The 71786-nt window shown below is 28.6% G+C and overlaps 6 protein-coding genes, 1 long non-coding RNA gene and 1 pseudogene across 19 annotated transcripts in view; 4 read left to right on the forward strand and 4 right to left on the reverse strand.

Annotated features, from left to right (window-relative positions):
* LOC145187814 (transmembrane prolyl 4-hydroxylase-like) overlaps positions 1–7730 on the reverse strand; it is a 13931-nt gene extending 6201 nt beyond the window's left edge. For 4 of the 9 annotated variants that reach the window (XR_016452512.1, XR_016452517.1, XR_016452509.1 and 1 more), the window contains exons 1-7: positions 7427–7730; positions 3486–3776; positions 3243–3304; positions 2880–2914; positions 2049–2214; positions 965–1026; positions 755–887 (exon numbers count right to left, since the gene is read on the reverse strand). Coding sequence is in view for 4 of the 9 variants with exons in the window: in XM_090087446.1 (XP_089943572.1) it covers positions 755–887; positions 965–1026; positions 2049–2214; positions 2880–2914; positions 3243–3304; positions 3486–3776; positions 7427–7648 (971 nt within the window). In the remaining 5 variants the exon portion in view is untranslated. Of the gene's footprint in view, positions 233–754; positions 892–964; positions 1027–2048; positions 2238–2879; positions 2915–3242; positions 3305–3485; positions 3777–7426 lie in introns of those variants that run through there. The other 5 variants (XM_090087435.1, XM_090087471.1, XM_090087479.1 and 2 more) reach the window with 5 other exon arrangements.
* Positions 7731–9878: 2148 nt separating this feature from the next.
* LOC149893505 (uncharacterized) lies at positions 9879–12499 on the reverse strand. Its single transcript, XR_016452582.1, has 3 exons — positions 12138–12499; positions 11649–11814; positions 9879–11544 (listed from the first exon to the last, which is right to left on the reverse strand). It is a non-coding gene; the product is annotated as an uncharacterized LOC149893505 (long non-coding RNA).
* Positions 12500–13549: 1050 nt separating this feature from the next.
* On the forward strand, positions 13550–42773 carry LOC145187694 (structural maintenance of chromosomes protein 5-like). Its single transcript, XM_090087210.1, has 33 exons — positions 13550–13996; positions 14145–14206; positions 14487–14566; positions 16106–16158; positions 17600–17726; positions 17874–17936; positions 18279–18341; positions 18418–18489; positions 18666–18806; positions 21518–21679; positions 21783–21854; positions 21962–22023; positions 22130–22205; positions 22359–22476; positions 25533–25687; positions 27686–27799; positions 28734–28828; positions 29033–29165; positions 29867–29917; positions 30331–30389; positions 30541–30610; positions 30766–30867; positions 30966–31033; positions 37063–37186; positions 37823–37945; positions 38158–38286; positions 38428–38523; positions 38802–38855; positions 38989–39050; positions 39350–39455; positions 39930–40112; positions 41963–42058; positions 42307–42773. Exons 1-33 carry the CDS (start codon positions 13929–13931, stop codon positions 42442–42444), a joined length of 3177 nt encoding a protein of 1058 aa, XP_089943336.1. The 5' UTR covers positions 13550–13928; the 3' UTR covers positions 42445–42773.
* LOC149893506 (uncharacterized) lies at positions 32790–34714 on the forward strand. Its single transcript, XM_090087663.1, has one exon. The coding sequence runs from the start codon at positions 33979–33981 to the stop codon at positions 34525–34527; it is 549 nt and encodes a 182-aa protein (XP_089943789.1). The 5' UTR covers positions 32790–33978; the 3' UTR covers positions 34528–34714.
* A 2276-nt stretch (positions 42774–45049) lies between the features above and the next one.
* LOC149893507 (uncharacterized) lies at positions 45050–47258 on the reverse strand. 2 transcript variants are annotated; one of them, XM_090087285.1, is made up of 4 exons: positions 46925–47111; positions 46737–46851; positions 46642–46672; positions 45050–46566 (listed from the first exon to the last, which is right to left on the reverse strand). In XM_090087285.1, the coding sequence occupies exons 2-4, from the start codon at positions 46757–46759 to the stop codon at positions 45073–45075; spliced, it is 1548 nt and encodes a 515-aa protein (XP_089943411.1). In that variant the 5' UTR covers positions 46760–46851; positions 46925–47111; the 3' UTR covers positions 45050–45072. The 2 variants fall into 2 exon arrangements, with proteins under 2 accessions (XP_089943411.1, XP_089943404.1); XM_090087278.1 differs by having other exon boundaries at positions 46642–46851; positions 46925–47258.
* A 646-nt stretch (positions 47259–47904) lies between these two features.
* Positions 47905–50787, reverse strand: LOC145187527 (uncharacterized). Of its 4 annotated transcripts, none has more exons than XM_090087635.1 (3): positions 50653–50787; positions 49330–49520; positions 47905–49246 (listed from the first exon to the last, which is right to left on the reverse strand). In XM_090087635.1, exons 2-3 carry the CDS (start codon positions 49478–49480, stop codon positions 48780–48782), a joined length of 618 nt encoding a protein of 205 aa, XP_089943761.1. In that variant the 5' UTR covers positions 49481–49520; positions 50653–50787; the 3' UTR covers positions 47905–48779. The 4 variants fall into 4 exon arrangements, with proteins under 4 accessions (XP_089943761.1, XP_089943755.1, XP_089943765.1 ...); XM_090087629.1 differs by having other exon boundaries at positions 50025–50772; XM_090087639.1 differs by lacking the exon at positions 50653–50787 and adding an exon at positions 50510–50647.
* Positions 50788–56964: 6177 nt separating this feature from the next.
* Positions 56965–62560, forward strand: LOC149893508 (uncharacterized; annotated as a pseudogene).
* A 3173-nt stretch (positions 62561–65733) lies between these two features.
* LOC145187474 (cytochrome b-c1 complex subunit 10-like) lies at positions 65734–68340 on the forward strand. The gene is made up of 3 exons (XM_090087765.1): positions 65734–65949; positions 68031–68153; positions 68266–68340. The coding sequence occupies exons 1-3, from the start codon at positions 65873–65875 to the stop codon at positions 68267–68269; spliced, it is 204 nt and encodes a 67-aa protein (XP_089943891.1). The 5' UTR covers positions 65734–65872; the 3' UTR covers positions 68270–68340.
* The last annotated feature ends 3446 nt before the right edge of the window (positions 68341–71786 follow it).

Consider the following 71786-nt stretch of genomic DNA (forward strand, 5'->3'; position numbering starts at 1 on the left):
AATTCATTATCAGAAGTACTAATAGAACATTCACCAAGTACTTAATTAAGCCCAGAAATTATAAAAGAAAAATCTTGTAATGGCTAACTTTTATTAAAACAGTGTTTTCCAACACTGGACCTATGCTCCACAAGAATACAAATTGATTGTTAATGAGGGCAATTCAAAAATGGATTTTTAAGTTTCTGTATTGAACAACTCACTTTATAAGTTTGGGAAAGCTCTCTCTCTCTCTCTCTCTCTCTCTCTCTCTCTCTCTCTCTCTCTCTCTCTCTCTCTCTCTCTCTCTCTCTCTCTCTCTCTCTCTCTCTCTCTCTCTCTCTCTCTCTCTCTCTCTCTCTCACACACACACACACACACACACACACACACACACACACACACACACACACACACACACACACACACACACACACACACACACACACACACACACACACACACACACACACACACACACACACACACACACACACACACACACACACGATTATGTGATATTGAACATAAATCATTAACTTTATAAAATTACTAAAACTTTTTTACTGAATAAATAAAAATCTTTAATTGATAATTTATATCTTCCATTTTCTACCATTTTTACACTAATTTTCAGAAAAGATTTTGTAAATAGTGATGCTTGCAAAGCATCTTTTAAATCTGTACTTTACAAATATTGCTGACTGCACTTTACAAATATTACTGAAAATCTCTCATATAAAATGCTAAACACTCATTAAAAAAACAGCATTACCTGCAAGGCGAGCAAGTGGAATTTTCTCTACTGCTCTCAAGAAGAGTATGACAACATGTATTAATACTATCTGCATGATACTGAGGATCACTGTCCAAATGACAATCATAATGGCCACCTGGCTGATATTTCACTACCTACAAGGAAACACTTGTAAATACAGAAAAAGGTATGAGTAAATAATATAAATTATGAGAAACACAAAAATACCAACTTGTAATGGTTCACTATTTTTTATCATTTCCAATGATAACCCAGATACTTTGTGCAACCTTATGTAAAACAATACACAGTTGAGATAATATAAGACAATATACTGAAAAGATGAAACATCTCTTTTTGATTCATAACTTTGAACTTTACTGTTACAAATTCATATAACTTTTATGGTAGTTAATGTACTACTTGGTGATTTTTACTCTTTTTATTTTTATTTATGGTGAATTACAACATTTAAGAAAATTTTTATTATGGTAAATCACAAGCTTTAAAAACATTTAACAAAAATTGTACAAATCAAAATGATGCATCACATTACAGCATAGAAAAGAAAAAGAAAAAAGAAAAAAGAAGAAACTGCTTTTTTTAATTCTCTTTCATTTCATTCTTTTTCAGATGATTTAAATTACATCAGTACTAAGTTGGGCAGCCTTATTTAATTGAAAACAGTTTTGTTCAAAAATTGAAAAAATTTTTGAACAAATTTTGCTGTTTGTTTTGCATTATTACAAATAACTGTCTTGTGCATAACTTATAATCAATATCAATATAGTGAATCAGACCAATCATGTTGCAACTGAAACAGCTCAATGATTATAGGAAACCAATGGTTTCTCAACAGGATGCCTTCCAAACAATCCTAAAGCAAGATATCCTCTACTTTTTTATTAACACACTTCATAGGGTGTGACTATATTACAAACTGTCGTCTTGAAAACTCAAAATTGAGCTGCAACTTGAAGCTGAGAAAAAAGCTCTTAAAAATTGTTAAATAACAAAGTCCTATTTCTTATGGCCATTTATTTAAATTAAATAAAAGATATTAAAAACGAACCATAAAAGTTTAATAGTCTCATTATTACATTCTGTACATTTTACATTAAATGTTTGTAAAAGTTTATAAAACACATAAAAATTCCATCACTCTCTAAAGCAAATTTCAAAGTTACTAAGGAAAAAGTGATCAATTAAAAGGTCTCATCTTTTGACAGCTAATATTTATTCATTTATGTTTTTACTCTAAAAATTTAGTTGCAAAAAGATAAACCTTAAACTTCAAAAAAACCAAACACACCTATCTTGTATTGATAATAGTATGCTATCGTTAGTATTAGTAATTGGAAGCCACTGTGACTCACTAAATCTAGTAGCAGATGCTGGATTAATCCTCTTAGATTCCTGCAGCATTAAAACCAATGAAGTTAAATTTTTTAACTTCCACTCCCAAGGCTCAATTCTTCCTACAGAAACAGTGTTAAGCAATCTAAGCAAAGATTAGAAATAAACTAAAAATAAGTTCTATAAAACTGAAACTTATTAATAAAATGTTCTAATGTATACATGAAAGTTTTTTGATTTAATATAAATGATACTTGCATACTGTCTAATGTGTAAAATGATTGCAAGCAAATCTTTAATTGTGTAAATCAAAAACTAAAAAAACTTAAAACATAAAGTAAGAAAAAGTTAAACAAATTTCTATTTAAGATAATTGACAGTTCTGAGCCATATATTATTACTGAGATATTCTGCAAAAATATTACTGGTAAATTCTTTCAAAAGATATTTACTGAATTTTCTTAATTTCTTCTCAGGTTTTACAATTAGTAGCTCATAAAAAATTTTCCAAAATAATTATAAAAAACAAAAACAATTTATTTCTTTAAATGACAATAAATATCATTTTTGTGACAAAAAAAAAAAAAAAATATAGCAGACAACAATTGCTATCTATCTTACATATATCTTTCTTAAAATATTCATGATATCTTTTGGGTGAATAAATTTTAAATAAACCTGTTAGAAAAAAAGAAAATTTTGGTTCAAAACCACAAATGTAGGGTGACAAAAAAGTGTGAGTCAAAATGTAATACTAGAAAGTAATAAAAACAGATACAAAACTTACCATTCAAATTAAAATCCATGTAAGTCTTTTTCATTCTGAAATTTTAAAATATAGTTAAGATGAGAGAGCAGAAAATATACTTGAGATGAGAGAACAGAAAATATACTTGAGATGAGAGAGCAGAAAATATACTTGAGATGAGAGAACAGAAAATATACTTGAGATGAGAGAGCAGAAAATATACTTGAGATGAGAGAACAGAAAATATACTTGAGATGAGAGAACAGAAAATATACTTGAGATGAGAGAATAGAAAAATGTTGTTCAAAAGCACAACATTAAAACAAGTTATACCATAAAGTTATATTGTAAGGATGTAATTACTTCAATTTATTTGAACTAAATTAAATGAAAGTAACATACATTTCATTGGTCAGCATAGATCCTAATCTGATATCAAAGTATTTTTTAAATGCAAACTGAAGCTAAAAGACAAAATTTAAGTATTTAAAGCAAACTTTAGAGTAGAACTTCCTTTTAATAACAGTAATAAAAAGAGTTATTTGTTAATTACCTAGAAAGGCAAAGAAATATTATAATCATTATTTGCTTTATTTTCTTAAAAAAAAATTCAACAAATTTATTCACATCAATTTAAATAATTACTTCTATAAGATCTATAAATGAATCATTGTTGTTGTCCCAATTATTAAATGGAATATCTCCTAAAAGATCATAAAAAGTTGGTTCAGTTGCAAGCTCCTCTTCAATCTCTCCTAATGTTTTGCTTTTTTCAAACCCTTTAGCATTAGCCACTGCTTTAATATAATTGCACTCATCATCAAACAAGAAATCATCTATTTGAAAAATTAAAGGGCGTCGTTTTGACAGGGTAGTAAGTTTCAAAGATGTTTTTCTATTGCCTTCTATCTCAATGATACGAAAAGATCCAACATTCTTAAAAGAAAAAGTAAATAAATAAACAGCAATGCACTCGAATAAAAGATATTTTATTATTAAATTGTTTTGAAACAATAATCATAACAAATCACATCTAGGAGACCAAATAAATTTGATCCCTTAGGAGTTTTTATCTGGTAAGTTTTTTAAGCCTCCCCATCAAAATGATTTGTTTTCTTTCTACCTTTTAATATTACTGAGTGAAAAAAAATCATTAGTTTGTTTTTAAATAGTAGACAATATTTGAGTTTAGGAGTTTAATAGAAAGAAACCTCAAAAAGTTATAAAACCTATTGAAAAGGATAAATTGAAAAATACTTTAACTAAAGATACAGACATTCAATCTAAACATACAAATATAATTGCTTTATACATAGTAGATTATTGTAGACATCATTTATGAAAAGTTATCATTATTTTTGGAAGCAACTTTACTTTCAGGTATAAAAAAGAAACATTAAACTTTGGCTTCATATGAGTGCTTAAACTTATTTAGTTTAAATCTATTTAGTGAACAAAGCCTGCTTATTTTTACAAATTCTTTTTTTATCCTCTTAGGATAGTTGGTGGTAAAGATTTGTTCATAAGATGAAGAAGGACTATCCTCATCAAACCAATAACCAGTTCAATTAAAATACATACCATTTGCACCTTCTCCACTCATTCTACAACTAATTGTTCTTTGTCACCTCCAAATTAAGGGATCATTTGTGGTAAATGCTTGTAGTCATATATTTGAATATATCTTCTCAAATATATTTATATATTATTCAAATATATTTATATAATTGAAGGGTTAACTTTTTATTATTGAATAATTATTTTCATAAGAATTTGAAAAATTTATGAAAAAAAAAAGTTTGTAAGAGTTTCAAAAGGTTAAGAAAAAAACAAAACAATTGTTTGCTACAGTTTCAAAAGTTTATGAAAAGTTCTTTTCAAATATGTATTTAGCTTTTTTTTAGATGCCATACTTTTTTTTATCTTATTTATAATAAGGGTTTGTAATCCCATGCTATATTTAAAATCCCAGGATTTTGGGATTACATTTAATTATTCCCGGGATCCCAGAATTTTTAAATACCGGGGCATTTCCACTTTGAAAGGTCATATCTCATGAGATAATTGACCTAAGTCAAAAAAATTTGCATGTTTTTCTTCTGTCCAAATGCCCAACATGTGAGCCAATTTTCATCAAAACCCAAGTTAGTGATGTTGGAATGGGTGGTTCCACTTGATGTGGAATGCCCGTACTTGTTCTTGAAAAATTTTAACATATTATTTTAGTAAAATTTTAAGAAAATTAATAACACATTCAAAGTATGTTTAGAAAAAACTATTTATTAAATTTCAAAAAACTCCTTGCAAAAAACCACTACATGTTTCTCAATTTTCAAACAACAGCATTTCTTTTTGAATTTTCACCAACAGTCTCACATTGAATTGGTATGCAAGGCAAATCTGCTTTTTTTACAGCTTAGTTAAGTTTGTCTAATATTCTTTTGCTCTTTTCAAGAGCAAAAAAAAAGATTCAAATGGAGAGTCAGAAGAATCAGAAACAATTTCGAATAGTGCTTCATTTGAAACAGAAAGTTCAACTTCAGATATAAGATGTTAATGATGTAGCTGGATTTTAAGCATCTAGTCTTTCGAGCAACTCAATTTACTGATAGAAAATTTACTGTTCAAATAACCAGCAAATTTAATTTAATTAAAACTAGTACTATAAAATAGTCACAAACAGATAACGTCTATTTGAGATAAAAATTGTAAGAAACTTGAATAAATGCAAATAAACACCAACAAATTTTAAAAATGCCATTGCCATTTAATTTTAATTATTATAATAAATCTAATCCCATTATTCAAAAACAAAATTGCAAGAAATTCAAATTTGTAAAGTTCAAATTTGATTGCAATTGAACAAAAAAAAATATAATTCAGGAATTTTCAATATGAAAATAGTCAAATCTCAACCGAAGAACTTTTAATTTAAAAATGTTCAACCTAAAACGATATTAAAAAAAATCCCGGGATTAAGCATTTTGCAATACCTGAATTCTTAACCCTATTTATAATGGTAAACCAAATAAATTCAAAGTTTTTTTTCCCCTTAAAAATCAAACATATCTTTTACTAATCAACCAATTTATATAAAAAACTGAAGTCCTGCCTTCTACATTATTCCCTTATCTGTAGCCACAACTTTCTACATCAGCAATCATATTTGGCAGTCATGGTAAGTATCAAATGGCCATTGACAAAAAGGTTTTAACTAAGGATTTATAGAAGATGTAATTAAAATAAAGAGGAGATATAGAAACTTTTTAAAAAGTGTTGCTGACTTTTTAGATCCAATGAGAAAATAAATTAATTATTGTTACCTTTGCCACAATTATACCACAATTCCAGGTAACAATAAGCTCCATTTTGCTAAGATTCACAATAAATTAAAATGGAGGCTTAATAATAGAACAGGCAGAAAACATGGCTGTCAAATTTTTCCATAAAATAAATTTTGATTTTCTAGTTAACAAATTAACTGTTTTAAATTTACTAAATAATTGCATAAGTTTAAAATTTAAAAATTTTTAAAATCATAAGTCTATAATTTTTAAAATCATAAGTCATTGGAAGCAACCACCTCTGAGCGTGACTTGGGAATTCAAATTACCAATGATCTTAAAGTAGAAACCCAATCCATCATTGCCTCATGCAAAGCAAATCAAATGCTAGGCATCCTAAAACACACTTTCCAATCTCGTGATGCTTCTTTATGGAAACAACTCTATTGCACCTACATTCGTCCTTTACTTGAGTTTGCGATTCCGGCCTGGAACCCCCATTTGGTGAAAGATGAACAAACTATTGAGTTAATACAGCGTAGAACAACAAAAGTACCAGACAAACTGAAAAAGTTAGACTACATGTCCAGATGTTTACATCTTGGCCTATCTTCTCTAGTTGAACGTCGTAAAAGAGGTGACCTCATTCAAAAATATAAGCTTACTAATAACATCGACATAGTCAACTGGCACTTTCCCCTCATCACAATTCCACCAAGAGCAAATCACAGAGAAATTCATCACCGTGAGAAGTACAGCAACAATTTAGCTCGTTTCCACTTTTTTAACAACCGCATTGCCAAGGCATGGAACATGTTACCAGATAAAGTAATTAGTTCTCCAACTGTCAACAGTTTTAAAGCGAACCTCGATAAGCTTTAATGTTACTACAGCTCGCAGCTTTCCTTAGAAAAAGTTGCAATATGAGCTTCACAAAAACTAACTGTAATCTGACAATCTATAATTTGTATTTTGTCAATTATTATTATTTTTGTTGTAACAAATATATATTACTACTATTACTATTACTATACTTTTTTCTAGTTTTTTAATTCACAAATAAATAAAACTAGTTCTCTTTTATAGTAAAGTTTCTTATCTCCCTGGAAAACATAGACCTTAAGCTGCTTTGATCAACTTTATTCATATGGAGACAATCCCTTTTGCAAATTTATTTAGTTTTTATAATTTCCAATTACTTTCATTTATTAATAATAATAATCTTAATTCATTAGTATAAACCTTGAGAAATCTATATGCAAATAAAAGTTTTACCACAACAAATAATAATTTTATACTTACTCTCTCAGGCTGAAGACGAATAAGATGTTGATTTTTGTGTTCTTCAAGCATTTTGGCATATAAATTTACTACCTCTTCACTGCTATCATTTAACTCTTTTAAAAAACTGCTTTCCATATTTTTTTTCACATCTTCACTAAATACAATTCTTTTGTAGTCACTCTTTCGACAAGAATATTGAAACAGTGCAAGCAAAATTATGCAAAAGGTTTTCTTGTCCATTGCTTTCTCGATGCTTGCAAAACCATGAGACTTAAAGAATTGATGACTAATGACTAAAAAAATGCATATTAAATACAAGCAGTTAAAATATGTAAAAAATAACAATTCTTTTTTAAAAAAATAATAATCTTTTCCTATATATTAAAGTTTCCCTAAAACTAATTTTATTTAAATGGATTTAAAAGTAGAATACATTATCACTCATTACATACATACATACATACATAAATACATACATACATACATACATACATACATACATACATACATACATACATACATACATACATACATATATATAGAGGTCCGCCTAGTGTATTTGAACTATTACCCAAGAGTTTAGTGCCAACTCCTCTACCAGCAAAAAGAAGAACAACGAAAGCTAAAAGCTCTGTAAGATCAGTTAAAGAAGATGAACTTTCAAAATTCGTAGAGCTTGACAATATTGACTCATTTAAAATTTTTTGCAATTCGTTATCTCAAGGAAGACTTAATGATTCAATATTTTATTATACTTGGTTGAATAGATGTTGCATTCAATCAAAAGAGCATGAAAACAAATCTGGTATTAATAAATTTTGTCTAATAGTATTTAATGACCTATCATATGAAGCCTATCATGCTGGAGTTAGATGCACTATTACCTCGTTAGTTAAAAATTGTATTCATAAGTTCAAATGTTGGTCACAAGTTCATGAGGCATTATGATATTTGACATCTTTTGAAAAGTCAGAAAAGAAAACCATTTTACTTCAACAAGTTGAATGCATGAGTAATATGAACTCAAGTAATATTCTTGAGCAAAAATATTCACCTGAAGTTATTATTCGAGCTTTTGAGTACTTTGCACTGTCATGCAGCTTATATAATCAATTGAGAAATGATTTTCAACTTCCTAGTATTGCTACCCTAACTCATATAACTTCAAAAGTTTCAAACATTGATGATAATGCTTTTATTTGTAGTATTTTTTCAAAACTCAACAATGGTCAAAAACAATGTATACTATTAATAGATGAAGTTTATGTTAAACCTATGCTCACTTATCATGGAGGACAGTTGTTTGGTAAAGCAGTAAATGACGAATCAATTCTTGCAAAAACTGTATTGGCTTTCATGATTATATGTTTTTATGGGGGACCAAAATTTTTAATTAAAATGTTACCAGTAAACAATTTAGACTCAGATTTTCTATATGATCAAACTATTATCCTAATCGACCAAATTAAGAAGGCTAATGGAAAGTTATTGCTATAATTAATGATAATAACAGTAAATCAAGCATTTTTCAAACAATTTGATTGCTTATATCCATGGTCAACAACTGATGGCTTTTTTTTACTTTTTGATTTTGTGCATTTATTGAAGTGTATAGAAATAATTGGATAACTGATAAGTCTGGTGAAATTGAGTTTAGTTATAATGGAAAAACCTATACTGCTAAATGGGATCACATTAAAAAGCTTCAAAAGTTGGAAGATGGTGAGCTGGTTAAAGTGTCTAAGCTGACTTATGTTGCTGCTAACCCAAGACCAATTGAGAGACAAAATGTTAATACATGTTTGAAAGTATTTTGTGAAGAGACTATAAATGCATTAAAGTGTCATCAAGGTATGAAAGATGATGATATTGATGGAACTATTACTTTCTTAACTAAGGTGGTTCAGTTTTGGAAAACAGTCAACGTAAAAAGTCCATCTGAAGGAATCCACTTGAAAGACCACTTACGAGATCCTATATCATCAGTTGACGATTTACGGCTTAATGATTTAATTGAGTTTTCTGGAATGCTAAAGTCAACAATTTCCATTTATTAATAACAGTTGTTTTTGAACTAATTTTTTCAAAACTATCATTTCTGTTTTATAAACGTTTTTGTAATAAAAATATCGACTTCTTTATTAGACCACAAAAAATTAGGCTTAGACTAGGCCTTATAATAATTCTTCTTATCCTTTGTCTTTTATTTAATCAGGTTGTACTTACAAGCAATATCGTTACATGAATTTTTAAATAGATATTTAAACTTAAGAAATCTAATAGTTAACAATAATCTAATAGTTAAATCCAATAGTTATAATAATATTAATATTTATAATTAATAAAAATCTAGTAGTTAAATCTAATAGTTAAGCGCATCAAAACAAAAAACATCGGCCTCCACATTTTTCGAGCCGTTGCGCGATAAGGAGGCCTGTTATTTTAGTACGCCCTGGGATAACACCATGGCGTACTTTATAACAGGTCTATTCACCGTGCGGATGACGTCAAAAACTGTAGGCGAACATTTTGCATTTCCAAATTTTGATACTTGTGAAGCGTTGAAGGTCTTGCTAAATTATTTAGTCAAAATTTTTAAGTGCTCAATAATATTTATGATAAATATGGATCGTAAATGCTGTGCCGCAAATTGCAACGGAAATTATGGTAAAAGCTCCAAAGAAAAACCTTTTCGCCTTCCTCGAATACCAGAAGAAAGAAAAAAGTAGTTGGCTGTTATACCAAGAGATAATATTGTTTTTGAAAGGCACTGGCCTGTTGGATACGTTTCAACAAAAGATTATGGCAAATAAAAACCTCGTGATCCTCCATCTGTGTTTACGTGTGTAAAACCAAGTTCTAGGAATTAAACTTGGTTTTACATACGTAAGCCATCTGCTTGTCCCAGAACTACTTCAAGAACTCATTCAGAAACTAGAAGTTTTCAACCTGATAAGTTGTCTGAGTTCATTTTTAAAGATGTTATAAAATCGTTTAATGATCTGAAAACTAACATAAAAAACTACAACTTTAATGGAGTTGATATACTATTTCATACTAAAACAGAGAATCAAGTATTGATTCAATCATTAGAGTTCTTTCATAATATTGGTGTGTCATTATTTGTACTGAAAGTAGATAATAATTTTCATTATAAATTATTTCATTGTGAAGTTATCAGAATTATCATATTGAATAGATGGTCCCATATTGTAGAAGTTGTTTGATTTTTAAATACTTATGAGATAAGTAGTAAAAAAAAATATTATACAACAGCAACTTTTTTCAAAACTTGTTACCGATAAAAAGTATTCTGTTGAAACAATGGTAAGAGTATTTGAGTACTTTGCAATGTCACATGCTTCATATAATCATCTCAGAGAAGACTTTGAACTTCCTAGCATTACAAAATTAACAAGACTAATATCAAAAGTGAAGTCTATTCATGAGGATATTTATCTACAAAAGGTTTTTTCAAATTTAACAGACATTAGACATAAAAATTGTATTCTTTTATTAGATGTAGTTTATGTTAAGACTATGTTGCAGAACCATGGGAGAACTGTTTTTGGAAAAGCAGTTAAAAATCCAAGTGTTCTTGCTAATACTGTTTTAAGTTTTATGATATGTAATTTTGTTTGGTAGACCCAAAGTTTTATGTAAAATGCTTCCTGTGTGAAGTTGATTCAAATTCAAAAATGTTGATTCTGATTTACATTGCCGGATATAGTCAGAAATGATAAAGATTCAGATGACTTGTATTTTTATTATGAGAGACTTAGAGATTTTACTGAGAAAATCAATTGTAGGGGATTAACTGTGCCTGGTGATTTGGTATGTCAATGGGTATGTATATTGCTATATAAAGTTTTGTGAAGTAGCTGATAATACATGCATTTCTTCTTTGTGCAATCTAATGATGCTTATTTCTGAATCATACCAACTAAATATGAACAGAAACCATGGGTTATACTTTCAAATATATTCTTTAAAAACTATTGTAATTTGTATTTTTCAAAACAAAAAAATTTTGAAACTCACTATTTAATAGCACAGGCCAACAAAGAGAAAAAAGTTTTTTTCTGGTGCCTGAAATATGTAAATTGATAATTACATTAACATTATGCAGTGAAATACTATATATATATATATATATATATATATATATATATATATATATATATATATATATATATATATATATATATATATATATATATATATATATATATATATATACATATACATACTGCATATATTGTATTTTACTGTTGATAAAAAATATATATTGTATTTTATTGTGTATTGTTGATTTAAAAAAAAAATAAAAAAAAGAATGTGTTTATTTTTTTCTGTTCAAAAAAACTCTCCTCCAGTTTATGACGTCATCGTCACGGTGAATAGGCCTGTTATAAAGTACTAAGCATGGGAATTTCGGCCTTCGAAATCGACGAAATTAAACGAAATTCGTGTTTCAATTTCGTATCGAAATTTATATTGAATTTCGAAAGACGAAATTTTTAAACATTACAAATTCACGAATTTCGAAATTAAAACTTATGTTTAATTTCGTGTCAATTTCGTTACTTTCAATGACCCGAAATTATACGAAATTTTTTCGCGAAATTAAACAATCCAAAAAATCGAAATCTCGTTCTCAATTTCGATCCGAAATTGAAACACAAATTTCGTTTAATTTCGTCGATTTCGAAGGCCGAAATTCCCATGCTTATAAAGTACGCCATAGATAACACTGATTTAGAGGTAAAAAATAATAATTAAGGTATAGGAAGCGGGGAAGGGGATATAGGAGGAATCAGACGTATAAAATATGTGCCCTAATGTACATGGTTACCCGTATTACACTGCTAATTCTAGAAATATACTGTTTAATTATATACTTCTATTTTGCCCGCTTCTGTAAGTTTTTCAGCGGGTCACCAAAACCACCACAAAAAAAAACGTATTAACGCCCATTTTTTAAATCGAGATCATTTATCTTCGCTAAAAACAATAGTGGTCTTTGCAGAGTGGCGCCTGATCTTATTTTAATGTTTAAAAAATCAGAAACTGCTAAAAAAAAAAAAAAAATCAAAGAAACTTTTCACAAAAATTGCTTCTAGATGAAGAATTTCTTCAAGAAGTTAGACTTAATCTAACTTTTCTCAAATTTGTGATACTTCACAATCAACGCCTCTCTTCTAAAACAAGCTTAAAGTGTATTAACTTTTTTTACTGTTTGACTCCATTTAAGAAAAATCATCCAGTATGTATAAAATGGATTATTAGGAGACATCGAATTCTTCGATAAGTCTCACTTTCAGCTCAGGAGCAAATTCTCCAAGCACCTTTGAATTTGTGACTGACATTCTTAAGTCAGCTTCAAAAGAAATTTAAAATATTCAGCGCTATAGCTGCTGGCTCGAGCTTTTTAAGGAAACTGCAGTGTTCGAAAAAAAATTTAAAAATTATTTCCTCTTTCGCTTTTTTTCTGTAAATAATAGGAATTGCCAAGAGAATTACGAGATTTAATTGTATAAAATCTCAAAATTCTCATAGCACTTTGTATTATTTACAGAGAAAAAAAAAAAGAAAAGAAAAGAAAAGAAGGGCTTATTTTCCAATTTACTCATGTAAATAAAATAGAATTAAAAAATAGAGTTTTTAAGCGAGAAGACCGAATTTCGAATTTGGAACTCTGCATTTCTCAAAAGATCGATCTTTTCGGCTCGCGTTAGCTCGAACCTGCAACTCTATTCAGCGCTGTAAGAACATTATTTATGAATTTTGACATTACATAATTCCGTAATCAAGGAACAAAAAAAAAATAAAATATGATTTTTATGACAGAAGATGCTTCTTGCATGAAATCCACAAAATAACTTGTATTAACACCTAGTAAATAGTAAGCGTCTGCGTGTCGTTTCATTTCCGTATCTTTATCATTCCGATATGATATTGAAAAAAAAAAGTGTCATTGGAATAATTACGGCAAAATATCGGTTAAAAATTTTAACCGGTATTGTAGTTAGTTTAAATCTCGGAATACACCGGAACTCTCGTCATTCTCGGTTCGGTTAACAGAAAAATAAATGCCGCTGCTTGGATATTATCACGTTATTGAAAATACGATAGTTTTGTGACAACCGAATTTAAACACTTTCCGCGCATGTGGGTAAATAAAAAAAATAGAAATTATTTCTACTGATCATATTATATGTGTTCTTCTTTGATAATATTTAGTAAAAATTTACAGTTCAAAAATATTTGATATTGTATGAATATGAAAAAATCTTTCTTGTTGCCTTGTCATTTATTAGTAGTTAAGTTGAATCTGAATCTTCTTTTGACATAAACACATTTTTACTTATGTATAACGTTTTAAGAAATCAAAAATATTATTGGTATTATTTTCATTCAAACAAATAATTACTTATTCAAGTGTATAATAGTTTTTATTTACCGCTACTAAACATTAGTACCTTTAAAGAAGGAGCAGTGACAAAATATAACTTAAAAAATGGTAAAGAAAGAAAGTAATGGCACTGTTGATGGAAGGATTGTTCGAATAAAACTGAAAAACTTTCTGTAAGGAAACGATAAATATAATATAATAGTTATCATTTAATATGGGACATTAATAGCAATAGTTATTAATTAGTATGTGTATATAATAAGGGATAAATGAGATGATTTAGATAAAGTGTAATTGAAATTAGTTTTTTTAATCTTATAGTACATATGATGATTGTGAATTTTTTCCTGGGGAAAATTTAAATGTGATTCTTGGTCCAAATGGTAAGTAAAATAAACTTAAACATGCTTTAAAGTCTGATATGTTTAAAGTCTGATCTATTTAAAAAATGAGAATTGCATAAGTAGCATAATCATCATATCTGGCTATGTTTTTCAGCTCCCAAAAAAATATTTCATTCATTTCAGATAAAACAACAAATATCATCATTTACAATAGAAATGTTGTTTTTAGTTGGTTTTATTTGGTATTTATATTGCATGAATCTTACACTAAGTTCGTTTTGTTAAAGTAATCATAAATTAAAAAAGATTGAACTTTTAGGAACTGGCAAGTCATCTATTGTTTGTGCAATTTGTTTGGGTTTGGGTGGTTCACCACTTCTGCTTGGTAGAGCTAAAGATGTATGGTATATTATTAAAAAAAAATTCTTTTAGCAAATCCTTTTAATTTTGCAAACAAAATAAATATTTAAAACCACTTTTTAGTAATGTCCATTAAAAATTTTGAAATAGAAATGTATCAAATTGATAGATTCCTGTAGGTAACAACAAAATAAGTTACTTTTTGATTCTAATTAAGCTAATTATACTTTTACTATTTAAAAGGCTACAAAAATGTATGGATCTTGTTTTTACACCAAAATGTTGCAGTTTTAAAAAAATGCAATATGTTGTATCTCCAAAGATTGATATAGTTCTGCACAGAACAAACAAAAATACTTATAAATCTATCCTGATTATGGCATTCAATAAACCAGGCAGTTCAGCGTCAAATAAAATTGCTTTTAATATTACTGTTTGTTGCCAGAGAATAATCTATTTTTAATAAACTGCAAAATATGTAAAGGAAATATAAAAATACCTCTAAATCAGTTGTTCACTATGATAGGGATCTGCCTACAAATGTCACTGGATAGTTGATTAAAAAAATTAATTGATTGCCTATTTCCTAAAAAAAACTATTGAGCATAGCTTTTTTTAAGAAAAGATTACTGGGAGTTTATTTCTTTCTGTAATAATGATAGAAATCAAAAGTCAAGCTATAACCAGGAAACCTGACACTCTAAAAAAGGTTGGAAACATCATGCAGTTTGAAGATTGAGTTATTGCATGATGGAAAAGAAGTTTTAAATGTAACAGCAAGTAAATTAATGGTCTTAGTCTACATTCTTAGTCTACATTCAGAAACACTGTTGATACTCCAGTTAATGATATTTGATTGATCCGTAGGCTGCAGAAATTTAATGGTGTTATATGAACAATTGAATTGAAGAGGATGTTGCAAGTGTTGTTAGCTCTGTACTCAAATACTTCATTCTTCATATTTGAGTGCAAAGCTAGTAACTCTTTTATTATTCTCATTGATACTGAGTTGAAGTTTGAACAGGGCTCACATCAGAAAAAAAGATTTCTAACAGTGTTTGAGAAATGGTCCTCTCTTACACACTTTTTGAAACCTTAAATTTGGAATCCAGTTTTTGTGCAGTTTAAGTAAACACTTGGCTTAAAACACCATCTTTCATAGTTGGTGCAAGTTTTGTTTAAAATTTGTTTTGTATCTGTTTTGTATTTGTTTTATATTTGTCTTGATTATTTTGAGCAAGGAGTTATGATCCAATATTACACCATCACATTTTTCGAAGGGCAGATGTAATGCTTGTTACAATCTAAAGTAAAATTTTTCAATGTGCATTGTGACAACTTTCTGAAATAAAAATTTAGTTACGCCATCATCAATCTAATTTTAGATGATGGTACTTTCAATCCATGTTAAGTAGCCTTAACAAGGCACTAGCAATTTGCAACTATTCTAGGTGTTTTTACCTTTAATATATACTTTACTGTTCTTGTAGAATGGAAAATTTTACATCCATAATAAAGTAAAATAATAGAAATGTTTTGAAGCATAATTATGTAAAATGAGTTGTTTTTTGTTTTCAGGTAGGTGACTATGTTAAGCATCGCACAAAGCAAGCTATTATTGAAATTGAGCTGTGAGTATAAGTTTAAGTATGATGTGTTAATTACATTTTACAAATTTAAAAAAAAAAAAAAATCCTAAACATATGTTTTTGTATCTTTAACCAAGTTTCTCAGTTTAAACTGTTTGATCAAAATTGTTTATCTAATAAATTTTTTTTATCACCATTTTCATATTAGAATATCATCATTCTAATTGATTTGGGATTAAGAATTGAAAACAGCTTTAGTATTTGGTAATTGTAAATGTGTAAATGCCTAACTACAGATGTCAAAATATTGATATCCTCCTCATAATCCTGTAATTTTTCTAAAATCTCAATGAAAATTAGATTTAATATAGATTTTGTATATTAAAAAAAGAAAGAATTTAAATCAATGCTTAATTTTTGAGTAATTATTATAAACATAGTTCTTTTGTTAAAAAGGGAGAAATATCAAAATGTTTTTCAAAGTAATAATTTATTTAGCTGGCCTAAACTATTAACATTAAAAAAAAAAAAAAACAACAACAAATAGACTAGTTAGTTAACAGTTTTCATTTATAATCTAAATCAACTTGAGTATTAAAAAAACGTAACCTACTATTTTTTTGCAAATTTTCTGCAAAAAAAGCTTGAAGTTTGAAAAAAGAAATTGAAAATTTTTTTTGCCAAACACTGTAATGATGATGTAAAAATCTCTTTTTTTAGTGCGATGTACATTCATGACACATGTGTCAATTTAATGAAGAAAGAACTGTAAAAGATCAAAATAACATTATTTTGTGTCATAACAAGTGAAATGTGGCTGCTGTTTTTCCCTCTGTTATCATAGAGGGAAAAACACTAGCCCCTTTCTTAAAAAATTTGAGTTAATGTTAAATAAATTGTTGTAATTATAAAAATTATAAATAATTATAAATGAATATAAATAATTATAAATATTTACAAATAGTTATAAATAATTGTAAAAAAATTATAAATAATTATAAATAATTATAAATAATTATATATAATTATAATAACTATGATAAATATAATAATTATATAATCAAATAAGATTTATTTTGAAACAGGTTTTAAGTGAAAAAAATGATTCCAAACAAAAACTTTGAAAGAAATAACCATAAGCAATTGAAAAGCTATTATAGCTCAACTTCAAAAATCTCAAAACCACAAAAGTGACTTTTTTTTCTGAAGTGCATTTGTATTCCCTTCAAAAAACAAGGCTTTATACATAGTCTTTATGATAATATATCATATAGTTTGCCATGATCTACTATATGCATTTTAAAGCTGAAAACTTAATGGTGTGTCTTTTAGTCTTAAAAATGGTTTTTGATTCTGATACAAAATCTGTTTTTATAAGGAGTTTTAGTTTTATTATCATGATTAAGTTAAATATTTTTTTCATGTTGGAGTTTTTGTCAGGCCTGTTAAACTTTTCTAAACTTTTTTAAAATAATTTCTTTAGGTTTAAAAGTGAAGGGCCCAATCTTATTGTGAAAAGAATAATAAATAAAGGGTCAAAAAATGAAAGTGATTGTGAAGCCACCAGTCATTTATGGTACCTAAATGGCAAAAGCTCTAGTAAAAGTGCAGTATGTTGTGATGATATTTTTGACATTCTTCTGTACAGATGATATCTTTGATATTCTTCAGCATGGATTACATCTTTGACATTGTTTGAATTATTGTGCTCTTTTTTATATTTCTATTTATATTGAATGTCGTGTTTTTAATTGCAGGTAATTGCAGCAGCTGCTGACTTGAATGTTCAAATGAACAACTTATGCCAATTCTTGCCACAGGTTTTAAACTTCTTTTTTTGCCTACTCTAACTTTAAGGACTAGGTTACACTATTAGAAAACATAATATTAAATGGGATTTCTTTTTATGGTTATGGCATTTCTAGAATTTTATTCCAGAAAATGCCGTAGCCTTATATTTATGTTACTAGATTCTGTAATTTATGTGTCCACAAAGAAAATTGTCATGGGTACCAAACTTTTTTTTGCACAACATTGTTATGTTCTTCACATTTGATTTTTAATTTAATGCTTTTATGGTCTTTTTAATTTTTAAATCAATCATGTCACTCATAAATTGGTAAGATTTTTTCAAACTTTTTTTTCAATATTTTGTTCTTTAGGACAGAGTGATTGAATTTGCTAAGATGTCTCCCCAACAACTTTTGGAGGCAACAGAAAAAGCGGTAGATTTCTAATGTTTCATATCCTACATCTGAAATATCTTTTTGTAAATACTTTTTTAAAACCTTTTTTTTAAAGGTTGGTGAGCCTGGTATGCATGAGAAACATATGGAACTTATAAATCTTAGTTCTGAATTCCATAAACAACAGGTATATTCTATGTTAGAATTAATTCTGTTACTATTTTTCTTTTGGTTAATGCAAATATAGCTAGAAACAAATCAATATAAGATTTTATATTTTTGCAATCAAATACATATAAGAAATATTGTCTCATTTTTCATTTGCTCTTTGTTTTTGTTTAATTTATTTTATTTTTATAAAAGTCAAATTTGTCTGAAAAAGAAGTAGCCAAAGAAAGGATCGAGCAAAAAAATAAGCAACTTGAAAGAGATGTTCAACGTCATTTAGAAAGAGAAAAATACCAAGAAAAAATTGACATGTTAAAAAAGAAGAAACCCTGGGTTGTAAGAAACCTTTTTATTTTTAGCCAGTTTTATGGTATTTTATCTGCTTTTTGTGATTATCTTTGGAAAGTAGATTACTTCATTTACAAAGTTAAAAAAAATTCCAAAGTTTCTTTTTTTTTTTTTTCAAAGTTTCACCTTTGAAAAAGCTAGACTCAAAGTATCTAACTTTTTCAAGTCTAAATTTCAAAATGTTTAATTTTTTCAAAAGTGTGAATTGCATTTTTTTAAAAGTTTGAGTTGAATTTTGTGAGAATTTTAAATTTTTTTTTAAAAAGCTGAGTTTTTAAAAATATCTTCTTTTAAAAATCATTTTTAAAGTTTCAAATTTTTAAAATTATTCTTTTAAATTTGTTAATCTTTTTTTAAATTATTTTAAACAACAAAATCGCAACAAGTATTTTTTTAAGATAATGGAGTTTTTAAATGATTACACATAAGTACAAATCCACTGAAATCTCCTCCAACCTTTGGAAAAGCAGCTCTGTTAACAACTTGAGTATCATAAAGTTCTTTCCCATTTTTATCACCTGTTATATCACATTGTTTCAAAGTCCAGTAACTTAACAAAAAAAAAGTTGTCATTAAAAATCAGAATAAACGAATAGAATTATCTTTGGATTGACAGCAAAATTCGTATTGTTAGGAATATCTACTTCTCCTACTGTTTCTACAAATTGACTCAACAATATGTTGAAATTTACCTCCTGCAATTACTTCAAAACTAACAATCAACAAAATAGACAAGATAAAGCAGCTCATCTTCATTGTTCTATTAATAAAAATAAAAATGTCATCTTCTTCAGGAATTGCATCAATTTTTTTACTTTATTAATATTTTTCTTAAGTAAGTTTAGATTCTGATTTCTCAGAAGAATAAAATCTTGTGAATGATTGGATACAAATCTTCTCTTTTAATTCGGAATTTGTGGTGCTTTTGCCATTTCTGATGGGCATTGTTGTGTTGCTCTTTATTTTTTATTTTGTTTTTTTTGATAAATGTTTAATAACTGAGTGATTCCTGTATTATGCAAAGTATCATTCAGAAATTCATCATCATTCAGCATCAGCATAAAGCAAGGATCCAATACCAAAGCTGCCACAAGTCTATCACATTTCAAAATTACTTGAGAATAATCTTTTAAAGGAGTGATGAATTTGCTTTGTAACTGATTATTTTCGTATAATCAGTATATTGAAAATTTTGCATTGCTAAGTGAAATAGTTTAAATATTCTAGCATATTTAAACTATTTCAATTAGCAATCCAAAATTTCACTTAGCAAAATTTTAGCATATTTATCAATAAAGTATCAAGCTTCTCTGCCCATGAAAACTGTATTTATTAATTATAATTATGAATATATATTATATATTCGTAATTATAATCAATAATTACAGTTTTTTTAAAAATATATAAAATATTTTTGTAAATTTATTAATCCAAATCTAATAGTTAATTGCATGACCCTTCTGTTACAAATCAGACATGCATCTGTTGGGAATTGAATTTGTCTCTGACTTGTAAGTGCATTATTGTTAATTGGTTTGCATCCATTTTTTTTTCTTTTTGAAGTTTTGCAGTTCATTTTTTAAGATTAAATTATGTTTCCCTTATAATTTTTATTGCATTCTTGACATTTCCAGAGTGATTTTTCTGCATTGAGAGCTAAATGATTTTCCTTCACACTTGAGATAAATTCTTGACATTTCCAAAGTGATTTTTCTGCATTGAGAGCTAAATGATTTTCCTTCACACTTGAGATAAATTTTCTTCGGCTTGTGTTTCAGCAATGTTGGTTTAAACATTTATTTTTCACTTTATTAGATTTCACTAAAATGCACTTAACAAATTTTAAAGTTATTTTGGTTAATTTTAAAAGATTTGTGCTGATGAAAAATTGAAATTCAATTTGTTTATTGAAAAAAGATTGAAAGCCTGTTTTTTTTCTTTCTAAATTGCAGGTAATAAAACAGTTACATGATTCTTGAAAAAAAAAAAAAAATTAATTTTTTTATTTAAAAATCTAATAGTTCTTTAACAATGTGTTTTTTTTTATTACAGAGTTTAATAAGTCAAACTATTTAAAAAGGTGGTTGATGAAAAAAGATGAAAAGATGAAAAAATTGGACTTTTTAAGAAACTCAGACTTTTTAAAACAGAGTTTCAAATAAGCTTGACTTTTTTTTTTTTTTTTTTTTCTTAAAAAAAAAAGTTTTACACTTTTGAAAAAGTTTGGCTATTTAAAAGTGAACACTGTTAAAAATTTCCATTTTTTCCAGTCATTAAAAATTTCAAACTTTTTTCAAACTTTTTCTAATGTTAAACTCCTTAAATTCATATAAACTCTTTTAAATTTTGACAAAATAAAACATTAATGGTTAAAATGAAATAAAAAAATAGATATCTACACTTTGCTTTTGCTTTTAAAGCATGGAATATGTAATCATATTAACTAAACTGGATTTCAGTTGAGTTTATGTAGTTTATACTTATGTATAATTTATGTAGTTTGTATAAGCTATTAAGTTATTACCTGTTAAAAATTAAAAATTACTTGAAAAATGTTGTTGTTGTTGTTGTTGTTGTTGTTGTTGTTGTTGTTGTTGTTGTTTTATTCAACCTAGCTAGGGATGAATTTCTTTTTTGGCTGCACAATTTAAACTTAGTTATGTAAAAAATATTTATGTTAAAAAAAAAATTAATTATAGGAATATGAAGCTGCAAGGTTAAATTTCTTTGAAGCAAAAAATGAAAAAATTCATATTGAAAACAAATTAACAGAAGCTCGAAAACAAAATGCACCAATCGAAAAAGAATTAAATAGATTTAGGAAACAATTAGAAAAAGGGGAAGTCAAAGATAAAGAATTGGTAAACTTTTTTTTTTTAGTTACAAAAATAAAAATTTTTTATTAATTTTGTTTTTCATATCTTTTTGTTTTCATTTTTTTATTTTTCAAATTTGGTTAATCAGAGAGATAATGGCAGTCAAATTGCAAAAATTGCAAAGCAGATAAAAGATAAAATGGACAAAGAGTATGAGAAGGTTTGAAATTAAATTTGATTTTAATGTTTTTATCATTCAAACTACTGATTAATTTGCACACTACCCAAGATAATTATTTTTCAATATCCTCAGTTTTTTTTTTTTAGGTAGAAGACTTCAATAATGAGATATCTAATGTTAAAAAGGAGTATGAAAAACGCCAAGAAAGGTTTTTTTGTGGTTTTTTTTTTTCTGTGCATTAATTACAAATTTACAAGTTTTTTTTTATAAAAGCTCTGCCAGGTTTCTTGACTTTTAAAATTCTATTTATTCAGAATACTAAAATACAATCGTGAGATTGCTCTATTACAAAAGGATTTAAGTGAATCTCCAGACCCTCAAGTTTTAAAGGTTTTTTTTTTCATAGTTATTTATTCTTATTGCAAAGTCTTTTAACCAAGAAATAGTTGTTGGTCACATAATTTCTAAAATTTTCTGAATAAATTTACATTGTAAAGAGAGAAAATTTTAAAATTGCCTTTCAAAATTGAACTTTGATTTTAGCCTGAAAGTGATAGAATTTCTGAATTAATAAAAAACTTAACAAAACAACTAAACAGCCTCAACAGAGGTGCAAGTGAGTTTCTTAACGAGAAGAGCCAGCATAAGGGAAACATTGATGGTATGATACTTACATTTTATTATAATAAAAAGAAATAACATTTAGCTGTTTATAAAAGTTTATATTTACTTTTTTTTTGATATTCTTTAGATTTAATTTGAAATTTGTACTATGAATTTTTTGCTCTTAAATTATAATCGTAGTATGTTATGTTAAGACAAATAGTTAAATGGTAATAAATTAAATTAAATGTTTGGTTTTGTGAAGACTTCCTTTTGATTCTTCGGTTAATAGTAAATAGAATAGCAAAATAGAATAGCAGAACTTCTTTTTCAAAGAGTTTCTAAAAGAAAAAAACTGAAACTTTTTTTTTTTTTTTTTTTTTTTTTTTTTTTTGATGAAAAGCATTTTCAGTGATCTTCAAAAAAATAACATTTTTTTATCAAACAGTAGGTGTTTGTTACAGTTTTATATTATAAATTATTATGATTAAAATGTTTCATACATCAAAACAATGCATCATAACTGTATTTTATATAATTACATGCACAAATAAAGTAAAAAAAACTGTGTGCTGCATTGAGATGCCTCCTGGCATCACAATGCAGCACACAGTTTTTAGCAATATATATATATATATATATATATATATATATATATATATATATATATATATATATATATATATATATATATATATATATATATATATTGTTAAAAGTTGTGTGCTGTGTTGTGATTAAATTATAGTATAGTGGTCCTTAGAATATATTCAAAAAAGGAAAGTCTTATAATAAATTCTTATACCTTCCTAATGTGTTCTGATAACATAAAAAAAAGTTGTGCAAAAATGTGTAACTGTTGCTTAATAATTAGAGGTGGCACATCAGCTTTGCAGATTTGTTTAAATGCATATGGTATTACTTACATTTGTTTCCTAAGCAAAATGAAGAATGAATATATTTTGTATTTAAACCTCCTAATAATTTCAGGTCCTTTAGATGGGCCAATTAGAAAAGTTTCAAAAGCAGCTCCTACAACCAACTAAATAACTTGATGATAACAAGTCAGAAAAAGGAAATCTTTGTTCAATTTGTTTTCAATCAATGAACAAACACCAGTGTGATGACCTGTATTTTTATTTGATGCAGTTGTATCAAAGCACAAAGCTACTAGCCAATCTTTAACACCCCTTTTTTCCAAAGATTGTACAACTGCAGATACTTGTATTTTGCTTATTCCAGCTGACAATTTTGGAATGCCCAACAACTGCTCCACTTGAACACTGGAAAAGAAGACTTGATGCAATCTACATATTTATGCAACATCAAGTCTTTTTTTATCCTATTATCTCAGTGAGTTGTTAAAGTAACAGATGATGAGAATTCTTACCTATGACTCATAGCTTCTTGAGGCTAAATTATTTGCTGTATTGGATTCATTTTGAGATTTAATGTGTTTACATCATGCCTAAGGTTGAATGCAGCTTAAATGATAAATGTTGCATTTCTAAATTACAGCTTTTTTCTGTCAATTGCTGATATGATATAAGGTGATAGTGATAATATATATGCTGATGTAATATAAAGTTAGAAGACTTTATGTTAATCTTTTGGCTGCAGATACTGTAACATCCAAGCCTTGTTCCACCATATCTCTTGAACTAATTCAATCTGGCCAACTTTTGTCCAAAGAAGTAATAGAAACTGATCAACCTTCTGTCTTTGAGAGAAGAGGAGCTTTGTCTCCAAGAATTATGATCATAGTGAGTGCAACTAAATGAGTTTTTAAAAATATCATCTCTGTGAATACATCCTCCTTGAACCTGAAGGGTGTCTATTTATTGTGTTTCTGCATACTTTTCCATTCTTTAAATATTAGTTCTAATTTGTTGATGTAATGCTTAATTACTTAAGCTTGTTTCCGGCTTTCATCCAAAATACAGATTCAACTTCAAGGACCTGTTGGATAGCATTGCAAGCTGTAAATTGGTCAACTTTGATGGTCCAAGAAACCAAAGGACTGGCTTTGTAACTGGTACTTTGTGCTGTGAATTTCAGGCTCATACAATCCAAGGATGTTAATGTTTAGTATCTCTCTTGTTTCATTTCTAACTCCTGAAAAATGAATAAAGAAACAGAAGATTATAAAAAAGAGATTTTCTATATTTTGATCGGCTTGTACCAAATATAGTGCACATCCTGTTTACAATTTACATCATTATCTTAAAGAATTTTTATTAAATTTTTGTATAAAAGTAATTTTGAAATACAGTTTTATTACATAGGTATAACAACTTGTAGGAGTAACTGAAATGGTCAAATTTATTTTAACTACTGATTTTCCAGAAACCCTAATATTAGGGTGGGTCACTTTTGAAAAAAACTTTTAATCAAGATTCGGCAAGGTATTTTTCATATGTCTTCAAGGATTCGAAAGTTTTTTGTTAAAAAGTTGTAATTTCATCTTTTAACTTTTGACCTGAAAATTTTTTTTTTGTAATTTATGTTCTTTAAACATAAATTTTTTTTCTATATGTCTAATAATTCTAAAACATTCTAAATCAATTCCTTGCATCCTAATAGCCCCAACTAGACTCCTTTTGCATAAAAATTGGCAAAATAAAGGCAATTTTATAATATAAAACTTTTTTAACAAAGTTGAGATGATTAAACAATAATTGTAATTAATAACAAAATATAATAATAACAAAATTTTTTTTTTTTTAATCATCTAAGCCAAGTTAGAATTGAAGATTAGAGGGGAAAAAGCCATGGCTATTCAGTTTCACATATATTTGTATTTGCATCCCATTCATTATGAATTGGTGCTTATCTGTTAATTCTAACAATATACTAGCAAAAAACACTGCTTTCAAAATGTTTAAAGTCACTGGTTTTATTCTACAAATACAAAATTCGATGCAAACTTACATCAGTTAACAAAAAACTTAAATTTTAAGAAAAACATGAAAATTTGATATACAAATAAAAAAGTATATTAGATTACCTTATTTAAAATGCATTTTCAATGTGTCTCTATTGTATAGTAATTAAGTGGGATTTGTTGAAGTTATATTGTTGAATTTACTTATTTGTTGAATGTTGTGTTTCTAGCAATAAATGAGCAAATAAAAAAGTTGGAAAGTACTGATAATTTAAAGCTGGAGTCGCTTCGACGCTTTGATAGAGGGTGCTATGATGCTGTTATGTGGTTACGCAATAATCAAGACAAGTTTTCAGGAAAAATATATGAACCTATTATGACTCAGGTATTTTTGAATAAACTTAAAATTTTTTTTCAGTAGTTAATACTTATAATTTGTTTAAAACCACATTTAATTTATGTTAAAAAAATGATGTTAATGTAGACTTACCGTTAGAGTCTTCTGAAGAGCAAGTAGGATTTGAAGTTAGCTAACTAATAATTTGAATAATTGAGGCAGTATAAGGTGTGTGTACATCAAGGTGTGCATCAAAATTTGAAAATTGAACTCAAAATTTAAAATTTGGAATCAGAGAATTTTTAGTGAGTTGAAAAGTTATAAATTTTGGAAATTTTGCCTTTTTAAATTTTTTTTACATAGGTCTAATTAAGGAATAGAGCTAACTATTGTTGAGTTATCAACCCTTCAAGATTTATTCAGATTTGGAGACATCTAGAAGATGAGAATTTATGCAATTGCAGAATTATTCTTCATACTACATACTGCTATTTTGGGATTTTGGTGCATCCATTCATATACAAAGAACCAGACATTCTAAAATATTTTATTAAGAAGTTATTAGTCACTATTAAGAGGTTTCTGGACATCTTAAGCAGTAAAGAATAAAATCATGAACAATTAGGACAAATTGATTGATATAGCAAATATTTCTGCTTAAAAACACATACACTTAACCGCAAAATTAACGCACCACTTATACATTTTGATTTATTTTAGTTGTCATCAATATTATCATATACTTTGACAAACATATTAAGAATAGAACACATGAACACAATTATTTTGGTGACAATAATAAAATTGACTTTTAGGATGGTGAAAAAAAACACTAAAACAAAAAATATGGTTCATTTAACAAAATAAAGTAAAATCATTATTATTATTACGCATACTAATACAGCTTAAATTGACACATTTTTGACTCATAAATAATTAGTGTTACCACCTCTTGATCTGATTACAGCCTGAAAGTGCCATGGCATACTTTCAATTAAAGATCTAACCGTTTCTTGAGGGATATCTTCCCACACGCAGATAAGACTTGGCCGCAGCTTGTCTAGGCTGTTAGATGGTGGATGTTGACTTCCACCATCTAACAGCCTAGACAAGCTGCGGCATTTTTTAAAAATTGGAAATTAGAGCTTTTTAAAGGACTAGTATTAAATGAGGCAAACTTAGTGAACCATTTTCCAAAGATTTTTTCATCTGTTATGAATGCTACTAAGAGTTATTCAATTTCAAATGAAAATGATGAAAACTCAACTGCGGACAGCTCTGTTTTCAGCTTTTAGAGACATTAATCATGAAGGAGATCATTTCAAGTCACTTTGGAAAGAGCTTCTTCTTGGCATTAAAAAAGTCTGGGAACAGAGTACAAGTAGTGTCATATTTATCATGAAAGTGTTATTGATTGTTATTCAATTTCAAAGCGTAGCAATTAACATTATTGGTAACTTGTAATTGATAAATCTATGAAATACATAATATTTTTCAAAATAAGTTGGAATTTATAAGTGGTGCGTTAATTTTGCAGTTAAGTGTACTTTTAAAAAAGAACTTACTACTAGACACATTTAGATAATAAATTTTCAGGAAGTTAGAATCTAAATTTCAACTTTTATGTCATCCTAATATGTTGTATACTTTTCTAATAGTTAACTAGTAAGTTAGGTATTAGGGGGCAGTAACTTTAAGGAACTAGGGCAGGGTATTGTATGTAAAAATTGTTAAAATAACTGCTTTTGCAATAAAAAGGATGTGAGAAAAGTTGCTTATTAGAAAAGAGATAACACAAAGACACTTGATATTTGATAATGATTTTTTTTTACTTAAAATAGTAATCACAAGATTTGAAATAGTATAGGTCTAGAAGGTCTCAATAAAATGAAATGTAAAACAGTTTTTTAGTTTTTATTTGTAGAAAAGTGTTTCTAAAATTAAAAACAGCACAGGCAATCTTGATACTGTCTTAGTGTAACAGCCTTCATATTAATAGGTGTGACTGTGTTACGATATCTGTTATGTAATCCTTCTTCATTTTAGATCAACATGAAGAACATTAAAGATGCAGTGTATTTGGAGTCTACTATAAGTTTTAATGACTTCAAATCATTTGTTTGTGAAAATAGAAAAGACCAAGCATTGTTCTCAGATTTAGTAGGCATTTTAAAAACTTTTATTATTTTCATGGGTGCCACATTCTCAAAATAAATGACTATGCCAAATATGTAAAACCTTTTAAGAGATGTGTTTGAGTGCATGATGGCAGATTTATGCCAGACATGCACTTTTCATGAGTTCATTTACCAACTCAATGCTTGCATGCATCAAATATTGAATATTTATAGCCACAATATTTTTTAAATTAAAATTAAGCATTTTTTTTTTAATTTAAAGAAATATTTATACTTGTTCCTATTAAACTTCTTTTTTCTTGCATTTCTTTCTGATCCATCCACTCTTTTATTCATAAACTGCTCTTCATAAAATAAAAAGTAAATGGCAAAAATTTACATCCAAAGGTTCTTTTTGTAAAGTTGGTAACTAAAAGCATTATTTTTCAATGTTTTTTTTTATCATATTTTTGTATGTTTAAATATTTAAAGGTTTCTTTTGTAATTTTATTTTTAAAGTGGGCTGTAATGGTTAGATTTTTGAAGTTGATGGTTTGTTAACAAAGATGAGAAACCCTAATATTATCTTTTTTTTTAATAATTACCTATTTGATAATATAAAAGTCTTTTTAATTGAAACTGTATATCCTTAAATTATAAATTAAATGAAAGATATAGGCATTTAAACTGATGAAACTTTTTGTAGTACTGAATGTTTTATTTTGTAGTACCCAAAATATTTTCTCATAGTAATTTTTTTCAATTTAATCTTTTACTTCTGATTCTGAAATTTTTTTTAAAGAGAAATGAATAACAAAACTAAAGCCTCAAAAAAAAAGAGAAAAACAAAACTAAAGGTTCAATAACAAAAAAACCTAGAAAAAAGTTTGATAAATTGCAAGTTTATTTTGTTTTGAAAAAAAAAACTTTCTTTTAATTCATTTCAAATATTCCTCAAAATATTTTTTTTTATATAGATGAAGGATGTTTTACAACAAGATATACCAAGTGTGTGTCCTCCTCATGATGCTCCAGATTCATTTCCTCCTAAGATTCCATTAGAAGATCTGAAGTAAGATTAATTAGTAAATCTTTTTCTGGTGTTAATTAATGCAACTGTGTTTATGGCTGCAAGGAGTTTAATCCTCTAGTTATATTTCATCGACAATAATGCATAAATTCTGGTTTGTTTTTTAAAAAACTGTAATGGAAATATATAACTTATACACTATAATGGAAATCTGGCTAGAGTGTATACAACTATAAAATATTTTAGAAAGTTTGGATTTGAAAACTATATGACAGATTTATTTGATTGTCCAAAAACAGTTCTTAAGTATTTATGCGAAAACTACCGGCTGCACAATATTCCTATTGGTAATAAAACTACAGAAGAGCGCTCCAATCAGGTAAATTTTGTTAGAGTAGTTTTTGTTACAAGGTTAATTTATAGCAACACATAGCAACCTCAAGGATACAAATCATCTTTAATAATCTTATGTTTTTAAGTTCAGAAATAAAATTAACTCCCCCAAATATTAATACGGAAAAAAATCTTAACATATACATCTAACTTCAAGATCCAGGCACATACTAAAAAATTGTGGTTCTCTACAATAGTAATACTCTCAAACTTGTGAATGCATTTATCAGGGTAACAAAGGTTAAAAACAGACTTCTTTTATCAGCATTTACTTTCTTGATCCAGCTTTTCTTTTGACTTCTCCGCTATTTAAATATGTTGTTGAACAGGACAATTTCTCTTACTGCAGACTTTTGTGAATTTTGAGTTTTTGCACAAAAGATTTTCTCATACTTTTTTGTTTTGTTTTGACAATTTTAGAAAACTTATTGGCTGTTTTCATTTCTAACACTTCATTTCATTCATTCATTTCTTGTCTGATGAATGAAAGAGTTTTTGACATTTTTAACATTCCATTGTTTAAAAACAGTTTAAAATTTATAAATGGTTCTGTGACAGATTCTAATATACCAACCCTAAAATTATAATGGATGATTTTTTTTCTGTGCAAAATTCATATGTCAGTACTATGCAGTTCTTTAAATAAAATCTTGTTTTAAATTTTTTTTTTTTTTTTTTTTTTTTCAGGTTTTGGAGCAGTTAAAAGGAATCTCCTTATTTTTTACCCCAGACTCTGCTGTGAGTTTTTTTGTTTTTTATTATTGTTATGTTTTTTAAGAATAAGCCATTATAAAGATTTTAAGGATAAGCCATTATAAAGATTTTAAGGATAAGCCATTATAAAGATTTTAAGGATAAGCCATTATAAAGATTTTAAGGATAAGCCATTATAAAGATTTTAAGGATAAGCCATTATAAAGATTTTAAGGATAAGCCTTTGATGATTTGCTTTAAAAAATTTATTTTTGCATTTTTCTTTTTTTTTTAATCCTTTTTTAAACTCAAATGATTTTCAAAAAAAAATAGTGAACTAATTTTTTGTAATGACATTTATAGCAATAAAAGTAGGAGATAATATTTGTTTTATGTACAAATATTTTTAGCAGTAATTCACTAAAAATTGTATAAATACTTGTAATATAATTGTTTAGTATCGAATGACCACATCAAAATATTCTAGGAACACTAGCTCCAAAGTCAGTTCGCTAAAGTATGGGATTTTTTTCTATTTCAATTAAAACTTATGATGATATATTAAGTATAACTATATTGAGTGTATTTTTTCATTTTAGTTTTGAATTTTTTTTTATCATTATTTTTTTTAATTGAGGATAATTAGTCGATAAAATATTTTCTTGCAGCAAAAACCGTAGTTACTTGAATAAATCTGTTGATATGGAAGAGAAAAAACGTCTGGATGGTTTGCTACAGGTTTTAAAAATAAAAATTTAACAATTTTTTTTACAAGTTTTAAATTTAAAATATTTTTCTCGATTAAAAGTTTTAAATTTAAAATTGTTTGTCAATTAAAAAATTTTTTCAGTTTTATTCTTTATGGTTGCTGAGAGTAATACTTTGTCTTTTAGACACATCAAAGAGAATACAACCAGTTCTCAGAAAAATACAATCAGATAAAAAAGGAAATAGAAGTTGTAAACAAGAAGCTTGAAGAGACTCGCCAGCAAAAAGTATTTTTTTATTTTAATGATTAATTTAAATCTTTCAGTTTTTTCTAAAAAATAAAGAGAAACAAAAAATATTCGATGAAATTTTTTTAACCATTTAGCAAGAAATTGTTGGCCAAATGAAAAAACGCTCCACTCTTATGTCACAAATTGAAAGCAAGCAGAACAGGTGATCATTAAAAATTTGTGTCTTAAGTTTGCTTGAGTATTTTACATGGTTTTTATTTAATTTAGTTTTTATAAATAGAGATCAGACTTCAGATTAATTAAACAGGATTTTTTTTTAAGACTTAATGCAAGGTTTCATTTTTTTAATTTTCTGCTATTTCCTTACTTTTGCTTGGCATACTGAAGATTATTTGCAAAAAAAGTATGTGTAACTACATTAACTGTTAATTAAAAGTATAAATTCACATCTTTTACGAATGTATTGGAATTATCATGTTTTTTCAAATGGAATTCTAAGAAGCATATAAAGTATTTAATTAATGAATAATTGATAAATTAATTTTAATAAAATCAAAGGTTTTGTCTTGCATTTGGTCAAATAAGGTGTTCTAAAGAAAAATAGGGTGTTCTGAAGAAAAATGTCATTTAGAAGGATGCGGTCAATAAATGTTATAAATCATATTTTTTGGAAAAAATAAGTAATAAGATGTAAAAATTGTTTTTTAATAAATTGCCTCCTTTATTTTGAATTACTTCATAATGAAACTTGTGTCAAAGTACTAAGAAGCTATGCATGATATAGGGGAGACCGGGGCTAATTGGCCAAAGGGGTAAGTTGACACATTACATATAATTTTGGAGTTTTCCACTAGAAATTTTTAGAATTTACACAGATTCTTCCTATATAACTAATTCATCTTCCAGTGTAGTATCAGGGTAATTAACGCACATGCATAGAAGTTATAGTGGTTTTTGTAATTTTTTTATCAATTTTGTAACTTTTGTAACTATATTACTTTTTCAATTTATAAAAAGCAAAAGTATTAACTACAAGTAAACTCGAATAGAAGTGTATTATGGTTCACTCTAACCTGTCATATTTTGTGTATTTCAATATTTTGCTTTTTGGGGGATCTGTAGGATTTTTTTTGAACAAATAGCTTTTGGGGTTAGTTGGCTTACCCCTTGGTACCCCTTGTTGGTAGCTGGTACCCTTTGAAGTTAGTTGGCGTACCCCAACTTACCCCTGATTCACATTGGTCACATATTCACTAAAGTTATATATAACTGAAAATCTACAGACATGCAAAACTACAAAAGAAAAATAGACAGGGCTATAACTCATCAAAACGTTATAATAAATCATATTGATGCAATTTTAATAGAAGGAAGGTCCATTTGAAAGACAGCAAAAGACTTTTTTATTCCTGCAAGAAGTCTGTCCCAATACTGCAAAATACAACAAGGAGAAGCCTTACAAACACTAGGTTACATCAAATCTAGACAGGTAAGCTTAACCTTTCTTATGTAATATATATATATATATATATATATATATATATATATATATATATATATATATATATATATATATATATATATATATATATACATACATATGCATATCAAAGTGTTAAAAATGTCACACATGCATATGTATGTATATATATACAGTAGAATCCCGTTAACTCGGACTCTGAAGGGGTATATAATTTTTGTCCGACTTAGCGAATGTCCGAATTAAGCAAAGCTCTCGTTAAGTCGGACTTTTTGAAAATGTCCGACTTATTGAGATTTCGAGACTTATCGAATGTTCCTCGATATATAAATATTATGTACATATATATTGAATAATATTATGTGAAGTATATATTTTTATATATATAGTATATATACTATACACGAAAAAAGTCCAAAATTGATGTTTCTTTCAGCGACTCGCACAATTCTTTTTCAAACAGCCTTGAAGCGTTCAAAGCTATTTTAAATGATGCAAAAGTAATTAATTTTCGAACGTTCTAAGTTTTGAATTTTACTTGATATTTTTAAATTTTTAATGTAATAGTTATTAACAAATAGAATTTAATCGACGTTTAACTAAATCGAAAGCTCTCCGTGAAAATGTTTAGCTATATTTAATTATATTTGACGCAAAAGTATTTTTTTTTGAGCGTTTAGAGTTTAGAACTTTGATTGAAGTATTGGAAGTTTTGTTATTATACGCACTTACATACAAATTCAAAATAAAAGTCCTAGTTAAGCGAAGTTTTTTGCCGAAGGGACCCCAAAAAACAGTACGAGTTAGCGAATGGTCCGACTTAACCAGGGTACGACTTAAGCGGATGATTTTACAGTAAGTTGATAGAGAATGTTCAAGGGGAATTGAAATTCCGTCTGACTTAATAAGTCCGACTTATCCAGGGTCCGAGTTAACGGGATTCAACTGTACATATATATATATATATACATACATATGCATGTGTGACATTTTTAACACTTTGATTAATATGTTTGTGGATTTGTTTAGGTCTTCAATGATTTACAAGAAGATCTTTTAGCACAATATATCACAAAAGCTTATGACATTTGTTATGGACTTTCTCCCAAAGAAGTGAGGAAACTGGCTTTTCAGTATGGAAAAGCTGATAACATCAAAATGCCACAGAATTGGAGTAAAAATGAAGCAGCTGGAGAAGACTGGCTCACTGCTTACCTTAAAAGACACAAAAGCTGTCAGTAGGAAAACCTGAAGCAACAGGTAAAGCATGTGTTTCCAGTTTTAATCCCACAAAATGTTAGAAAGTTTTACAACAATTTAGAAACTGTTCTTAATTGTTTAAAGCTGAAAAGTGGAGATATTTGGAATATGGTATAACTACAGTTCAAAACTCCAGATTGTGCTGTAACTCATAAAGATTTTAAAAAAGTTGGATGTGTTACTTCTGCTGAGAGAGACAATTTAGTAACTGTTGCAGTTACTAAATGAGAAAGACAATTTAGTAACTGTTGCAGTTACTAAATGAGAGAGACAATTTAGTAACTGTTGTAGTTGCCAGTGGCAATTCTGTTCCACCTTTTTTTATATTTCTATGAGTGAAGTTTAGAGAGCATTTTTAAAATGGTGCTCCCAATGGAAGTGTAGGTTCTGCAAACCCTTCTGGTTGGATGACTGAAGTTCAATTTTTACAGTTTTCCCATCATTTTGTCAATTATACTAGAAGCTCAAAAGAAAGACCTGTTTTGTTACTATTAGACAATCATGACTCCCACCTCTTAATAGAAGCTTTAGACTACTTCAAAGAAATTGGTGTATCAGTTTGTTCATTTTCACCTCACCGCAAACTGCAGCCCCTAGATCACAGTGTATTTGGTTTCTTTAAAAAGTACACAAACACAGCTTGCAATTCATGGATGACAATGTACCCTGGTTTAACAATGACAATTTACAATATACCAAGCATTGTGAGTAATTTCTTTCCACTGGCATGTACCCCAAACAATATTACAGCTGGGTTTAAAAAAACAGGAATTTTCCCACTAAAGTTTAATATTTTCAATGAACATGATTTTATAACTGCATATACTACTGATAGACCAAATCCAGAACTAGGCCCTGCTATAGAAAGTTTAGTGTTAAGTGTAAGAAATATTACTCATGTTGATTTAACAATATTAGAAAATGACAAGCCAGAAGTTAATTCTCAAAAGATTTAGAACCATATTGTCATATCTCATCTTCAGACAGTGATTAGCCAATTGCAATTCTAACTCCTGAAGATTTGAGACCTTTCAAAAAAGTTAAAGCAACAAAAAGAATTTAAGATAAAAAGGGCAAGAAAAAATGAAACACGGCAATATTTCAACAGATTCACCAAATATGAGTATTTTAAAAGAAGAAAAAGAATTTATAAAGAAAAATTTTGATATGGAAGAGAAAAAGAAAAGAAAAAGAGTTAAAAATAAGTTTAATATTGAGATGAGTAAAAAGTCAATACGTAAAAGAAGCATATACCTAATAAAAAAAAGTCTGAATCATGAAAACAACTTTGATGATGAGGAGTGTTTTTGTTTGGTTTGCATTTTCTAAAAGAAAGCCTGAGGAAATCTGGATTCAGTGCATTAAAAATGTCACCTTTGAGCTCATGAGTACTGCATAACTGGAAACACGTTTTTTTACATTTGTGACAACTGTAATGATGACGATTAGAAGTATAACTGTTACTATTCATATTATATAATAGTATTATATAATAATGAAGTTAATTGGTATTTTCTGTTTTGTTTTAAATATTATATTAGCTTAAGGTTAAAAAAGCTTAGGGTGAAAAATTTTGTTGAATCAAAATTATCATCATTTTCCATCAAAAAAAGATGCACTTAATGTTGCTAAACTTGTCACTTTTTATACAATATGCCAACTTATCCCAATAGTGTAGACAACTTAGCTCAAGATAAGGTAATTCAACACACATTTTTTTCTTTTTTGGAAGCCCTTTTTTTGGCCACCAATTTTTTTTTTTATAATATTTGACACTTGAACATGTTTGCCACATTCATATTCTTTTGAACTGCAGTTTGATATTTTCAAAAAAATTCACCAAGAAATGCACAGAGCTCAAAAATTAGAACCGTACCCAACTAGCCCCGGTCTCCCCTATTTGTATAAACTAGTAACATCTCAAAGTTGATAGAAAAGGAAGATTTTTTATCATTATACCTTACTTGGTTACTTGCTTAAAAAAAAAACACTTAATATAATAGTTAAACAGTGATTTAAAAAGAAATATCCCAAGTGAAACAAAAAATTTCACTTGCTGCATTTTTTTTTTTTTTTAATAATTCTTTTTTTCTAGGAAATATTATCAGCTTTGCACGTTTTAAAAGCCTTTTTTTATAATTTTGTATATTAGGCTCCTGCTTCGATTTTACTATAATAACAAAGCAGTGAGTATTAGTTATGTGTTGATAAACTTTTAGTTTGTAATCCAAAAATTTTAGTTAAGAAACCATAGTATTTTCATGGATAACAACTTTAATTACAACAACTTTATTTACAAATTCTTATAGGTCAGAGACATCAAAGCAAACTTTTGATAGTTAATGAGTACTTAATTTTTAGGTTTTCATAATGATTTTTTAACTCATTAAAATCTCAGTAACATGAAACTTGTATTTCTCTACCCTGCTACAAATAAAGAATAGACAATAACATGCAATTTTTGATAAAAAAACACTCACTGGTATAAAAAAAGTATATATAAAGATTCGGATAGCTGTGAAATTCTCAATTACTATAGCCAACTAATCTTAAGCACGAGTTCAAGAGAGTACATAAAAACGACTCTTCTCTAAAAAAGATAATTAAAGAAAAAAATCATTACCATTGTTTGTTTTAACATTTTTAATTCTCCAAATATGTTTTCTTAATTTAAGCACAAGCAAAATTTTCACAGGAAAAAAAAGAATTTTAAATTACATAGCTCAAGAACAGTCCTTTAGATATGTTCTTTAGATATACCTATTCTATCCTTTCCTCTAGGCCAATAACTTTTGTTCAAAAGTTATTGGCCTAGAGGAAAGGATAGAAAAGAATTCTCTTGAAAGGTTCTAGACCTACCTCTTAGAAACACCCCTTAGATTCTCTTCTTAGACCCTCTCCTAAACATGACTTATAAAGACATGTAAAATTAATCTTTTGTGGCAGGTTTTTAAATAGGCTTCAAGATCAGCAATCAAAAATCAGAGCTGCAATTTTTATGAAAAAATCTTATTATAAAACATCACTTAATTGTTTGTATGTTGTATAATATTGACACTAAAGTTTTTGAAAAATTATAAAAATCTTTAATATTACAAAAATGGATGTCAACTTTTAGTTTAATAAAAACAGACCACATGCAAACCTAATCTTTTAGATTTAGATTTTTACATTTATACTAATTCAATTCGACTTACTCTTGTTATATTGACAATTGACATTTATTTGCCTATTTGAACAATAGGAATAACCAAACTCAAAAGGCTCTTTAAAATTTCTTATAGAATTTCTATAGATTTATGGGGCTTTGTAAGATTTTTATTGAATTTTTATAGACTTAATATAGTATAGAACTTTTTGGGCTGTAAGTAATTGGCTATTACAACCTCTAATAAAATGAGCAGGAGTATCTTGGCACTTGAACAAAAACTTATTTTTCTGAGTCATTCGTCTGATCTCTAATTCTGTTAATCTTAGGGTTTATATTATAGACTCCAGGATGAAGAGAAAAGTTCTCCAAATGTTCAAGATCAAATTAAGAAAACAAAAATAAAAATAGCTGAAGCTAATAAAACAAGATTGGAACTAGCTCAGCAATATGTGAACCATATTTCGGTATGTATTAACTTTTATTGTTGTGTAATTTACTTATGTTTTTAAAGATGCTGACAGCTGTTATGTTGTGACAGCTATGTTATGTTGTGTTAAGTAAAAAGACATTCATAAACCTTTGTGTATAAACAATGCATTATGTTTTATGCAACTGTTTTGTTATAAATTTCAAATTGTTAAAATTAATTATAAAGCAGTCAACTTATCATTTAATAACAATAAAAATGAATAGAGGATGGGAAGTTTTTAATACTTTTAGAACTTGAGTTTTAGGGGCAGAGGCTCAAATAGAAAGAATTTCTATATCTTCTAATCTTGATCATTATCAATAACCGTATTTGATTGAGTGGCATCAAGTATCATCTCTTAATCAGCCACAAAAAGATTTTCTTCACCCTTCTTTATTAATACCATATGCTCTTTTAGCAGTTGTTACCAGTTTTTTAAGGCTGACCTATCTTTATCCATTTTGAATAAATTCTTCTGAAAAAAAAACAAAAAAACAAAAAACAAACAACTAAAAAACAAGAAAAGCATTTCATTTAAATGTTTCATATGAATTATGTAATACGTTTTTATTATATAAAATTATATAATAATCATATGAATTATGTAATGCATTGAATATTTTTTTCTAAGAGTTGCATTGAGGTTGGAAAAGAAAGATTAATGGTGGCAATGGAATTAACGCAAGAAAAGGCTTCAATGGAACAGCTCCAAGCAAAGTTTAGATTTCTGTGTGAAAATGTTAAAACCCTTGAGGTAACAAAAAGCCTGTTAAACCTGTTAAAGTTAATATTTGTTAACAATTGTATTAAAGTGCAATTATTAGAAACCAAACTATAAATTAATCAGTGATGGTATAACATAGTTTAACAGAATCTTAATATCACCTAAGAGTTTTGTCTATTAAAACTATTTTAGAGAGAAAAATTGAACTCATTTTATTGAACACTCTTTGTATTTACTTTTAGGAAACTCACTCTATGCTTTCAAGAAAATGTACAGAGTTGAAACAGCAAGCTAAAATCTTAATTAAACGAGCTCAGGAGGCAACAGGTGAAACAACAGAAGATGGTCTTGTACCAGAAGCTTTAAAAGCAGTATAAAATTTGTTTGCTTTTTCTTATTATTTTTAGATTTTGAGATAAAATGCATAATTTATCTTTACCTTTCAAGAAAATGTTCAATTTTAACTATCCTCTTTGCAACTGCTTAAGTAAGATAATTTGATCGTTGTTTAGGCATTTGAGACACTTCCTAATACTATTGAAGAAATTGAAGCTCTGATCCATGAACAACAGGCTCGATTGGATTGCCAGTATGAAACAAACCCAAAGGTAGAAAATTTTAAAATTAACCCCAAAGTATATTTACTTACTTTTACTGTCATTTTAATAAATATAACACTTTATAATTTAAGTTTACAGGCTCCCGATGGATTTTTAGTCCTGTAAATTTTAGTGAATATAAATGAAGTATAGTTGTTCTTAAATTTTTTTAAAATGATATGCATTAAATAAAAATATTGAAACACTTAGTTTTTACCAACTGTTGCAATCGGAAAAAGATTTTAAAAAATTTTTATTTGCAAAAATTAGAAGCAGGTTTTTTTTAGGTTGTTAAAGATTATGAGAAAAATAAGAAAGAAATAAGCAGCCTTGAAGTAGAAGTAAGTCAATAATTCTGGTGTTAATTATGAATATGAATGTGCCAGGTATGCAAGAGCTTGTAAACATGTTAGGAATAAGTTCCTGTAAACAATAATTGTATGACAATATATACAAATAAATTTCTAATATTAGATTAAAGAGTTATCAAAATTACTGACAGAAATGCAATTGAAAATTGACTCACTTCTTCAAAGGTTGATATATTTACTATCATTATAATTATTATTATTGTTATTATTATTATTATTATTATTATTATTATTATTATTATTATTATTATTATTATTATTATTATTATTATTATTACCATCATTATTATTATTATTATTATTATTATTATTATTATTATTATTATTATTATTATTATTATTTTTATTATTATTATTATTATTATTATTATTATTATTATTATTATTATTATTATTATTAAATGTACTTTTTCGCGATGAACTTAAATAATTTTTTGATGTTTTTTTAAACCTTATTTATTTAGTTGGTTGATTCCATTAGAGCAGCTTATTTTAAGGATCAATGAACAGTACTGCTCTTTTTTCAAACGAATGGGGTGTGCTGGACAGGTTTCACTAGAAAAAGATCCAGTGAGTTCTTGATCTTTTTTTTTAAATAGTGAATGTTAATTAAGAAAAAAATCACTAAAAGTGTCAATTTTAGCATCATGTGTCAATTTTGGCAATTTTATGTTTGTTAAAATTAAAATTTATTTAATAAATTTGCTCCAGAGAATTTTTCATTGTACTTCTTTAAAATGAATTTTTGGCACTTTAAAGAATCTTCAGGAAATCAGAAGAAAACTCTCTTCCTAAATCTGTCAATGATTACAATCGTTGCTTTGGTTTCTTTTTTTTTTTTCCTTTCCAATTAATTAATTTGCTTTCTTTTTGTAGGTTTTCTTAAAATTTGAAGTTCAATAAAGAATCAGCCATTAATGTGCTCTTTTAGTGTGTGTTTATATCATTAAGTTGCTTTGCTTGTGTTTGTCAGTTTGAACCATCTAGTTTTTTAAGCTGTTGAGTTTTTCTATTTCTCATGAATGATTAACTTCGTTTCTTCAGGATGAAGACTATCGCAAGTATGGTGTACAAATACAAGTAAAGTTTCGTGCTGAAAATAAGTTAAAAGCTCTAACATCAACATTTCAATCAGGTGGGGAACGGAGTGTATCTACAATGCTTTATTTGATATCGCTTCAGGAATTGACAAAATGTCCATTTCGGCTGGTGGATGAAATCAACCAGGTTGGTTAGGAATATTTTATGTTTGTAAGTGTCTAAGTATGTGAGTGACTGTATATGAGAGTTTTTACAGCAATGTCCTTTCAATGATATATTTAACCATAGTTTTGGTATCATCAAAACTATGAAGAGTTTCCAAGAAGGGTTTTTAGATGATGAAATTAAAAGCATAGCAAGCAGCTACATTTTCAATTGCAATATAATAGAATTGCTACAGGCCCTGTATTGCTATGGCCGCAGTAGCTAAACAAATGTATTGTTTAAGGTATCATGTTACCTCTGCAAACATTTCAAACCAAACATTCAAACACAATCAACAATATTGACTTTGATTAAATATTTTAATAATTTGAAGCACATGTGGATTTCAAGCACATGATGATTTCATAAGTTATTGGACAAAATAAAAACTTTAATATCTTATTTACAAATGAAGAAAAAATCCATTATGATTTTTTTCTAGAATAAAGTATTTATTTCTTAATAAAAATCAATAATTTCTCACATGAAAAAACTTCATCATCTACAATTGATCTCAATTTTGTTATGACATCTTTTTACTGTTCAAATCGATTTCTTTTAGTTTTAGTTTGATGCGATCTGGAAAATTGCTCTTTTAAAGATTACCAATCCCCTCATAAACCTTTTTTTTTTTCAGGTTTTCTGTATTGAATATTCATTTTTCTAAATTGACGAGCAATGGTTGATTGATTTACACCGAATTTAAGATCAATCTCTGACTGATCCCTTTTCCATTGTTGACAAGTATCTTTCGTTTGGCTTTCTTTTCTCTAGTGCAGGATATCAGACGGCTAGAGCGCTTTTTATCAGAAAAAGGTTGCCCAGTTTCAATTCTTTTTGAGTTACTATAGATTGTATTTCGACTTCTTTTTCGAAATGATTTACGGTTTTGCTATTAATTACATTTGGTTTTTTTTTTATTAAAAAAATTTGGAGACGTTTTCGAAAAGATTTTCGTTCTGCTACATTTACTCTCATTTTAAATAAATGTGTAAACACTTCATAGACTTTTTGTACATATATGCATCAAATCACGTGACTGTTTAATTTGCTAGAAAAATTCAATTAAAATTTGTTCGACAACTTATGCATCACCCATTAAAAGTTAGGAAATGTCTAGAAGATCAAAGTTAAAAAATGATATTCATTATATTTAAATTGTTTCCAAAATAAAACCTTTTTCTAAACAACTGTTATGAGCAACACATACTAGCTAACAAAAAAAAAGAAAGAGGAAAGAATAATCGACCTATAAAATTTTAAAATGTGTATGTAAGGTTTAGATTGATCACTAGATAAGTATTTAACTACTTAGCGAACGCCTGTTCATAAATAAATGCATGTTGCTAGTTAAAAATTTTGACAAAGTACCTGAAATGAGCACCAGGTGAACATTTAATGTGAAACAAAACTAGGCTTTGTTTTGCATTAAATGTACTAAGTGAACAAAATTCCTAATTTTTTAATTTTTTATACAGGTGTAAATACGGTACTTAAATCATATACATTCTTTACGATGTATATCTAAATCAATATAAAAAAAGTTAGATGTAGGGTTTTTTGAAATCTTTTATAGACAATTATTGAAATCAAAGTTGTCGTAACTCATGATTCAGTTGCACTTCACTTTTGTTTTGTTGAACCCTGATTAATTCCAAAATGGATTTTTTTCGAAATTATTTTTTGTCGAACATATTCGAGCATTCTTTTTTAAATAAAATGAATTTTTTTTTTTTCTTTTTTTTTTTTGAGTTTCTACGATTTCTAATCTATTAGGGATTTAGCTCTCTATAACATGATTGAATAAAAAAAAAGCTTTTTTTTTAATGTAGGGCATGGATCCTAACAACGAACGTCGTGTTTTTGAACTGGTTGTCGAGACAGTGTGTCGACCAAATACGTCTCAGTATTTCCTTATCACACCTAAGGTATTTTCTTATTTTTAAAAGTTATATGGAGTCTAATTTGTTCGTAACAAGTTTTTTTTAAAAAATTAAATTTGTTATAAATATCTTAAAATACGTCTCAGTAATTCCTTATCACACCTAATTTACTTATTTTTTTTAAAGCTGTGTAGAGTCTATTTTATTTGTAACAATCTTTTTTTTTTTTTTTTTTAAAAGAAATAAAAGTTTGCTGCAAGTATCTTTAAATATTAATGATTGTCTCTTTTCAGCTGCTCCCAGATTTACGTTACACAGAAAGAATGACAATACTATTGGTGTTAAACGGCCATTGGATGCTGCAACATGAAGAGTATAATGTAAAGGAATTCATAAAAAGAAAAAGGCAGCAGAAGTCGATGGAAAACTAACTACTAAATTTCTCGATTGAACCTATGTCGTCCTTTATCTCTTCATGCTTCATCCCAATGGAGTGAATATGCTAAAGTTAGCATCTTTCTGCAACTCTTCTCGATATGAGGATACTTAAGGATTTATTTTATCATCAGTTAGCGAACTCCCAATATGTTGGAAGCGAAGTGTTTAAAAACATTTTTTGATTTATAATAAGTTGCCGAAATGACTTTTATATATCCGAAGTTTCTTATCGGATGATTATCCTGGCTATTTATAGCCCGATGACTTTCTGTTACAATGGATTATTTACCTTGTAGTTAGTAATTAAATTACTGACAATCTATTTGAGTTTTAATTTAGTCGGAATTGCGTGTGCATTATAATGTGCTACTTTTTTTTTTTTTAAGTTTAGGATTAGTTTAGTTTAAGATAAAATTACGTAATTAATGAAAATATAGAAAAAAGTCTGGCAAAATGTCAGAATGAAACAAGGATAGAAAAATTACACTTATGAAATTTTTTTTTTTTTTGCTTTATTCAAAAAAGGAATCTTTCGCATTTTTTCTTAATGTCTGACATTCAGTTTTCCAAACAAGGTCAATCAGTTATAGAAACCAGGCATATCATGTGATGTTCTTCCTACTATTAATTGGACCATAAACCTCGCGGTGATAAACTCAAAATGCATGGTTAGATCTGTATATGAACAGAAACTCCAATGAGAAAAAAAACAGCAAAAAAAAAAAGTAAAGTAAAGAAGAAACTGACAACATCCAAACCATAAAAATGTCTCTACCAAGGAAATGATTGGTAGATTTACCAAGGAAATGATTGGTAGATTTAAACGAAAGAACCCTGTGTCTTAATGAGTAAACTTATTTGATGCGGAAAGTTTTTTTTTTGATAATAAACATTGCTAAACAAGTTAAAAAAATCAAATTTTGTTTTATTTTGTAAAAATATTTTTACAATGGGTGTCCAGTTATTTTCTATAACTTTAATGAAGAACAATTATTTTTGCCACGAATCAAGCTTCGTTTTTCAATTTAATTTTCCTAAATTTCAATACACTGTCCAATATCTTTCCAATAATTCTATTGCATCAATATAAAATGACTCCGGATTATCTGCAAAATACCTATCAGCAATGTCTGCAATGGCTTCTTCATTCGATGTAATATGCTTTCCAGCAAAGAATTTCCTCAGGTTTGAAGATAGACGGTAATATTCACTGGGAATCAAATCTGGTGAATGGTCAAGAAATTCGTACTTTGTTTGATTGATTGATTTTAACGATTGACCTTTTTTCTTTTCTAACCCTGGCCTTAAGCTCACGAACTTTTTCATCTTGTTGATTCAAAAGATTCGTCTTCTGTTTGTCTTTTGATTATTTTACCTTTCTGAAGATCACCAATCAACAAAAATTTTTTGTGATTATAATTAAAAAAAAAATCTTATGGATCCAAAAAAAAATGTCTTTTTCGCGCTCCCTATATTATGGTAAACCAATTAGGGATACGCCAAACGTTCATAGAAGTTCGGCAAAACCGAAGGTTCAGCCGTCTTACCGAACGGTTCATTTGGTTTTTTCTTCAATTTTTTGGTCGAACTTTGATAAACATTCGGCTGAAAAGAACAGTTTTAAAATCATTATACTCTTGTTTTAAATTATTTAACGTCTTTACAAATTAGTACCGAATAGACAAGAATGCTTGTCTCCATTTAACATAGGATTAAATAAAAGCAAATGTTTCAGGTCGCCAAAGTTTATAAATTGCCTTGGCAATCGGCTTGTGTAAATTATTTACCCCCTGCAGCAGTTGAGCATTATTTTAGTTTATAGGTTGTTTTCATTAAAAATAGATTTAAATTTAGTGGCTTTTTAACATAAGTTACGTAACTACACTGTGAACCAGAGAGACCGCCAGGTTTTATGTCGTGGCACTCATGTAAAACCTTTTGAACATTAAAGTATTTGTCCTGTAGGTTTCGAAAAGTTAGTTTTTAAAATCTGGACAAAGTGCTAAAGGTCAAAAACGGGGCAAAAGGGTAAGCCTGAGGGGGTTTTGGCCCATTTATAAAATTAAAAGTCGTTTTTTTTTAAATATTATTAAATTTTTGGTTTATCTGTTACATCAAATTGTTTAAATTTTTTAATATGGAAATTGTACTCTGAAAAAAATAAGCATAAATGTTTTTATTTAATTTCATACATAAGTAACATCTACAACAGCACAGTTATAAATATCTGTAACAGTACATTCATGCCAATATATGTATACACTTATGATTAATATGAATTTATATACATCCATTTAAATACTTAAATAAATGTACACACAGACATGAATATACATATTTTCCTAAGTATGCATAAAAATATATACTTGCATATTTATTTATCATGTATAAATGTATATATGTTTATATATCATTTACATGTATATATGTGTACACACATATCTGTGGATTGATAAAAGAAGTGAATTAATAAAAGTATATATTAATATATATATATATATATATATATATATATATATATATATATATATATATATATATATATATATATATATATATATATATATATATATATATATATATATATATATACACAGATATAAACATAAATATAATCAAAATTAAATTCTTTTTGCTCCAAAATCTACCACTGCTGATAATAGCCTGTCACCATGATCTGGATGCTCTTTTTGTCTCTTAAATCTATTCCATGTTGGTTTAAACTTTGCATGAATACTTTCCCCACATTGTTCAGCAAAGTTTCCTAATCCTTTGTTATGGTATTCCACATATGGCTGTACATGACACAGTAGAATGTGAACTTTCCATGTTGTATTAATTTTTTTATTTAAATTTAATGCAACCTCTTGTGCAGAAAGAAATGAACTTTTTAACTTTGTTATTGCTTCTTTGATGCCAGGTTGTAACTTGCTAGAAAAACAACTATTTTTTACATTACGAAAATCTTTTAAACACTGAACAATTGGAACCAAACATGTAAATGACTCTAACATTTTTATTTCAAGGGAATCTAAGTTTTCTAATATTTTGTTTGAATTATTTCCGTCCCAGCCTCTACCTTGATAGCCTCTCTGAATGACATTTTTCGACTTTAGCCAATCATCAAATCCTGGCCAGACATCCAACAAAAAATTTCCTAGCAGTGAAACAAAACCAATTAATAAATGAAGTTCAGGTGGAGGAACTAGTTGCTCAATTAATGTATCTGGATCTAGATCAATATACAAAATTCGAGGATTAATGCAGTTCATGAAGTCTTTCATGGATGGTTTAACTGATTTATTTTCTAAATACTTATTGTACCAATAATCAATACTGCCGAGAGTTCGTTTTGTCCCTGAATCTAATTTGGATATTCCCTCACACCATAAACAAGCTCTTTTCCCAGAATGCCCAGATAAGCCAAATAATGCATTTCCACATTTTAGATCAAAAGCAACATAAAAATTGACACATTGCAAATTTAACTTTTCTATAATTTGCCTCAAATTATAATTAGATTCAGGAATGTCTTCAACAATAGCTAGAAATTGTGATCGTTGTACACCACTATTCAAAAACTCATCTGAATCATCATTATTCTTATGACAATCAAAGATATTGATAATCACTTTAAAAAATGAACCACCACCATCCAATGAAATTCTTATAAAGGCTGAAGTTGGATCTAAACCACGTAATTTTAACAACTCTAGCACAAAATCTGATGTATTTTGAACATAAACAAGATCTCTTAAAGTTACATGTCCTATACTGTCAACAAATGCACACTTCTGTACATAGTAGTAATTAGAAATATAATCTTCTAATTCAGAAAGACGACCAAAAATATTAGGCTCTATGGATAGTTTACTTCCTAAACCTTTGCGTAGAGTAGCAACCATCTCTTTTGTTTTTCTATTTGACAGCTCTAGTACAACCTGTAATTGCTTGATTATTTCAAGGGAAAGCTGCTGGATAGAACTTCTTTTTGCTTTATTTTCTGGTGTGCCAATTGTGACTTTAAGAGGATTTCCTCCTGTAGACAAACAAAAAGTAGATCCATCAATCAAATTTTCTGAAGCCATTTTACTTTTTATGATTCCAGAAGCAACCTAAATATAATTTGTACTAAAATATAACTTTTGTAGTTAATATTTATGTACTATCACCAAAAACTTTTTTTTTACCTGCTCAGCTTGAAGAGAACCTAGTAGGAATGCTAATGAAATAATATTAGTCACTGCACTGGTGGGTTTACAGTTATGAGGATAACCAGGTGCAAGATATGTATAGCAAAAAGAACATAAGCTTGATTCAGATTTAGGTAAATTGATTGTCTCATCTTGAAGAGTGGCATTGGCACTGGAAGAACTTCTCAAAAGAGTTTTCCACTCAACCTAAATAAAGGAACTTTTATGAAAAAGAAAGTAAGAATAATAAAAATTAGGACATAAAAATCATTAAATATACTTTGGCTACTTTAGCTCCCCATTCACCACGAGGCGAATCTCCCTTTTTAAGTCTATAAAGATTTCTTCTGCACCCAGAACAAACAACTGATGTATAGCATTCGTTTTTCATCGAATATCCTGGAAAGATAAACAGCTGAATTTGTTCCTCTAAGTTTTTATTCATCTTTTTTAATGATGTAGATCTTTCGCCATACTTTTCCCAGCAGCAACAACAAGTAGAATTCATAGTTATTTAAAGAAAATACTTATAGCAATAAGATTAAGCGATTGAACCTTCCGAAATTTAAAACTATTTAACTACCGAACTGAACTATTTTCTCCTTTATGAAATATATTAGTTTAGTTAAAATAGGGGGTAAATTAGGTAAAGTTTTATGTAATAATTGCATTAGTTAAAAGTTTTAGATGAAATAAAAATTAAAACATTTAATTTATTTTTTATTAAAGTTTTTATTATATAATTATTAAAGATGCATAAAGTTGGATGCATTATACTAAAAAATAAATGTTATGAAATAAATTAAGAAACCTCCTTTATAAAAATTTTTTTTTAGTGGTTTCCAGTGATAAAAAAAATTTTTATTCAATTTTTTAAGTTAGAGATTCGGCAAAAAATTAAAAAATTTTATTACAATTTTAGAATATAGTTATATCTAAAATTGTATGATAGCAACGCATTTTGATTTCAGAAATAATTTTTTTTGAAACAATATGGATAATACTATTACATAGTAAGGATTTGGTTTGAGTGCCACGACATAAAACCTGGCGGTCTCTTTAGTTCACAGTGTTACATTTTTAGCGTTACGAGATGAAACTTAAGAAAACACTTTTACTTCTTTGTTGCCACCACGAACAGCCATCTATAATAAATTTATCTTCAATAGCCATTGTAAAATCTCTTTCCATTTTTTAAAACCGAATTTTTAAAACTCAGATATTTTAAAAAAACACCTTTTTCAACAAAAACTCATAATTAGTCACAGCGTCAAAATCACTTGTCAAGCCTCGCTTATATAATCGTGTTAAAAATTTCCTTTACATCTCCAAAAAAAAAGCGTCCCATAAAAATTCCATATAAATTGGAAACTTCTGCGGCCCTACCGTTTGGTGCTTGACAAATATTCATGATCAAATGTTCGGGTTTAGTAAAAAAAAACCTCAACACATCTCTAAAACCAATCAACCATTAAGTTGAAAAAAAAAAAAAAAAATTCCAAGCAAAGTTGTAAGCAAGCTCAACATCTTTTCTTCTTAACTTGAATCTCACAAATAAAAATCGTAGCGTTCATTTTTCTTTTTTATATTAAAACTGAATTTAATCATAACACAAGTTCTCGTTAAAAATCTTGTAAAGTTTAAAAAGATCGACTTGCATATCGAGTGCCGATAGCAAATTAAAAACTCAATAGCATCTATGAGAAAAACGTGTCACAAAAAGAAAGAGTAATTTTACGTGAAGCCGACGGTAGCTTGCGCATAGTGCTCGTAAAATTACGTCGATTCAAGACACTTAAAAGAATTCATTTTAAGGCTCAGAAAAAAATCATTTTAACTCGACCGTAACTCTTAATACAAAAATAACTTAAAGATGTTCAAAAAATAAAATCTCAACGATGCCAAATTAAAAGACATCTAATTATTAAATTTTCAAAGCTTTCGTAATGTTTATCAAATGAGAAGAGTGCTAAATAAGTAGCGGTTTACGTTTTAAGATTACTATTTTTATAGTTATTCTCTATTACTACTTTTTGTAAATTTTACCAATGCGTCAACGGAGATTTCATTAGGTCAGGAAAACGTAATCATAACAATTAACAGATTAGACGAGGACGAAAATATTTGGCAAATTTCTATGGCAACCAGTCAATATATAAATGAGGATCAAAGATGTAGTTTTGTGCCACCTCGTCTAACGGAGTCTTTCCGAACTTATTTTTTATCAAGACATTAGCACCATTTTCAAGCAGAAGTTTGTAAATTTTTAACTGCCGAGTTCTAGCCGCTAAATGAAGAGGTGTATCTCCCTGGTTGTTATATAAATTTATGTTCGCAGACTTAGTTATTAAATAATCAACCATTAAAAAACGTTCTTTTTCTATAGCCAGATGCAACGCCGTGTTACCGCTAAGGTTTTGAGCGTTGAGATCAACATTTTTAGCGACGAAAAGGTCAATTATATCAACACTATTGTTTGTAATGCATCGGTGCAACGGATAGCTGCCGCGCACTGGTTTGTTTACATCAGCACCAAGTTTTAGCAACAGCTCAACCATTTTGACGTGATTGTTTGAGACCGCTCGATTCAAAAAAGTTGTTCCTAAATTTGAATTGACATCATAGAGCTTAAATTTAAACAGTGTCTAGACTTTAATAAAAAAAAAATTTCCTTGGAAGCCCTACCTAAGTACTCTTTGTTAACGTCGAAGTCACACTCTGCAATTATACCATGCGTTTTATCAGTGTCATTTCTATCGATCGCATTCAGCAAATCAATTATAGTAACTTGTTGCGGCTGTTGTTGTTGTTTAGCATAACCAGAAAACAACTTCATTTTGTTTCGAAATCGCGTTCGTAAGATTTCTTTCTCATAACTAATAAATAATAACGTGAAAGAGATTTGAAATTTAGACTGAAACTTTGAAAATTAACATGGTCTTAACCTATAAAAAAAAAAAAAAATATGGAAAGCGAAAATAAAAAGCGAAAATAAGAGTGTTACATAAGTATGAAATAATAATAATAATAATAATAATAATAATAATAATAATAATAATAATAATAATAATAATAATAATAATAATAATAATAATAATAATAATAATAATAATAATAATAATAATAATAATAATAATAATAATAATAATAATAATAATAATAATAATAATAATAATACCTAAAAATGCTCGCGAAGATGATGATCACTAACCGATTTAGTTAAACGAATAAATATTTTTAAGATCAATGTTAATGCATTATTACTACTAGCGTATCATAAATATATCCCAAAGTATATATTTTTACATACAATATTCAAATCTATATAATTGCTATAGTGTGAATCAAAAACAAAACAAATCTGCAATACGAATAATTACCGTTAAGATAACAAGGACTTCACTATTCATACATAAACGGCGTAAGGTTTATAAAAAAAAATTGAATTTAAACATCGTTTGACCTCGCGTTGCTTTGTAAATCTTCATTAAATGGCTATTATGAATAATCAAAGAAAAGTCCTTCATCGTAGAGGTCTTATAATTTCATTTATAAAACCTTATAGATAAAAAAAAAACGTGTTTCAGGAAATCGATAAACAAAATCAAAAAATCTTAACTTTTTGTTGGTGGAGGGTGTATTTTCATGTAAACGTCAGTTAAATGTCAATAAAAGTTTTAACAAGCTAATTTTATAAAGCATTTTTTATAAAGCATTTTCGTAACCGGCTTTTTGAACTCTAATTTTTTTTGTGTTTGGTTCAAATTTATTTGGTTATTTATATAAAAACTAAAAATTTGTTTGCTTTTCTTTTGAATGTAGCTTTATTTAAACTTTAGTTCCCAAAAACTAACAAAACACTTACATTTATTTTTAATTCGTTAACAGTTTTAAGGTTCAACACTTCAAAACTCAACTGCTTTAGATAGCATGCTTTGTATATACAAAACTCGCTACGAAATAGCAGAGTTTTTTTAATAAGAAAATATTTTAGAATGTCTTTCTTACCCACGATGTCTTTCTTACCCACACAAATACACACTGGCTGTTTTCTTTCTTTCTCTTTTTTTTTTTTAATTTTTTTCAATCGCTAAATAATATTTTTGCATTCATTTCTTTTTTCTACATAAAATTGTTTTATTATTGCCAACCATTATTAATTAATTTTTTTTTTTTCATCGTATCAATAATTCACCACTTTGTTACGATTAAAAGTACTCGCGTAACTTCGCACAAACTTTGATCACCCAAACACTTAAATTAAGGGTTAAGCCTTTATCGATTTTTAAATTTACCATAAAAACGCTATAAAAATCAATTTTTATCAGTAAATATCGGGAAAAAACAAAAAAGCATAAAAACTCACAAACAAAAACCCATAAAATCCAGAAATAAGTAAATTAAACACAATAAGTTTTAGGATTTATTTTTGAATAAAAAGTTGAGCTTAGAGAAAACAACCTTAGAGGACTGGTATCAAATGAACCTGTATCAAATAAGCCGTCACTCTGAATTTCTGGATTAGCCGTCCTTCTGCATCAAATTTTTGTCACAAATAATTCGAAATGAGAAAAGGCTCGCTCAGACTCGACACTTGTTAGAGGGATGGTCTTCGTTGTATTGAATAAAACTTGAAGATTTGCAGTTCTCTTTCCGGTCACTTCGCAGATTAATATATATTTTTTGAACTGGCGTTGAAATATTGTTAGAACTTTGGCGCTGTTTTTTGGCTGAATACTGAGTTTTTTCCTCAGGTTTGTCTTCACGTGAAAGTGAATTTTGTCTAAATTTTCTGAGCTACGCACTTCTTAAATAAATTCCAAGTTATCTGGATTTGTTGGGAAAAGCCTAGACGGCAAGTTTTTGGTAGTCTTTTTAAGTACCGAATTCGAAGGGGTTGTGAAAACTTTATGTTCTTCAATTTCGGACAACCATATTGTAACCATAACAACCATACTGGGTCGGAAAGACTTATGCACAAGCTTGTAAGATTGCTCTGCCTTCTCTCTTTAAAACGTTTTCAAAAATTGATTTTCACAAGAAGCATGAAAAATCCCAGCAAGAAGAGTTGTGTTTCGGGCGGCAAAAGACAAAACACAACTCTTTTTTTTTTTTTCTTTTTTTCTGCTACTAATTCAAGGCTGATTCAAGAATAGCAAAAATGTTGTATAAAATAAAAAATATATAAAATATACAAAATATACAAAATATACAAAATATACAAAATATATAAAATATATAAAGTATCTACTTGGTCAGCGCGGCAAACCAAATGTGACGAAATACCTTTCAATACTTTTCAGAATTTATAAAAATAAATATCAAATTTATAAAGAACTGATCCGAAAGTTGATATCAGCAGGGAAATCTTACAGAGACGTTGGTCGTTTAGTTGAGTGTTCCAATAAAATGATAAGAAATGCCATAAAATTTCAAGAAAAGCCTGAAACATGTGGTCGAAAACGTTCTATTTCAACATTGCTGGCCAATCGCTTAGTCCGACAGGCTAAAAAGGAACCTTTTAAAACAGCTATCGAGCTGAAAAAGGACTTTAACATCGTTGCAACAGTACAAACAGTTCGGAGTTTTCTGCGAGTTAATGAATTAAAAGCCTGTAGCCCCAGAAAATTTCCACTTCTAAGTGCCAGACATGTTGTAAAGCGTATTGCGTTTGCTAAAAAACACTCAAATTGGCCGCTCGAAAAATGGACGAATGTTTTATATACCGACGAAAGTAAGATTGTGCTTTATGGTGGAAAAGACCCAAAGCATACTAGCGAGAAGGCGAAGAATTGGTTTTAGGAGCATAAAGTGAACGTTATGGAATTTGTGGGCTGACGTAAAGGAGGTGGTTGCTGCTGCCGAACCCACCACGAAGGAGTCACTTTGGAACGTAGTTAAGGAGACATGGAGCGAAATTCCGCTTAAGCGATGTCAGGACTTGGTTAACTCGATGTCAAGACGTTGTGTAGCCGTCATTACCAATAAAGGTCATGCTACAAAATACTAATATGTTAAGAAATAACTAATATTTATTGTAAAATGCTTAAAACAATTGATTTCATAATATTTCTTTATTTTAAAGTACACATTAAAGCTATGGTGCTATTATTTTTTTTCGCGTTTTATTTGTTTTTTTTAAACTTTCGTTTAATAAATGAATACTATATATTAAAACTTGTATATTTTGTTTTTTATAAAAATTATAAGCCCTTTTACTTTTAAATATGTATTTAAAAGATTTTCAAACTATAAAAAATAGTTAAAAAATTCTATTTTCAACCAATTTTTGGTGGTGGTGCTATTTTATTTTTCGCAGCTGTATCTACATATCTTGAAGAAAACAACCTGTATGGCTGGGGTATGATGCAGCCACTACCTGTTAGTGGGTTCCAATAGGCTCATCCAAAAGTGGAAGAAGTTCTAGAAACACCAGACGATTCACCGGAAGGATATGTCCTCGAAGTTGATGTCGAGTACACGGAAAACCTGCATGATAGCTATAATGATTGTTCCCTAGCCCCTGAAGCTTTAGTAGTTTCAGAAGCTTGGGTCAGCAAATATCATAAAAATCTGGTTAAAGAGCTTCAGTGTAAATTTACAGAGAGCGTCAAGCTCGTCCCTTACCTTCACTGTAAGGAGCGGTACGTTGTGCGTTATCATAACCTAAAGATCTATCAATCGCTTGGGATGGTGACGAATCGTGTCCATAGATCTGTAAAATTTAGGTGAGAACCTTGGATGGCACCGTACATTGAGATTAACACCCAGTTGAGGACCAAAGCCAGTTTAGCCTTCGATAGAGACTTCTTTAAACTAATGAATAACAGCGTGTTTGGGATGACATTTGAAAACCTAAGAAAAAGCATTTGCGTTGATCCCATACATTGCACTAAAAGAGATCGTTTACGAAGGCTCGTTGCTGACACAGATAGCTTGATATTCGAGGTAGAGGCTGACTTTATCTACAAAGACATGTAAGAAAGCTCAGAGCATTATTAATTTAGCGAGTACTCAAAGGCTGATTCATGCTTTAGCGAGTAATAAAAAGATCTTTGGCAAATTTAAAGATGTCTGTAATGGGCGCCGCATCCGTGAATTTGTTGGACTAACACTTAAGATGTACTAAATATTAGAAGCAGAGAAAAATATTAGGAAAATCTGTAGTTCTAAAAGACCTTTTCCATGAGTCATATAAACAGTGCCTAGAAGACCAAAAAGAGATAAAAAAATATGCAAGTTATGACCAATAGTCGGAGGCACCATTGGTGGTGTCTACGAGCATATATAGACCTCGCTGAGTCTACTCAATATGAAAAGGTGGATTGAACCTGATGATATCAAAACTCGAGCATATGGTCACTAATATGCAATGCACGATCACTTAACAACTCGATTTGGTGGTAACTCGGTCCCATTCGAAACAATCGATAGCTCTTCACGAATAAAGCGTTAAGTGGGTCTGTATGTAAGGTTTTGACAAAATCAATAGTATGTGTAATCGTAAACCAAATTGAGTCGACAAATAGCGCAACGACATCCTCCTTCTAATTCAACTGGCGCGTACAGATAACGCACGAGAGCGTCAGAAAATATTATAGGCTCTTCAAGACCGATAGCACTCCGAGCGGGTCGTGACAGTGTGTGAGTGACTTTTACAGTCTTGATGGTAATTTTAGCCTTCATAACTTACTATCTGGTTGACAAATTATTAAGGGGAACAAGTACTGATAGCAATAACTTCACCCACACAGCTGATCTTTCCGAAGAACCGTGCGCTGCCATTAACATCTCTTTAGCATACTCTGTGCCGATTAGTCTCTCTGCTAGAGTATAAATAAAACGCTCAACGATTCCTTGGTTGCGATGGTTTCCGGCAGCGACTCGCCACACTTGTAGATTATGCTTCTTGAGAATTTGAGTAGGAGCACCCATGAATTCGCCGCCAGAAGTGTTAAAGCATATTTATACTTACGCCGGCCAACTCTCTCATGTGGCACATATAGTAAGTCAATTTGCTACTTCTCAGAAAATTGGAAACAACATGTTTCAATGCAACCCATGCTCTTTTTTCTTTTCCTGCCATTTTGTTTTGAAGACCTTCTGAAGCGAACATCCGTTTTATCTGTGGTCCACTAAACACATCAGCTATAATTTTTGCATCTGATAGTTTAGGAAACATAGGTCTGATCTTCTTAAACGTTTCACTGCTGTGTTCCAGTGCCTAGAGAAATTGTTTGATCAAGCCCAACTTTATGTGGAGTGGAGGCAGGAGAATTTTGTTCATTGGTATTTAAGTAACACTTTTAACATTGTAGACCCCTGGTTGCAAATCTTTTCTTTCAGTCCATTCTCTTTGGAGATAATGATTTATAGTGTCTCTTCTTGCAGTTCAAGAAAAAAACCAAGCATCTTGAAATTTATAGATTCATCTCACTTGTAGTAATCATAATTATTCTTTTGCATCAAAATCTTAACCTTGTTACTGTCTTCTTTTAAGTTTACACTGTGTCTGACTGGTATGGAGGGATGTTAACTTCCATTATACATTCCATATTATTGGCAGCTCTACAAACTCTTTGTAGAGCTGTCAATAAATAGCCGCCGTTGGTTAAATTGATATGAGGTACCAGTTGCTTGAAAACAGTCTCATCTGAACAGAAGCAGAGAGGTTTGTCGACTGTAAAGTGCTGAGAATAGGATTTATGTTTCATTTGGTATTTGATAATTTTCACATTTGGTTTCAATAGCTTCCATTCTTTCAATCTAGATGCAAGTAGTTCTGCACCAGCTTTTGGAAGAATCAAACCTCTAATTATTACATCAAGTTTGTGTTGGTTTGGAAAGTGAGGTTGACCAGATTGCCAAGTTCCATTTTCTTGCTCCTCCATATAATCATCATCAATATCCAATTTTCCCATTTTGACTTAATCTGTATTTGCTGGAACTGGAATAGGGAAATCATGTGCTACCATTACAATAGAAGATATGCTAATATGATATCCTTTTCTTGGTGCCTCTTATCCATCCTTCCATCCAAACATGTTATTTATGACTGTTGATTTACAACAGTCATAAATAACATGTTTGGTCTCTAATAAATCTTAAAATACTAAAAATCGTAAGCTTGGAAATTTTATCCATTGAAATTGCGCATTTCACCTGAGCAAGTTTAATGTCCCATCCACAAATGTAGCAGAAGCAGTTTGCTAATAATTTACAATGTCTGGAAGCCATTGTAATTAGTAATTTAATAATTTTTTAGTTCCCTTAAAAAAATAAGAAGAAAAAGCAATCATGATATAATAAGAATAAAGAAAAAAAAAATCATTTACTCGAACAAACTAAACGCCTAAAGTAATATAAAAATAAACTTCACCATTAAAATTGCCATGGTCTAATTATGTAAAAACATTAAATAAAAGGTAGAAACAAATTTTTTTTGCCTATTGTAATTCTTTGTAATATTTAGAATATCAAATAATAAATATAATTATTTCTTGGTCATGATTTTAAAAGTAAATTTGTGAAAGATAATGGTACTTTTTTCACAAAAAAAATTGTTTTAGCAAATTTCCATTGAAAGATTTTGTGAGAAATAGGGAATGGCTTCTAAAATTTTTACCCAATAAACCTAATCAAATCTGCAGCCACCATTTTGAAACAGACGATTTTAAGTGTCAAGAGAAAAGAAAAAAAGGTTATGAAAAAAATCTTTTTTCATCAATTACTTAACTTAGCTGTGTTCTTGAAAAGTAAAAGCAATAACAAACTTTCCAATGACAATTCAGTAGATTAAAAAAAACCAATAAGTTCTATATAAAATAAACCATTGAACAGAGGTAAATACTATTAGAGGTAAATACTATTGCAGTTAACAAAAGGTCTCAATATGTTCTCAACAAAAAAATTAGCTTAGAAAAAAAATTAAGGTATTAAAACAGTTAAAAGCCAAAATGAAAAAAAAAAAAAGATAATTTAAAAAAAAAAGAAAAAAAACTAAATTAAAAAACTTAAAGATTATTTGTTACAGAAATATATGATCATAACTGTTCTGGACATAACTCTACAACTGTTGAAATTGAAGTTAAAAAAGTAGAGGCCAGAAATGAAAGAAATAAAATTTATTGAAAGATATAAAATTGATACTCTGATACTCTGAGAATAAGAACCTTGGCTTAACACTGTACTTTTATTTATCAAAAGCCTATGAATTTTGTTAAATCTTTTTTCACCTTACCTGCAGTAAGCTCTCTTTCAAATTGTATTTCTTTACTCAAATGTTCGCCAAGGTTTTTTGGTGATGTTTTTATATTGATGATGTCAGTGGATCATATGAAGATTGAATCATATGAAGCATATGATGCAGATAAATTAGCAAGTGAAGCACTTTTTTATATACTTGTTGGACTTAAGAGGTTTTAGCAACGAGTACAAGTTGTCTTATGACAAATGCATTAAACTTAGCTTCTCGTAGTCTGAATGTTCGGAGTGTAACGTGATAAACTCATTTTAAATTTTTGTGCTATGTCTAACTGTTTATTTGGTAACAAAGTCAAATAGATGTCTGATAGCTCTATCCATCTGCATTTGATTATCCTATGTTTTATATCCAAGATCCTTGCCGTACGTTAAGATACCAGTGTTTTTGTTGATGATCAAAATAGGAATTTTAAATGAAAACATATTAAATTATTGCACCAGCTACAAGAAGAAAGTTTTAAATTTGGAAATAAACCTGGCAATTACCACGTTGACATCCGCTAACAATAAAAACCAACCAATCCACTAATAAACAATAAAAACCAACCAATCCACTAATAAACATTTAGTAAATTAAATAAATTGGAAAGCTTCTTTGTCGTATATTTTAACATGAACTGAATAAAAACTAGAACTAAAACTTTTGCCTCCGAACTGAATAAAAACTAGAATTGTAATTATTTTCTGAACGAAAATATCACTGCAAACACGAATATTTTTCGTTCAATTTTGAAAGCCTTCAGTTTGGCGACGTTTCTTAAATTAAACTATGTTGAAACTTTTAAATTTTGAAAAAAATAAGTTAATTATGCGATTATGAAAGCCGTAAAAAGTTGTATATTTAATTTTTAATCCATTTTAATAACCTTTAGATGGTTTTAAAACTTAATTTAAACAATGTTAAAAGCCGCAAAAAGTTGTAAATCAAATTTTTACGATTCTGAATATCGTACAAAATTGTTTATAATAAATTTAACAAATTTGAAAACCTTATGACATTGTGTATATTATTTAACACAATTTTAACATTGTAAATATCGAATAAATTGCCCAAGAGTCATCACTCGCTGGTTTGGTAGTACTTTCTAAAGGAGGACAGAGGAGATAAAGCCTATGGTGTGTGCATCATCTGCAAGAAGGACATAAAGATGATTTCTGGAAAAGATCACCTCAGTGGCAGGTGTCATCTTCAGAAGGATCTAAAGATGGCCCCTGCTAAAAGGATGAGTACATAGAAATGTGTCAGAATCAAAAGACACAAAGTTGAAGAGACAGAAGATAAACTGGAAGCTGGAATGATCATTAAATAAATGTAAGGGTCTTAGGTTATCGTTTTATACTCTGCATTTCTGTAACATTACTGAAGTGTATGCTAGATTTTTTTATCATTTAGAAATAAGAACATAGAAGGATATTACTAGCACATACCCTACTAATTATCGCTTCATTTCATTGTAAAATTTTTACTAATAGAACTTGAAATTGAAGACATTGAACTTGAAGCCATTGAACTTAAAAGCTGAACGAAGCCACGCAGCGTTCATTTGTTTACTTTTCTCACGTGATTCGTTTACACAAATTATTTCGAAAATAGTTACATTTTTGCAAGTGAGTTTTTTTACAAAAATGTGTGTAGCATATGACTGAAATACAACCGGCTTCAATTATTCAAACTAAAATTAAGCATACTTGCGTGGAACTCAAAACTGGATGATTCAAGTGATTTGATATTAAATACCAATTACAGAATTTTAAAAATAAACGCAGATTTTTATTAACCGTCCTGATCCTTTTGTGATTGCCAATTTTTTACTGAAAATATTAATATAAAATCTCAGAATAAAATACAGGAAAGAACTCCGATGAATGTTTATATTAAGCATCTATCGAAATGATTTTTTTCGAAACTATATTTGTTATCGAAAAAGTTATGGAAATCCTTTCGATAAGTTATTGAAATTTTTTGATTTTATTGGAAATTTCAGAGGTAAAAAATAAATGTGCGTTTTTTGGCGTCCTATGATTCAACCGAATCCTAAATTTCAATTTAGAACCGAATATGAGAAATTTATTTCATAACCGAAAATATTCACGAAAAAAATTAGAACCGAAAAAACTTCGATCGAATTTTCGATCGAAAGTTATTATTAATTTTAGACCCGAAAAAATTTCAATCGAATTTTCGGTCGAAAGTCATTAATGATTTTAGAACCGAAATTCATTGAAAAGGTTAACAATCGAAAGTTCTAGCACTGAATTATTTTAGCGTTTATAAATTTTATAAGTTTTATACTTTTATACTTTTGTAATATAAGTTTAAAGCGCTTACTGTTTGAAATACAGTCTAACATAACAAATTGTAAAATAACTTTGTTTATTTTCAAAAATATCTCGTAGTTGGTGGAATAATAACAACAGAATGGAATATCAAAAAGTTGAAGGTGAAAGAAGAAATTCATTCCTCTACATTGCTGGGAATAATTGCTATGTAAAAAACAAGAATCACAACGGTTACATTTATTTAAAATACAAAAACTATCAATTGTGTGTTGGAACTGCAAAAATACGCGAAGGAAGTGATTTATTTGAGACAATACGAGGCCACTCTTGTGATTCCAAAACAGAAGATTTTAGCCATTTGGAAGCGCTGGAAAAAATGAGACTGAAAGCTGCAACTACACAAATTCCATTACGCCAGATTTACATGGAAATTATTCAAGACTGTCTTGAAAATGCTAAAAGTTCTTTATCCTACTTAAAATGTGAACAGATACTTCGTGGTGCAAGAAAAACTCAGTATAATGCAAATCCCAACAGCGTAGAAGAAGCGGCGCTACTGCACTTTCGCACCCCCCTTTTTTTATTGCAGATTATGATAGAAAATTTTATGCTGATTCAAAAAAATATAAAAACATGGACCTGAAAATCAACGGAAAGTGCTCTAATTCGAAGTTAAAGTTGTAAAAAATCCCACTAAAAACCCTTATATTCGCCATTTTGAGAATAATAAGTTAATGATCTTTTAGCTTATAGAAGCAATACATTAATAGCATGGTTTTTACTTTACAAAAGTCGTTAAAGTATGTTTTTCCGAAGTGTCTTGGTATGCGCTCTTACCTAGCCATAAGCTACTCAGAGCGCAATATTGTACACGCATGCGCAATTATTTTATTATAACTACTATTTATATTTCACAATAAAGCTGGTTTGGATAGGCGGTTAGGGTTAGGATTAGGGTTAGGGTTAGGGTTAGGGTTAGGGATAGGGTTAGGGATAAGGATAGGGATAGGGATAGGGATAGGGATAGGGATAAGGATAGGGACAGGGATAGGGATAGGGATAGGGATAGGGATAGGGATAGGGATAGGGATAGGGATAGGAACAGGGATAGGGATAGGGATAGGGATAGGGCAGTATAATAATAATTATTCATCAATTTGTCTACATTCTCACATTCTACGTTTAACCTATATTTGAAATCTTCCATTAATTTCATTTCGTTATAACACTTTCGTTAAAATACTTTAAAATAATAATGTTAAGGCTAATTGAAACCAGGTCTGCTTATTGCGCAATGTAACGGTAATTAATTTTCGTTAAAACTGAAAGCGTTTTAAAAAAGATTTTTAAAAAACGGCGAATATTAGGGATCTTTAGTGAGATTTTTTACAACTTTGACTTCGAATTAGAGCACTTTCCGTTGATTTTCAACTCTATGTTTTTATATTTTTCTGAATCAGCATGAAATTTTCTATCATAATCTGCAATAAAAAAAGGGGGTGCGAAAGTGCAGTAGCGCCCAAAATTGATGACTTTTTGTGAAACTTTTTTAGAAATTCATTCAACATCTTTTAACCTTAGCTTGCTCAGAATATTCTATTTTTGTAATATTTTTCAGTACTCTTATAAATTTTTTCAGGCTCTACAATTATTTTTATTGATGCAACATTTCGCGTTGTTCCTAGCATCTTTAAAGGAGGTCAACTACTAAATATCTCTATTGTGGATTGTGACATTATCTTTCCTGTATTTCATGTACTTATGACTGGGAGAAAAGAAGGTATTTACATCGCCATATTTAGAAAAATTAAGTGACTTTCAACCACGAATTTCTATGGCTGACTATGAAGCAGCAATAGGCAGTGCCTTGAAGGTCGTCTTCCCTGAAATAAGATTGACTGGTTGCCGGTTCCATTATGGCCAGGCAATTTTGAGAAAAATTAAAGCCATTGGTCTTCAATCTGAGTACATTAACAACCCTGCAATTAGGAGGTGGGGCTGGAAATTCGTTGCCATGTGCCTCTTGCCTAGTGTTCTCATCAGAGCAGAAGTAGATTTACTCAAAACAGAGATGAGTCAATTCGCTAACATTGAAACTTGTGAAAAAATGAGAAAGTTTTTGTATTACTTTGAGAAGTATTGGATGACAACACAAACCCCAGCTTTTTTTTCTGTGCATGGACTTCAATTCAGAACCAACAATGTCTTGGAAGCACTGCATTCAAAAATGAATAGATGCATGACTGCTCACCCTAGCTTCTGGAGGTTTCTAGATGATATATATCATGAGGTATTGCCATATTTGAATGAATATTGTACAGGCTAAATTCCATTGATTAAACTCATAACAAAGTAACTAGATTTATTTTGTAATCCATTAAGGTATTAGGATCTCTTCTGATAGGTGCAAATCAACATATAAATTAGCTATCATAATTTCACAATTGCACTATTTAAATTTGAGCTAACAAATATTTTACAAATCAAACCATTTGCTCATATTTTGAAACGGCTTGAAAGTGTGATTATGATGATTTATTTGTGACAGCTTGCTCATATCTGCCCTTAATAACATTTTGATGATATATATGTAATCTTTATTGCATTTGCACTTTCAATCTCTGTTTGTTTGAATTTCTTATAATAAAAATGCATCAAAAGATTTTTCTAATAAATTTTTAGATAATCTTGAATGCAGAACTGGAACTCAACCAATCACAAAATGGTCATCAATCTCAAAGAGGACAAAGAAGAGAGAGAGAGTTCGATCTTTTGAACGATTACAAAGTTATGAAGAAAACCTTTCCACAGGAGAGTGGACTCCAACAAAGTTTCTTAATGCTTCAGCTTTCTTTAATGACATCAAACTCACATCAATGGGAGATACAGAACAAGAGCAGGTAAAATAAATTGTCAAAACTCATGCACATTATAAAGTAATTCTGAAAATGAAATAATTTGGTGCAGTAAACATTTCAGTTAAATATTTTAATACCTCGGATAGGGTGATTAGACAACATTATTATTATACTACAGCAAATTTTATGTTTTCAGACGAAAGCATAAAATTTGCTGTAGTATAATTTTTATATTGTAAGGTACCATAAGAATGTTTTTATCTAATTTCATTTTTGAAATTTAATTTTAGGACGAAAATCCACAAAAGAATGTTCAGGATTATCAACAAGAGACCAGGCCTGCTGAGACATTGTGCAAGATATGCCTTGCACTTCCTTTAGAAGTTGTTGTTCTGCCATGTAGACACTTTTGTATCTGTCTTCGGTGTTCAGATATCCTTGCAAATGACAGAAACAAAAGATGTCCAATTTGTTGTTCAGAAATTGAAAACTTTTAAAATGTTTTTGTGTCTTAGTTGGAGGAACTGTTTGATTATTTACTATTGTAAATTATATATAGATCATATATATACATATATATTATATTCTAATTAGTGATTTTAATATGCATCCTTCGGATAAAATAATGAAGGAATTCCTTCAACTTTATCAATGCATTAATTTAACCAATACCACCAATTGGTTTCAATTAAACTCGATGGTTACTAACCCAGGTAAGTTCCAATTTCTTTTAGTTGGCTTAAAAAACACAAAAAATCTATCGTTAAAAAATAGGAAATTAAAGGGTTTTTGCCTCCGATATGGTAAAACTAAAATAATTCGGTGCTAGAACTTTCGATTGTAAACCTTTTCAATGAATTTCGGTTCTAAAATCAATTATGACTTTCGATCTAAGTTTTTTCGGTTCTAAATACATTTATGGCATTTCGATCGAAAATTCGATTGAAATTATTTCGGTTCTAGTTTTTTTCGTGAATATTTTCGGTTGTATAATAAATTTCTCATATTCGGTTCTAAATTGAAATTTAGGATTCGGTTGAATCATAGGACGCCTACTTTTCGGTTCTAAATTGTTCGGTTATGAAATATTTCGGTGATATTTTCGAAGATAAATATCTTCGGCTCTATCATGTGACACGCGTTTTTTTTAACTTGCGATATCTGTAATTCTTATTATTTTTTGAAATCTGACGATGTTTTTTGATAACTAATGATAACTAAGAATACTTATCAGTAGCTGCTGTTATAAACAATAACAAAAAAATACAAAAATTAGTTCATAATGTTATATTTCTTTAGTTTACTTTAAATGTTTTCTTTTGGCGTGGCTAAACTTGATGAAAAAATTTTAAAGAAAACTTACAAAATCAAAAACAATTTAAAGTTTATTAATTAAAGACCAATTACAGTGAAAAGCCACAAAACAAAAAAGTCTAGTTAAGGTCAATTGTTGAACCAGCAGGAGCAGTCTTTGTTAATGTGTGCTTTGACCAAATTGGAGCGTGATTAATTTGTATGCCAATATCCAATGGAGTTCCAGTTGCTGCTCGTTTAGTGGAAGATTCTTGAATGCTACTTTGAGTTCCCCAATCTTCAAATTCAAGTGATGTTGGTGGATCTTCAAGAACAATAAACTCTTCTTCTTCTTTTGAAGTCAAGACAGGTTCTAATGGTGACGTAGTCATATTTTTTGCTGGTTGTACAGCAAATTTTCAACTTGAACTGATTGGAGCTTTGTCCTCTTGTAAGACATAAGTGCGCCACCAGGTGCTTAAAGCTCTATCTGAAAAAGTAGACGAGGCTTGTTAGCACAGTCTTTTTAGAAGCTTCAGCTAACAATTGAAACTTGATTTTGTTGTCTTCCAAATTCGAAGACAACTTTAATGATCATCTGTTTTATTGACTGGAATAGCCATGTAAATTTCCCACTTAATTTGATCAGCGGACTTAGCTAGCAGGTTGTGGTGGTGTTAAACAACCATCAGATTTGATACCTTCAGCAAACAATGGACCTTTATCAGCAAGCTGAGTTTGCAAATCTTAAGCAAGTTCCGGTGCATCTAGAAAAGGTTGGACAGACTTCTTTTCACCAAGCCTGATAATTGTCGGAGTAAGTGATAAGTGGATTGTAGGAATTGTTAAATACATCTTCTCCACCAAGTTAAAAATATCAATAATATTGTTGCCTCTCGTCTTATCTCGTTAAAAAAAAGCAAAAAAACGTATTTTAATTTATTTCGATAATATCGTTTGAAACGATACAATAACATTTTTTATCGTTATCAAAACTATTTAGATTTAAAAATTTCCATATTTAGAAATTTTCGCCGCTTATCGAAAGTTTTAATACAATAGGAATATCGCATCGAAATGAAATGTAATTTAGTTTCGAGAGTTTAATTTCGATAAGAAGATGCCTAGTTTTTATAGTTACAATTTTATTACAGTGGTTATAAAATCAAGATGAATATTATTCCATTATAAAAAATTGTTATTAAGAAAGTGTTTGTATTAAAATTAAAAGATCTAGGAACGGATGAAGGAAACAAGGAGGACACCGTAAGCTTGATAACACAAGTTATACCGCTGGACATACAGCAAGAAAGTTTACCTTTAGCAGGCCGAAATCTTGCAAAATTGTTACCAATTTCTATTACATTTACTAAATTTAATGTTGGTTTTTTTTCCTTCATATGGTGTGGCTACATTATCAATTGTAGCTGAGTCGTGTTATGCGGTTGCACCCTCAGCTACTGTACAATTAACCAAACAACTGAGTCAAACGACACTAATTCTTTCTTGATTTGCAATTTAACTCCATTGAACTGAACATTAAGTTTAAAATCATTCCATCATCTTTTGATTAAGATATTTTGAGTGAGCAAAATAACATACTATTCTGAATAGTATGTTATTTTGCTCACTCAAAATATCTTAATCCTTTGTTGTATTCATACAAAACTGAAGAAGTTTGAAAACTTGAAAGAGTTTTAAGTCAAATTGAACAGATTTATGAATGCCCCGGTACTGATAAGAACCGAACTTAACACGGCCCGAACGGGTATCGGATCCCGATGAGAGAGAGAGAGAGAGAGAGAGAGAAATAAAAATAAATAAATAAAAGATAAGTCGGTCTCCGATTGCCCGATTGATTATTACCCGATTGCATCAATTTCAACATTTGTTTGAAAATTTTAGTACCTAACCTGAATAAATCCCTCGAGTGATTAAGTTTAAATAATTAACTTCTAAACCGATAATATAATACCCAAATATCTAAACTTTGATATCTAAATCGGAGTCGAGCGTCGAAAAAAAAAAATCAACTCAGACTCTTTCTTTTTTCAATTTCAATGTAACTGCAAATCAGACTTATAGAAGTGCAACTAACTCAAATGCTATGTTGCTTATAACATGCTGCTTGTTACATTCTTTTTACGATAATTGTTTACAAAGATGCTTAGTAATACATACTGCACATGGATTCCAATTCAGCAGAATTTTTTGTTAATTTGCGTGACGACTATTTGAAATGCCAAAATCATTTAATGGTTTGAATAAATAGTTCTATTATGTTAATTTATTCACTTACTCGCATACTGTGTCAAATTAAATAGGTACAAATGAGAAAACTTTTGAAATCAGACACCTACGTTTTTCCCCGTTTGAAGTTTGTTTTGTAGTGCAATCAAGCAATTTTGTTCGGTTGCATAGTTGTTCCTCTCGGTTGGTATGTTTAATAAAAAATAAAAAGTAAAATTCTTACTTGCAATCGCTAATCAAGCCAAACTTGCTTTTCCTCGTCTGAGTTAGTGGCCTTACAAATAATGTCTGGCTCTTTGAAAAACACGGTATCAGAATTATATGGACTGGCTAGACATACTTCACAAAAAGGAAAATCTTGGTAAGTCTTAGTAAAGTAAGTTTTAGTTAATACTATATTCTGGGTAAAACTATATAGTAGAATATCTATTTAAGTTAAAAAAAATCTTTGGGCGTTTATATTTTTCAACCTCAAACTTAGATAAGTATTCCTAATCATTTGAAAGTACAGTAGTGTTTTCTTAAAATTTTATTTCTTGGAATAAGTTGAAATAAAAAAATGTTAATTTTTTTTCCTAAAAGAAACTTAATGGCTATCTATATGGATATAAATAAGCTAGATAGTAAAATATATGAATCATTAACTAATCAAATTGGTTAACTCATTTTTTTAATTTTTTAAAATTTTACTTGCTGAAGCAGTTGATTTGTTACTTTTTATGTTCACAATACATTTCCTAATAGCTAGCACAGATACCTTAAATGGAATTTAAAAATTATATTCTAAAGGGAATTTGAAAAACTTAATGTTTTGTTTTGCACTGTATATTGTAATTAGATAAAAATTAGTGAATATTTGTAGTAGAATACTCATCTACTGTAAATATACACTATTTTTTTAATTATTAACAATTTTTTACATACTTACATTATATGGTAAATGTATATGGTCATAAAAGATTCAAAGTCAAAATTAATCGCCAGAGTAGTTTCTTATGAATTGCTAAAAATTTAATGTAATTCAAAGATACAGATATACATATATCTTCTAAAATAATTAAATAGTAAAAATATATTGTTTTTCTTTATTTTTTCTTTGTATTTTTTTGATTTTTAACATCTATTAAAAAGTAGCAACTGTTAGATAAAATTACAAACTATCAATTGAATAAAAAATTCTCAATAAAGTAAGAATGGTTTAACAATAAGTTAACAAAAAGTTAACAATAAATTAACTAATTAATAACACAAATCCATAGATGCTTGTGCATGCACACAACAGAAATATGATCTGTTGAACTAAGAACTCAGATGCTTAGCTCTACAGATATTATTTCTACTTGCTTGCAACACAAAGAAAGAAAGCACAAGTTTTAGTGTTAAAAAGTAGAAAAATAGTTATTGCCCCTCATGATGTGATTTTTAAATTTGGATTATTTAACTATGAATGATCAGAACAAAAGTGTAAAAGTAAAACAATTTAAATAAATGATAAAAAAGCGATAGAAAAAATATTTTTTTTGGTGTTTTTAAGATTCAGCTCTTTTTTAGCCTACTAAAATTGTTTTTACTTTTCTAATATTCCATCTAGCAAAAGTTATAGGAATTACTCTTAATATTAAACATTAGGATTCCTTGTAGATCAGAAAATTAACCTATTTAGGTAACTGCCAAAACAAAAATAACTAATTTTTAACTCAGAAGGAATACAAAGGTCTGGGCTGTAAAGAGTCACTTGAAATATGAAGTTGCTGTACAAAATTGAAACTGTAAGCATGTATATATTATGGGTACAGAGATTGCTTGCCTGTGTGACACAGGAATAGCTGTTGACAAGCATGGTTTTCTATGTTAATCAACTCAAACATTTAACTTGCTTGACAAAATAGTTTATTAAAAACTGATTTTTAAATATTGACACATTTTTAATTTCATTTTATATTTTTACTTCAAATTTTACTTCAATTTACATTATGAAAATTTTAATTGTTTTTCATAATTCTTTCTTAAATATAAATTGAAGTGTGTGATGACAGTAGAAGACTAGTAACAACAGGTTTAAATCTGGTACCCTTCTTGTAAAAACCATGGCATAGTTGGCTGTATAATTTGCAGGAACATGAACACCTTTTTGTACCACTGAATTACTGATTTTAAAATGTCCTGGCATCCAGTGTATAAACTTGAAAGTCTCCTTGTTTGTAAATTGAGAGTTAAGCAAAAAAAGATAATAAGTATACTAAATAAGTTATCTGTTGCATGCACTTTAACTGCAATATATTTGTTATACCAAATATACTAATTATGCTCCGTATACTAAGTTGATACTAATCTAAGTTTTTTTAATTATTGATAATTTTTAACATGCCAAAAATTTCTATAAATGATAGCAAAAATCATCAACTAGATTATTGCTACTTGTTCAATTGTATTTGATTTTAGGTTACCAACACTGATCTCTTGGGGAGGTGGTGCTACTTTACTGGGATTGTATTTAACAGAATGGAGAGTAATCACAAACCATATCCCTTACTATAAAAGCAAGTATGAGCATGATATCCCAAAGTAAGTAGTTAGATTATATTCTTTTGAACTAAATTAAGTTAATATAATTGCTTCAATTATATTTAGAGGTTGAAATGACATCTTTTAATTTTTCTTCAATATACATCTTTAGATAACTGGTGGATAATTGCAAAGGAAGTTTTCTTTTGTTTTTAATGCGGAGGAAATATATCTTAATCTAGTTTAAGTGATTGTATTGAAGTAGTCACTCACCCTTAAATATTATTATTAAAAATGCCTGATTTTGTGCAGCACTCACATGTTTCAATTTGTTAATTTATTTTTCCTCTAATCACTTGTCTTTTTCAATTCATGATTACAAAACTCAAATTTTACCAAATCTTATATTATGTGATGAAAGTTTATAGTTTACTATTATTTTGGTTGTACTAGTAGTCTGTTTGTTAGTGTAGGCATCTGTTAAGTTTTTGCTCGAAATTATCTTTGCGAATTCGCATTTAAGTTTAGGGAAATCTTTGTGAATCCGTTTGAGCTGAATATTCAAGATGAGTATAGCTAGTAATAACAATGGAAAGTTGGTGAAAGGTGAAAACTGAAATAAAAAGAGCTTTTTTTATAGTTTCCTAGTTAATGTAAGTTGAAATCGGTTCTAAAACTGAAACCTGTAAGAAAAAATTTAACTTTCAAACTTTATTATCTCCCATATTAGTCCTTTTAAACATCTACATCTTTTGCAGTCGCATAACTATGGAAAGTATTTATAATATTTTAAGGCAATATTAATATAACTTATAAAATAGCCTTTTTGAAAAAAACATGCTACACAACATAAGTGCTACTAAAGTATGCTATTAAAAGGGAAACTCTTGGTTTCAAACTGTAATTTACAATTTGTGAGTTTTACTTTTCAAAAACACGATGTTTTGAAATAAGTTTTTTAAAAGCCTCTAGTCTAAAGCAGGGTTGTTATCTATGAAATTTCTTAAACATGTTTTCTGCCTACATAAAATATGTTAAACATTTTCTATTGACATGTTTTTACATAATCTTAATCTGACAAATTTGGTGTTTTATGTTCTTGAAGAAGAAATCTTACAAATTTATATCGCTTTTCAGATTAGATTGAAGGGTAAAATGGAAGTAAATTAATGAACTTGTTGCTTTTTTTTGCAATCATTTATGCTTCATAAAGCTTTTACTTTAAACCCTAAAAACAAACAACAGTTGTTTCATAAAGGACTTTTTCCGATCTTTTCAGCAATGAACCATATGATAGTATTGAAGCTCCAATTGTGGCGATTTCCCTAATTATAATATAAAAACCATCTCAAACTTAGTTTTTGTTACTGGTGGTGGTTTTTATTAATATAACTAAACTTAAAATTATTCTGCTATGAATAGATGCTTAAAATTATTCTGCTATGATGAACCATTTAACTTTGAATAAGTTAATAGCAAGTGAACAGCATGGATTTGTTAATGGTAAAAATTTTTGTTCCAATTTATTAGAGACTTGATTTTATAACAAGCAAAATTGAAACTGGTAACAATATTGATATAATATTTTTGGACTTTGCAAAAGCCTTTGATTCAGTTTCTTTATCGAAATTATGCTGCAAGCTATATGGTTATGGTTTTCAATCCTATATCCTACAATGGTGTAAATCATTTCTTAGTAATAGAAAACAACGAGTAGTTCTGGGTGAGTTTGTTTCAGATTGGCAGGAAGTCACAAGTGGAGTTTCCCTAGGTTCTGTCCTCGGTCCACTTCTGTTTATCATATTCATAAATGACTTAAAAGTAAACATACTAAATAAATTAGAATTATTTGCCGATGATACAAAAATAATGTCAGTAGTTAATAATGATAGTATCGCCAACGCTCTTCAAGAAGACTTAAATAAGTTATTAGGTTGGTCGAATAAGTGGTCTATTAAATTCAACAGAGAAAAGTGTAAAACAATGCACATTGGCAATTTGAATCCTCGATTTAGTTACAAATTAGGAGATCACATTTTGCAAAAAACAGAAGTTAAAAGAGATTTAGGTGTGATAATATCAAATGACCTTAAATGGGAAAATCATGTTATTAGTGTAGCAAATAAGGCAAATCGAACATATGGTTTTTTAAAACACGGATTCCAAGGAGGTTTAAACCAAATCAAAATATTGCAATGATTGCAACAAAATGATTGAATAATTGGTCAGTTTATGTTTGGTAACTTATACTCTCATGTAAAGAATTATTTGCTAACTGATAGTCATCTTCAGTTCATTTCAATAACATTCGGAATACTGAAAAAGACATTCAGATAGCTCTATTTCAACATGCTACCAACAGAGACTGTATTTCAGATAGCATGAAAGATTCTTGTGAAAAGAAAACCATATGTTTGTGAGTTGAAACAAGTATGTATTTACATGTATATAAAATAATAACAGACCTTCCAACTCTCACGGTAAAACCGTGAGACTCACGGTTTTATAACGAACCTCACGGTCTCACGGTTGATCCAAAATTCTCACGGTAAATTTTAAAAAATTTCCGAAGAACTTTTTTTTTCAATTTACTCTTAATATTTTAGCTTAAAATAATAACAATATATATTCTGAAAAAGATTGTGATTACATCAAAAACCATCAAACTTGTGTCGCTGACGTTTGACCTTAAAACACTTTTTACTGCATATAATAGGATGCCCAGGTATAAAAAAAGAAAAAAAACCAAAAAAATTTGAAAAAGTTTTTTTACGGGGTTAATAAACCATGTTGGGACCCGAAATACCCCAATTACTGTTTCCTTAATAACTTTTAAATCATATTTACTTATTAAATAAAATTTTACAAAAAGTTTTTTATTACTATGAAGAACAATTTGAACTAAAATCAATAAAATTTATTGAGTAGTTTATATTTTATAGATAAAAGACCATTTATATCAAAAAGTGACTATAGTTATGTTAGTTCTTATATCAAAATTTCAAAAAATACAAAGTAAAAAACTTTCATTTTAGTTCAGGTTGTAGATCAAACTTAAATGAATAACTTGGGAAATTTTTAGGTCAAATTGTAAAACCTAGGAGATTTTATTCTGGAAACGGTGACTAAAAATAGGCAAAAATCAAAAACTGAGAAAAACAAAAATAAGAAAATAAATAGAAAATGACAAGTATCAAAATAACATCACACATAAAAAAATCAATATGCTCCAGTTATATAAGACTCATAGTCATTTGTGTTTGTCTGTTCATCAATAAAACCCTTTCTTTTAGCTCTTAAAACTTTTCTTTGCTTTTTATAGGAACTACTTGACTTCTTGTTAGCTTTTATTATTCTACATAAATCTCGTTTTGGACCATTTATGCAAAATGAAGCTCCAGGAGTAATGTTTAAAAATTTAAATACATTATGAAGCCCATTAAATCCATCATTAAAATGAATAACTGCTGAACAAACACCAATTTTAATTATTTTTTGACTGCAATATTGATTTTTAGGGCATCGAGACCAAATCATTGCATTAAGTGATTCATTGACATTCTGGGTCATTCCATGCAAACATTTAATCAATAAACTATCGGTACTTAGGTCCATAAAAGTTTATACTTTCATATACTGGTTATACTTTCATTAGCAGCAGTCATGTATGAATCTAACATTTTGTTGTTAATT

This window comes from Hydra viridissima, unplaced genomic scaffold (genome assembly GCF_058129835.1).
Source record: "Hydra viridissima isolate aposymbiotic clone 2 unplaced genomic scaffold, HvirCarnegie_v1 scaffold_1, whole genome shotgun sequence".
In the NCBI taxonomy this organism is placed as follows: domain Eukaryota; kingdom Metazoa; phylum Cnidaria; class Hydrozoa; order Anthoathecata; family Hydridae; genus Hydra; species Hydra viridissima.

Bases quoted from the DNA above. Each gene is read 5' to 3' on its own strand.
- LOC145187694 (XM_090087210.1), top strand. From the start codon at position 13,929: ATGGTAAAGAAAGAAAGTAATGGCACTGTTGATGGAAGGATTGTTCGA. The intron at 25,688-27,685 runs GTATTTTTGAAT...TCTTCATTTTAG, and splicing joins ATGAACCTATTATGACTCAG to ATCAACATGAAGAACATTAA. The intron at 39,456-39,929 runs GTGAGTTCTTGA...TCGTTTCTTCAG, and splicing joins TTTCACTAGAAAAAGATCCA to GATGAAGACTATCGCAAGTA.
- LOC149893506 (XM_090087663.1), top strand. From the start codon at position 33,979: ATGACTGAAGTTCAATTTTTACAGTTTTCCCATCATTTTGTCAATTAT.
- LOC149893507 (XM_090087278.1), bottom strand. From the start codon at position 47,152: ATGAATTCTACTTGTTGTTGCTGCTGGGAAAAGTATGGCGAAAGATCT. The intron at 46,852-46,924 runs GTATATTTAATG...TCCTTTATTTAG, and splicing joins GGGGAGCTAAAGTAGCCAAA to GTTGAGTGGAAAACTCTTTT. The intron at 46,567-46,641 runs GTAAAAAAAAAG...AATTATATTTAG, and splicing joins GTTCTCTTCAAGCTGAGCAG to GTTGCTTCTGGAATCATAAA.
- LOC145187527 (XM_090087635.1), bottom strand. From the start codon at position 49,480: ATGAAGTTGTTTTCTGGTTATGCTAAACAACAACAACAGCCGCAACAA. The intron at 49,247-49,329 runs GTAGGGCTTCCA...ATTCAAATTTAG, and splicing joins CGTTAACAAAGAGTACTTAG to GAACAACTTTTTTGAATCGA.
- LOC145187474 (XM_090087765.1), top strand. From the start codon at position 65,873: ATGTCTGGCTCTTTGAAAAACACGGTATCAGAATTATATGGACTGGCT. The intron at 65,950-68,030 runs GTAAGTCTTAGT...ATTTGATTTTAG, and splicing joins TCACAAAAAGGAAAATCTTG to GTTACCAACACTGATCTCTT.